This window comes from Apodemus sylvaticus, chromosome 8 (genome assembly GCF_947179515.1).
Source record: "Apodemus sylvaticus chromosome 8, mApoSyl1.1, whole genome shotgun sequence".
Lineage (NCBI taxonomy): Eukaryota > Metazoa > Chordata > Mammalia > Rodentia > Muridae > Apodemus > Apodemus sylvaticus.
The window spans coordinates 18,434,439-18,506,527 of record NC_067479.1 but is presented as its reverse complement, the minus strand read 5'-3'; positions in this window follow the sequence as shown (position 1 = coordinate 18,506,527).

Sequence of the window (72,089 nt, the reverse complement as noted above, 5' to 3'; positions counted from 1 at the left end):
TTTGTTCAAATCTCTCTAACAATGCCATTTAATAAATCATGTAACTGTTTCAACTTATATTGTAGAAAGCCTCCTTCCCAGACAGAGAATTACCACAGGGCATAACCAACAATAAATAGCCCCACTAAGTTACTATCTAACTGAGACATGTGAACTGGACCACCTCTGATATCCCAGACCCATAAAGTCAGAAATAAACCTTACTGGCACAGACAGCCACAGGCATGCCTAGACAATGTGTGAGAACCAAAACAATGACTGCATTATGAAAGTCATGACCAGAATGATCAGGTTTAGAGATCCACATTCTTACCAAGTCATATTGGATACTCATTAGAAATAGCAACATCTTGTTAAAGTCTAGTCAATATTCTTCTCCTAGAAATCAATATGACATGTACTAATAACACAAATTTTAAAGTTCTAATATAAAGTACTCTAATTTTTAATGTAATTTCATTATTTCTCAGCCTGGCCATTTTAATATATTTAAATGAAATTTCAATTTCAGAAAAATTCTGCAAGTCTGAAATTAATAACCTCAATGTTTATTTTGAAATTTATTTTCTTATTTTATGTATATCAGTACACTGTAGCTGTCTTCCGACACACCAGAAGTGGGCATCAGATCCCATTACAGATGATTGTGAGCCACCATGTGGTTGCTAAGCATTGAACTTAGGACCTCTCAAAGGTCAGTTTTTCTTTAACCACTGAGCCATCTCTCCAGCCCCCTCATTGATTTTAGGATGACATTTTATTTATGGTTGAAGTCTCCACATTATTATATACATTTCTGTTATCTTTGTTTAGTACATGAAGTTATGAGAAAAAAATCCAAAATGTTTCATTAAAAAACTTTGATAAGAGGACTGAAATATAAATATCATCCTAAGTAAGGTAACCCAATCACAAAAGAATACACATGGAATGCAATCTCTGATAAGTGGATATTAATTAGCCCAGAAGCTCTGAATACCCAAGGCACAAATTGCATAACAAATGACTCCCATGAAGAAGTATGGAGAGGGTCCTGATCCTGGAAAGGATTGATCTAGCATGGGAAGGGAATATAAGGACAGAGAAAAAGGAGGGAGGTGATTGGAGAAGGGACGAAGAGAAGAAGGTTTATGGGGCATATGGGAAGGGGGGATCTGGGAAAGGGGAAATCATTTGGAATGTAAACAAAAAATATAGTAAATAAAAATGTTTTTAAAAAAGCAATGTTTTATAATGAATAAGATTTGGAAGAAAAATACATGAAAAAATGTATGATTTCTTTTTTTTTCTTTGATATATTCTTTATTTACATTTCAAATGATTTCCCCTTTCCTGGATCCCTGCTTCTGGAAAGTCCCATAAGCCCTCTTTCTTTCCCTGTTCCCCAGTCCACCCCATCCTGCTTTCCTGTCCTGGTATTCCCCTACACTGCTGTACTGAGCCTTTCCAGGACTAGGGGCCTCTCCTTCCTTCTTCTTGGGCTTTATTTGATATGTGAACTGTGTCTTGGGTATTCAAAGCTTCTGGGCTAATATCCATTTATTAGTGAGTGCATACCATGTGTATTCTTTTGTGATTGGGTTATCTCACTCAGGATGATATTCTCTAGTTCCATCCATTTGTCTAAGAATTTCATGAATTCATTATTTTTAATAGCTGAGTAGTATTCCATTGAGTATATATACCATAGTTTCTGTATCCATTCCTCTGTTGAGGGACATCTCGGTTCTTTCCAGCTTCTGGCTATTATAAATAGGGCTGTGATGAACATAGTGGAGCATGTGTCCTTATTACATGCTGGTTATGAGAAAAAATCCAAACTGTTTCTTTAAAATCTGTGTTTTCCTGTATTCAAATTCACATTAAGACATGAATGACTTAAATGTCTTTATTTAAGATTTATAGGAACAGAAATCTGAATGCATGAAAACAGCAGCAAGAGATGAAGGCAGCAAAATGTGTTATGATATAAGGAATGGGTGAATTAAATTGTTTTAGGCAGATGAATAGGGCATTGTGTGTTTAGCAAACAAGTCAATCTACTCTAAGAGTTTTACTTATGTCTTGCAATACCAGGCAAGCCATTTAACCTGTGTAAGCCTTCAATTTCTCAAGTGTAAAATTGTGAAGAAAACGATGCTCACCCCATGGAGCATTTTGAGAAGAATTTTATGGCTTAACATGCAAAATATCTGGTGTACTGTATTTGCTCAACACATTGAAGTTCTCATTTATCTGCCATAAAGATTACTGCAGCATGAGAGAAGAAATATCATTTAAGCAATTTTTTTGCTGAAGGAAAAGCTTAAATCGAACATGCTTTCTGCCCTCAAGTGTAAATTCTCAGTTGAAAATTGCAAAGGCATATTCAAGGAATGGGTGAAAAATAAAGAAGGAGAAGCTGCGTTTCAAATTTTATCTTGCAGAAACCCTTGCTCGCCGTATGTAAAGGCTTGATGAATGCTAGAGGGATTTGAAACTCCACATCGGAATATCAAGAACAGCCTTGGATGCCCATTTCAACCAAATAATTTCAAACTAGTGTCAACATTTTCTCATTAAGCGCTATAGTGGAAGCTTCCCTGCATTTCTCAGCCATGTTTGTAACTGTACTTTGCTTACGAACTCCTTGCTTCAAACGCAATTGATTTCAGGTAATTGGCTTCTTCTTCTTCTTCTTTCTTCTTCTTCTTCTTCTTCTTCTTCTTCTTCTTCTTCTTCTTCTTCTTCTTCTTCTTCTTCTTCTTCTTCTTCTTCTTCTTCTTCTTCTTCTTTTTTGAGTTGGCTCTCAATGGTAGAATATCCGTGGAGCCTGCATCCATTCCTAGCCTCAATCTGAAAAAGCATTTTTGAAAATCCAGTAAACAGCATACAGGGTAAATCATTATTAAAATTGTAAACTAAATGGCAAATTCCAGATTGAAAATGACAGTGGGTTTTTGCCAATGTGCATATAATTTCTTTCATTCCCATAATAGTTCTGAAACCTGAGATGCTTATGCGATAGAGAAACTTAACTCTTACAGAGAAAAGGCAGAATTAATAATTCTAGGAAATAATCTGGAGAACAGTTAGGGAATCTACAACCTCGAGTTGCTTACATGACCTGGTGGATCGAACATTCTCAAGTGAGTTGTGGAGGGAGTCTGATAACTTCCTGATCACCTAACAGAAACAACAGGTCCAATAATAAGCATTACTGTTTGTGAAATATTTAGCATTTTTAAAGGAGGCATGTGGGAGTTTTATCAAGAGATAAGATTAAAGCTTTAGCTTAGTAGATACAGAGGTTGGGGCAATCAATTGTAGAATATAACTGAGGATGGTGTCTTTAAAAGAAAGAAATTGACAAGATTTTTCTGGATGCTGTTTCATGAATTATACTTTGAATGTAAAAGTGAACATGAAAAAATTGATGAGTATTGATGAGTTGCCTTTTAGGAGTAAAAGAATGATAGGAGACTTTTCTAGGCTATTTTCCCACATAGTCCATGTAATATAGGATAAGTGATTTTCTTTTATATCTTTTCAGTCCCTCTTTGCATTTCATCATTTCTTTTATGAATAAAAACATTGATAATTGGCCACTCAAGTTTTAGCCTTATTCATAGATTGGTCACATTAAATCTCCATGGAACAATAAACTAATGAAACCTAGTAGTCTTTAAGTTTATCCTCAGTATTTCTGCGACTGGATACAACTGGTGATATTTTCCTTTATTTTCAGAATAGATTCTCACCCTAAAATGTGTCTTACTCCAAATACCGCAAAGCTCACAGTTTTCCCTCAAGAGGAGAGGCCTTTAGAGATCATCTTAAAGGCTAACATGAACCATGAGTCATGGTCCACTCTTCTCATCTACTCTTTCAGAGGATAAAGATGAATATTATATTCAGAACTAAGATTGCCACAACATTCAATGGAATTAATCTCAGTGATTTTCTATAAACACTAAGTCTGTAAATGTATGATAAAATCAATAGGTCATTTTCGGATTTAGAAATAGAATGAAAATAATGGAAGAAAAATTTAAACAATAGCCATTTTAAAGCATGCGGATGAGTGCAAGCATGTTGTGATTAATTATTACTTTGATTATGGCTGTATATATAGGGGTCACAGAACAACCGCAAATATTGATTAGGCATTGTCCACCTTGATTTTGAGGCAGAGTATTTTAGTCACTCTCTTGAAACTTGTCAAATAGGAGGCATTTGCTGTCTGGAAAACAAGATCTGCCTGCCCATCTCCATTGTACTGGAAGGACAGGTACAAACTACCATATTTATTTAACCTGAGTTCAAGGGGTTGAACTTGCAACCCTTGAATTTGACAAGTCATGTAGGTGTTAGACTTAACAGTCTCCCTATTGTAAGGTAGGCTTTTATAAAATGAAATGTTATTAATATGAACAGTGTGGAACGGAATCTAAAGACTTTGACTTAGTATGAAAATAAAACAGTTATATAGCTCCTAATTCATGTGTTCTAAAAAGACTACACAAGACCCGAAAATAACACAGGTGTTATGCCATCATCAATGGAGAGAAAGTTTAGGGTGCTCCAGCCCTAGATGGAGAAATGCAGGTAGATACTCAATGATATGATGAGCATCCCTAGTTAAGGTGATCATGGGGATAGTGAGGAAAATGGAAGGGGGCATGGAAGAAAATTCATGCAAATGAACTGTACTTGTATACAAAATCCTCAAATAAAAAATTAAAACAACTGGAAAAGAAGATAATGTAGTAACCATCTGAATTTAAATATTACATATTTAAACACATACTTTATATTAAGGGTCTATTCATTAAATAAAAATGTATCATTTAGAACCCTTGTATAAGTATATAGGAAAGATCTATTCGTTTGAATTGATTATAGATAATTCAGGAGCACAGGGTATTGCAGATACAATAGTGATCATAAAATGACAGTGAAAGGTGGAGGATGTTTTATGCTTTGTCTCTTTTTATTTAATTTGAAATATTTCTAGTATTTTAGCTTCTATAACACAGAAAATAATAAATAAATTCAGTCAATTCCCTAGTAAATGTATTTTAAAAAGTAAGAAGAAGACAAGAGGAAATGGCTACAAAAATTCTTGGCAGAATTTTTATGGCATAGTATTTGCAATTATTTATGAATTGCCTAGACAATATATTGAGACAAGAGGGGGTTCTACATATTTTAATCCTGTACACAGACCAAAGAATTGTTGTCATTGTCTGATATTATTGAAGCAGTATTTTAAAGATAAGCCACTGCTTGGCCCACACTTTCTTATATCTACACTGTGTTTATTTGAGAACTTCACCATAAAAATAATTTGTGGGGGATGGAGAAGTAGCTCAGTGGTAGAGAGCTTGCCTGGCATTATAAGGTCATGGGAACTGCTCACAAGTCACATAAACCTAGGCAATTTATGACCATCTCCCTTATTAATAATTTAGTGAGTGCCTTGGAAATACAAGAAAATATATGTCATAAATTTTTCTATTTGGCAAGAATATTGCTAAGGGTGAGTTTAAAGTGTGGTGAGTGGTGGTGAAGCTGCTTTGTTTCAGGCTTCCTGCTCACTAGACAAAGGTTTAGGAGTTTGTAATTCCAGCACTGAGGAAGATAAACAGGAGCATCATGGGCTGCATGCCACTCCAGATTTCACCCTGAGACCCTGCAACACATACATAAAAACAGATAGATGACAAGTGGATGGATGATAGATAGCTGATAGATCGATACATGGATGATAGAGAGATGATAGATAGATAGATAGATGATAGATAGATAGATAGATAGATAGATAGATGATAGAAACAGAACAAAACCAAAAATATTCCTACCTACTCAGTCCCTTACTTCATTAACTACCATGTTTTATTGACTTCTTTCTTGCAGTTTGAAAGATATTCAAATGCAACTTGCAAACATAAGTACACTTTTATGCCGCTGCTTGAAATAAGTGTGCTTCTACTGAAGAGACAATGTGGAAAAACTTCTTGGCTTTCACACAACTCAGTAAGCGATGAAATGCCAGAAAGCCATCTCATTCTATTGCTTCTGGACAGAGATATTGTGTTGGGCCTGGCCAGATGGCCCACATTCAGAACCTGGCTGTGCATTTTACTGACTGTTTCTATAGAAGAGATCATTGTTGGTTTTTTTTTTTCAGTTTCATTACCACAAAAATGAGGATAAGATTTCCTATCTTTAAGATCATTGCAAAGCTAAAATGATAAGTTAGAAAGTTAAAAAATACTGTCATGAAAACTTAACCAATATTAGTCATTTTCATCACTAATAACTTGATAGGAAATGACTTATGAAGTTCAAGGTTATACTTATTTCAGTTAAGAGGAAAATGCAGAATACTCTTGACAGCTTCCAGAAAAAGCCATAAGCATACTTGGCTGAATGAAGGAAGCAGGGGAAGACGCGACAGAGACACTGTGTTCCTGCTTCTTTGCTCATCCACAGGGTTTTTCTGTGGACCCCACACCTTCACTGATTTTGTATGTTTAAATAATATACTTCTTTTTATTCCACTTTCCTTTACCTATCTCAAGGATGAGATAAACAATGTTATTTGAAACGACGTATAGCCCTATTGTGAAAAAAACGAAAATGAGTTGTTGTTGATTGTAAATCAATACTTAAAATAAGTGATTATAATGCAGAAAACAATAAATTAATATGTCAAAATATTATCACAGGACAACAAAATGTGTTGCAAAATAATGTTCTTATGTATTATTTATATACCAATTTCTAAGACAAAGTACATGTTGGAAAAAGGAAGTTAAAATGCTTTTGACATTTTAAATTAATGTGTGTGTGTGCGTGTATGTGTGTGTGTGTGTGTGTGCAGGCAAGTGCATGACATAGCATATCTGTCTGTCTCTATGTCTGAAGACAACTCTTTAGAATCAGTTTCCTACTGCCAGCTTATAGGCTCTATGCAAAGAAATCAGGTGAACAGATTGGCTCACACGTGCCTCTCCATGCTATGTCATATAGCCTACCCTAATGCCTAATTTTAAATGAATGTTAGTTGTATGTTGGTGGTGCATAGCTTTAATCCCACCTCATAAAAGGCAGAGGCAGGAGTATTTCTGAATTTGAGGCCAGCCTTGTCTATAGAGTGAATTCCAGGATAGCCAGAGGTTCACAGAGAACCCCTGTCTCAAAACCCTAAATAAATAAATAAATAAAATAATTTTAAGAGTGCAACAACTCTAACAAAGATATTTGAATCTTTGTTTCAACAGTGAACAATTTTAGTGTTCTTCTTTTCAATTTTTTTTTATTATTATTCCTTAATTTTTTCTATAGTCCAGTCATTATCTCCCTCCTGGTCTGCCCTCGGATTGTTGCTCATCCCATACCTCCTCCTCAGTCTCCAAGAGGATGTTTGTGGGACCAAGTTCTTCTAGTGGAATACACACACACACACACACACACACACAATTTTAAAATATATGTTTAATATTTAAAATATTTATTTCCCACCTACATACTGTATTTACATCAGTTCCATACTGTATTTACATCAGTTTCATTCTCTACCTTCACATTCCATTTCCTTTCCATTAAAATATCCTTTCATTGGCATTGTTACATCTTAAACACTCTCCCCCCCCACACACACAAACCTACTGACTTCATTTTTTGCTGGCTGGAATTTATATATTTTAGGGCTAACCATTTGGGGTATGATTATGATCCCTGGACACTTTATTCTATTCTCAGTACTGATTTATTACTTGTAACTTTCCATTGGGGAGTGGGGTCTTTTGAGATTTAACCCCTCTTCATTGACATGCCAGCTGGTATCCGTTAATGAAGGTCTGTTTTAGGCAGCCATCTTGTTTGGCTCTCACAGTTTCAGCTCCTCTATTATTTCTAGTAGTTATCATCAAAAGCTTGGCATTCTGGTCTTCTGTATCTTATAGTTTTTCTGTTTTCTATGATGTTCTCTGAGCCTTCTGTGACAGGGTTGTTTTGCAGATGTATCAGTTTAGTTGGATACTTCGTGGTACTCAAAAGTCCTCTGCCTTTAGAACAATTGTGGATTTCTACAATGGTCTCTACCTGTTTTAAAAACCAGCCTTTTAATTAAGGGATAAGATCTTTGCTCATCATTGGGAACAAGGACATTTACTTACAATGTTTTTAAAAATTATATTAGTTTAAGGAAGTGACAGATTCTACTCTAGGACCCATGACACTTCCAGCCACATGTTGATGGCCTTGTTTACAGTATTAGACATCAAGTCCTATTAGATTTCATTAATTCCTAAAAGATATGAGCTAATGTTGCATCATGGAGAATATCTTGCTGTATAGTGTTATGGATGGGCCTGGTGCAGTTGTTATGAACCAATCCCCTAACAAATAAAGGAGCCAATCACTGGGCAAGCAGGTGGGACATCCAGGTTGGATGAAAGTAGAGAGGAAGCAGGTGAGAGTTAGGTCTTTTTAGAAGGACAGTAGAGTGGTAAGATGTAGCTGCTAGAGTTTCCTGGTATTGTGGCAGATCCACAAGGAATCGCCACTAGAGGAATCAGATTTTAACAAGACTTTATTGAGTGAGCATTGTTGCCAAACTAAGTTTGTATTGCATTTTCCTTCACGCAGTGGCTAGTCTGTATTCAAGAGAGAAAGGTACAGTGGCAAAGCGTAGTTTGCCTGATATGCACCACAAAGGCCATGGAGGATTTGAAGCACAGGGCTGGCATTGCGGTCACAACCAGCAAGCAGAAACATAGCTAGCTGGGTGCAGAGATTGTGGAGTTCTGAGTGAGATTCTCCATGAGATAAAAGTAGGTTAGTTATTATCTGCCAGTGCATGGCTAGCCAGACAACTGGGGCAGAGACACAAGCACAGGAATGAGAAAGTGCTTTTTTTAAATATTTCCCACAACAGTATAGGACACTGTGTTGGTTCATAGCAGGGTAATAATAGTGTTTTTGTTAATTTTTTTTTGTCAATTGAAGCAAGATCTGGTCATTTGGGAAAAGGGAACCTCAACTGAAAAAAATTTGAATAGATAGAATTGTATGTAAGTCTATTGTGGTGTTTTATGACTAATTATTTGATAGACTCCAGCCAGCTGTGGGCCATGCTTTCCCTGGGCAGATAATTCTGGAATGCATAAGAAAGAAGACTAAACAAGCCAAGAAGAGTAAGCCAGTGAGAAGCATTCCTTCATGGATACTGTCTTGGTTCCTGCCTCAGGGTCCTGCCGTGTTTGAGTGCTTGTCTTCCTTTACTTCAATGATGTAACATGATATGGAAGTAGAGACCAAAGAATGCCTTTTCTCTGAAAGTTGCTTTTGATTGTGGTGTGTTTATCAGAGAAATAGGAAGCAAAGCAAAAAGACTTTTGATTGCATTTCTCCCATGGTAATTTGGGTACCGACTTTGCATAGTTTAAGAGAAAAATATCGATCAATATTAGAGAAATAAAATATATAAGGCCTATGTGTGGTTTTTAATTGAATACTTAATTATCTTAATTTTGTGCTTGGAATGCCGATCATGCCTGCATTTAATCTTTTAATGATTAACATAGAAAGGCACATTTTGATGTCAAATGCTTGAGGAGACTAAGAGCTTCCATAAATTTTATAAAATCCAATTTATTAAATTGGTTCTTATTATCTTGGATAGCTTCCAGTTCTGCAAATGAATGAAATCCAGCCATGAAGTGTTTCCTTTGAAGATGAGATTAGTGTGTGAAAATGCTCTGTCAGGAAATCTTTCTCTTTCACAGTAGCAGGAGTTGTAAAGTTGATATGCAACACTGCCTAAAATGGTGCTGTGGGGAATGACCTTAGAGAATACAGAACTCTGAAGGCTCTGCTTGGCAATATCAGATCATTTTCAAATATAGTAGAGTGTATGTCACTATAGCATGCCTCTGAATAAAACTAGTTAACAATACCTAAACATCCTTAGAAAATCTAACCTACTAGTCTTACTTAGAAGATAGCTATTACTTAGAAGATATCTTTACATATATATAAATATCCCCATGTACTTTATATTGAGTCTTGAGCCCAAAGCCATTAAATTATTGTGTTTTTATAATCATTCATCTATATCAAGCAAAACATACAAAGTTTAACATTATAACTGAATAAAATACATTTTTCCTGAATTGTATTTTTCCTGTTTTCACAAATTTCATATATTTTTCACTTTCAAAAATCCTATTCCTGAATTTTTGCCTATGAAATATTTTATCACAATATTGAATCATATTAAAATGTGGAAAAGTTTAAGTTGGCAGAAAACACATGAAATCAGCAAATGAGAGTGTATGTATTGAGGGAGTTTGAGGAAATGATGCTTACCAAGCGTCACTACTGTGGCTGCCCAGAGGCTGGTTTAATTAGGCTACAATTCATATTGCAGAGAGGAGTTTTGTAATTACCTTCAAATGACCACATGATGCAGAGTTCTAAGGAAGGGAGCACACTGCCAGTAATGACCCCATTTGCAGCTGACAGTGTTTTTTATGTGAAGCATTTACTGGGAAAACAGCATTTAAATATATGCTTCTTCATATCTTTATTCATAAATAGTTGGATTTTACACTCTTGTTTCAGAATAAACAGAAGTAATAAAAGTTAAAAGTAAAAGTTAAAAGCTACCAATTGGTAAAATGCTTTTTGTTCAAAGGAAAGTGGCTAAAATATAAAATAAATACAACTACTATCTAAAAGTTTGAATTGACAATTAAGGAAATGAAATCACATAGCTTTAAAATGCAAATTTCTTAACAAACCCTAAAGTAGAATTACTTCATTTGCTAATTTCAGAGTATCTGTAGTTCATATCTTGTGGAAAATTGAGCTCAAATCATAGGTTTGTTATAAATATATGTCCCTATTTTGCCTTTTCTAAGTATTAAATCAATTTTGTGTTGAAGGGCTGTTCAAAATCTGTGTCACACATTATCTATTCTATAGAACAAAATTATAACATTTCTCCTATAGATGGAGAACATGATGTAGTATTACCCAAATTATTCTGACTACTTATGCATTCTTACAGATACGAAAAGAACTCAATGAGAAGAACTAATTGATTGACTCAGTACTGAAAAATCTTTGAACTTTGTAAGTAGCTTTAAAAAGTTGAACTTAAGTGTAATTTTGAAAATAGATTTTTAAAGGAAAAACAACTTGCAGATGTGCAAACAATTAGAATGGTGTATATTAGAATGAAAAAGAACTACATGTGAATGAAATACTTTCACATATCAAATACATCATTGTATTTCTTGAAGTAGAACAGTGAAATGATGAATTATGATTTTATCTTGCTTTTAAAATATTTAAAATCCTGACTATGTATTGGTTGTATACATATGTATTAATTTTCTCTTCACAATTGTATACAATTCATTTATAATATGATAAAGGTGCTCTTTAGAAAATACCAGAGGTAATAAATAAAATGTGTCAATGGCTAAAAACGCTTGCCTCTAAGCCTGATGACCTGAATTTGAACCCCAAGACTAATAATGTAGAAAGAATTTATCAATTCCTACAAGCTGTCTTCTAACTTGTTTATGTTCACTATGCCAGAAATACACAACACACACAGACACACATAGACATACACTCACCCATAAATATAATTTTTAAAAGGTGCATATTACCATCTTACTCATAGATGCAATATCAGAGAAAATTATAATCACAAATACTTTTATTTATTAGCTTTTATTCATGAGTTTTGTAGTGCTCCTTTTTCAGATTTTACTTTTGGTGCTCTGAAAATACCATGCTTTGGTTAAATCCAAGAATATGCACTTATTGAATATGTAATCATCAGTAAACAAAAGAGGTAATTAAAAATAACAAGTAAGTACTGAGAATTTAAAAGAATGGACAATTGAGCTAAGACATAAGATCATATTATCCCATCTAAGCTAATAATATTGATACATAAAAGAAATTACTAATTTATTTCATGCACATGAACATTAGTGTGTAGGTTGTACATAATTTAAATAGAAGATATTTCCAACATTTAAGCGTTCTTGGTTATCTAAGATGTATTTTACAATTAGAACAATTCTGAAATTATTCTAGACTATGATTAGAAAGTCAATAGGACTAGAGAACACAGAATATTGTTGCTATGTAGGAGATGAATAGGGTGTCTAACAGTCTTCGAAACACAGAAGACAGTTTGTGCCTCCTGATCATTCATGACAACCTTTCTGTGGCTTTCCTAAACATAAAGGACTGCACAGGCCCCTCTGTGTGGCCTTCAGGGTAACCTCTTTCAGCTTTGCAGGCAAGGAGAACAGGGTTTTAAAATATTCTGCTTTTGCTGCATGCCGTGCTATGAATAATAATCTCATAGCTCTGACCCAAGAAGCTTGAGGTTTCCTTTTGGAATATCCATTAAAAAGTATCAGGCATTTTATCTTTTAAGAAGAGTAGAAATTCTAAGCATCTACAGTTCATGAATAATACTATATTTGAATTTATCAAACAATAAGCAATATAAAAAAACATGAAAATACTTTTTAACAAAGGAACAGAAAATAATTTAAATGATTTTTTAATACTTTGAAATTTTGCTTTGGAAAAATATTCAGGACATAAACAGAAAGTATTTCCCCTAGTGGTATAGCCACAGGGAAACTAGTTGAGAACTTATTTAGAAAGAAATTAAGGGTGATTCCAAAGAAAAAGAGGATATGGTCATAATCATAATAATTTGCATTAACTTATGACAGCTGGACACAGTTTGTTTTCTTGGTTTTGTCTTTTTAGGGGGCAAGGTTTTTTTTGAGAAAAAACTTAAGGATAGGGGGAGGTAGAATCTGGAAGGACTTGAGGGACAAAACGATGATCAAGATACATTCAAAATTTAGAATGATCTTTAAAGTAAAATATAAAGAAAAAAGTAAACCAATGTTATAAGTACTCACCATTTTTAACTATGACGCATGGTAAAGGCAAGATCTATATGAGAAATAATAGTCTCTATAGATAAATGTTTAGTATACATAAGGACTTCAAAGGACCCAAATCCCAAGGTTTATATCATAGAAACAACTAGTAATATTTATAAAATTGGAGATAATGCTTTGATTTATGTATATAGAAATATATGCATTTGCATGCACATGTGTGTGCATGAGTTTGTATAATGTACTTGGAGACTTGTAGCTTGGAGATATTAAAATACCAATACAGTATCTCATCACTCTTTTTACTAGAACAATTAGTCAATGTGGTCTCTGAGAGAGCTAGAATGAAGTAATAGATGCACACAAAGTAGTGAATTTGATCCCACCAAGGCATCAAATGCAATGATTTCTGAGACACAAGTGGGATTTACTAAAAACAAGCAAAAAGGTCGTGGTAAGAAAACATAGCTCTTTCCAGGTTCTGGCGATTATAAATAAGGCTGCTATGAACATAGTGGAGCATGTATCATTATTACATGTTGGAGCATCTTTTTCATGTATATGCCCAGATGTGGTGTAGCTGGGTCCTCAGGTAGTACTATGTCTAATTTTCTGAAGAACTGTCAAAGTGATTTCCAGAGTGGCTGTACCGGCTTGCAATCCCACAAATAGTAAAAGAGTGTTCCTCTTTCTCCCCCATCTTTGTCAGCATATGCTATCACCTGAGTTTTTGATCTTAGCCATTCTGACTGGTGTGAGGTGAAATCTCAGAGTTGTTTTATTTGCATTTCCCTGATGACTAAGGATATTGGACATTTTTAGGTGCTTCTGAGCCCTTTGAGTTTCCTCAGTTGAGAATTCTCTGCCTAGCTCAGTTCTCCATTTTTAATAGGGTTATTAGGTTCTCTGGGGGCCCCATTTGTCAATTCTTGATCTTAGAGCATAAGCTATTGGTGTTCTGTTCAGGAACATTTGCCCTGTGCCCATGTGTTTGAGAATTTTCCCCATTTTCTCTTCTAGTAAGTTCACTGTATCTGGTTTTGTGTGGAAGTCCTTGAACCACTTGGACTTGAGCTTTGTACAAGGAAATTAGAATGGATCAATTTCCTTCAACAGAGGAATGGATACAGAAAATGTGGTACATTTATACAATGAAGTACAACTCAGTTATTAAAAATAATGAATTCATGAAATTCTTAGGCAAATGGATAGAACAAGAAAATATCATCTTGAGTGAAGTAACCCAATTACAAAAGAACACACATGGTACAAAGTCACTGATAAGTGGATATTAGCCCAAAATCTTGGAATACCCAAGATATAATTCATACACCACATAAAGCTCAAGAGGAAGGAAGACCAAAGTGTGGGTGCTACGGTCCATCTTAGAAAGGAGAACAAAATACTCATGGGAGCAAATAAGAAGATGAAGTGTAGAGCAGATGCTAAAGGAAAGGCCATCCAGAGGTTGTCCCACCTGGGGATTCATCCCAGATACAATCACCAAACACAGACACCATTGTGGATGACAAGTAGTGCATGCTGACAGGAGCCTTGATGTAGCTGTCTCCTGAGAGGCCCTCTCAGAGCCTGACAAATACAGAGGTGGATACTCACAGCCAACCATTGGACTGAGCATGGGGTTCCCAATTGGAGGAGTTAGAGAAAGTACTAAAGGAGCTGAAGGGATTTGCAACCTCATAGGAAGAACAATAATATCAACCAACCAGAACCTCTCCCTCCCCAGAGCTCCCAGGGACTAAGCTACAAACTAATGAGTACACATGGTTCTGGATGCATATGTAGCAGAGGGCAGACTTTAATAGGAAGAGAGATCCTTCATCCTAAGAAGGTTTGATAGGTGCCGCAGTGTAGGGGAATTGTGGGTGGAGATGTGGGAGTGAGGGGTTAGTGGAGGAACAACCTAATAGAGGCAAGGCCAGGAGAGGGAAATTAGGGGAGGGGGAAAATGGTTAAAGGGCTAAGACTTGAAATGTAAATAAATTAAAATAAACTCAAAAGAAAGAAGTCTAGCTCATAGTGTAAGAGTGCTGGAATAGCAGGATTTGAATTATCCAAAATATAGCTTCCCTGTATTTTTATTTAAAAAAAGCATATTTATAGCAGGTAGCATAGTTGTCACCTAAGTAAGATGCCTATTCTCAAACATAGACTAGAAGTCTTTATTCCTTGGTAATCATATTTTAAAATACAGTTTCTAGGTTCTAGAAAAGGGAAAAAAGAGCCCTACATTCTAAAATGGTCACAGGCACTTGAAAATATATCTCAAGGGGATAAAGAAAAAAATGTTTCCTAAAATAAATTGAAGCTTGGAGGCTTTGTCTAAAGACACCTCAGGGAAAACAAGACTGTCTTTGTCACCGTCAAACCTATTGTGTTCAAGTAAATAAATGGTTAATCATTGTATCATCTTCTGTATTTTCTTTCCTACAACCAGAACTGAAACTTTCTTGGCATGGATCTTTAGACTTAGGTTATAGACTGTGGCTTGCCCTATCATCTGAGTTGGCCATTAGAATATGGAAGATGTGTTTACTTTAGATAGCTGCTATTTTGAGTTTCTTTGGTACTATAGGCTGTCTAATTATCTAATCCATTGGTATTAGAAGTACAGTGTCACTCCATAAATATAAGCCATGTAACCAAAACTTATCAATTGTGAGTAAAAGGAATAACTATTTGAATCTGGATGGACTGTACGCTTAACAGAAGCATTCTATTTTGGAAGAGTATCTCAGAAATGCCTTGTGAGGCAGATTGCATGTCCAATTATTTTGTTGCTGTAGGCGAAGAGGTCAAAAAATAGAAAATTAGAGCTCAGGATTTTATTGACTACACTCTGTCAAATATTGCCAGAAAGATAAGATAAGGAAAGCATTTGCTTGGTGAAAAGCAGAAATAAAAAGAGGTAAAAATATTTTTGGAAGCTGGGCCTTGATGTCAGGAAGCTTCTCAGTCAGCACCACATTGAAAAAGGTTTTGGAAGGCAAGACCCTGTTGAAACCCAGCGTTGTGACAAGACAAGAATAGGAGAGCAGTTTTCCATTTATTGCTGAATTCTCAGAGGATTCAAGTGCCGCAGGGCAATGATCAGATTAAGGATATGGAGGACAGTCAAACCTCAAAAATCAAATTAACTTATTTTGTGGAAATCAGGCTACTGCTTTCCCTCAGAAGCCTCAGATTTCAGCTATCTGGCTCAGATTGGATGACAGGGAAAACGTAGGGATAGATAATTCCCATACATATTCACACACAAACATACACATTCTTTCTCACACACATCCACATTCATATTCATGTCCACAGATATAACCCCTCCCACATATTCTATATCTCTCACACACACACAACATACATATTCTCTCTCACATAGACATACTTGCACACACATTGCTACATGCACCCTCACACACAGACACACATCCAACTTGGGTCTCAGTTCTGTTTTAAATTAGTTTCCATTAAACAAATAAGTTTGATGTGTTTTGTGATAAAGCACAAATATACTTTCCCTTTATTTGGTACTGAAAAGAGAAACATGGAATATCTTTTAAAATAGATGTAAAATATCTTAAATAGTTATAAAATATATCTCCCATATGTTGGTAACTTATCATGAACTCACTAACCCAAACAAGTCTACGATAGGCATGGTACTTCAGGTAAAGAAGGAAAGAGAATCATTCAAAACTATGCCATATCCTAATCCTACAGTCTAGTAATCAGTCTGCACTACACTAATCCCAGAGCATAGCAGAGACTGTGTCAGAGTAACTCAGAAGTCTTGAACAAACACTCTAAGGCAGATTATTGAGAAAGTAAATGTTTTACTTAGGATATGGATACTGTTTCTATTTCTTAATAAGATGCTGAGAATTGGAGGAAACAAAGATATTATGTCTCATAGCTCACAGTTGCATTGTTTGCTTGTTTGTACTTTTTTTTTTTTTTTTTTTTTTTTTTTTTTTTTTTTTTACAGATAAGAGAGAACCAATGTAAGTTCTGTTGGAAAATGGTATATGAAGTTTGGAGAAGAAAAAGGATATGAGATGTGTGGAAACAAAGTAAGTAAAGGTTGGATTTTATTGATATGCATTATATTCATGTACAACAGTCTCAGAGAAATTTAAAATACAATCACTGCATCCTAGATCTGAACAGGTTTTTATGTGTCCCTCCCCCACCTCTGATAATAATTGGATGCACATTGCATCAATCATAAAATAAAGGGAGAATGATAGAAAGCAGTGGTATTTTGCTGCAGCAATAGGAACCAAAGATTATTGGTTATTAAATCATCAACACCTCTGCTTTATTTGCAGCCCTTCTACACTACAGTAGAGGTCACTTTGGAAAGAGAGCAAAGAGAGGGCCCAGAAGCATAGACACAAAGGTCAGGTAAATTAATCTGTACTCTGGGCTACACAGCATTCTTATTACTAGCATGATCTTTCCTGATCTGGATGATCTCATCAGGAAAAACTTTGTTACAGAGCATGGAAAAATGAGTCCAATTCTTGCCCTACAAATAACACCTGCAACACTGGTTTTTAAAAGTCAAATCTCAGTATGCAGCAGATACAGTGTCCTTTCTGAGGACACATATACCTAGATACTTGCTGCTTCCATCTTATTGTTTGATTTGCCTACATTTTGAGACATCTCTAACCCAAAACACACAGGCCCTATTTTTTAGTGGACAGTGTGAAAGCATCTACTTCAAAAATGACAAGTTTTTGTTCTATGTTGTTGTTGGTGGTTTGGTGTGTGTGTGTGTGTGTGTGTGTGTGTGTGAGAGAGAGAGAGAGAGAGAGAGAGAGAGAGAGAGAGAGACTTTACTGCATGATTTTTGACTTTCAAAATTATATTGATGACAACACAGTGACCACTTGTCAAAATATTAGGTAGCGCTGGTAGCAGTTTTTGGGAATGAAATACATAAAGGACTTACTGTTTTTTTCTCCTGATTTTCCTTGCTATATTAATATCCTATGTCAACCTGAGCTTATGTATCTGCCTATATATACGCCATGACAAGTCTGTGAATGAAATGATTTCAAAGATCAGTTGCTAACCTATGTTTAATTGTCATCTAATAAAATACATTGGAGAAGCTAGTGCAATGGCAAAATTGGCACTCCATCTATTTCAGTCTCCAAGTGATTTCATAGAATAAAAAAAAAATCCTTCCCACAGTGGACACCATACACTGAATTTGCATTCTTGGAATGAAATAACTTCTTAATTTTCTGTGAGCTTAAGGCTGTATACCACAACAAATTTTAAAGTATCCGGATCAATGCATGACACCTCAGATATTTTCTAAAATGATTTAACATTATCCACGTCTGCCAAATATATGAGAAACTAGAATATGTGGAGAAACTAGAAAATATGGTACATTTACATAATGGAGTACTACTGAACTATTAAAACCAATGAATTCATGAAATTCTTAGGCAAATGGATGGAAATACAAAATATCATCCTGAGTGAGGTAACCCAATCACAAAAGAACACACATGGTATGTACCCACTGATAAGTGGTACAAAAGCTTAGAATACACAAGATACAATTCATAGACCACATGAAGCTCAAGAAGAAGGAAGACCAAAATGTGGATACTCTGGTCCTTCTTTGAAGGGGAATCAAAATACCCATGGGAGGTGATGAGACAAAGTGTGGAGCAGAGACTGAAGGAAAGCCTATTTAGAGACTGCCCCACCTGGGGATCCATCCCATATACCAAACCCTAAAGCTATTGTGGATTTCAGGAAGTACTTGCTGAGGGAAACCTGATATGGCTGTTTCCTGAGAGGCTCTAACAGAGCCTGACAAATACAGAGGAGGATGCTCCCAGTCAACCACTGGACTGAGTGTGGGGTCCTTGATGGAGGAATTCGAGAAAGGAGTTAAGGTTTAGGGTGTTGGCAGACCCATGGAGGGAATAACAGTGTCAAATGGTCAGACCCCTTAGAACTCCAGGGGACTGAACCACCAACCAAAGAATACACATGGAGTGATCCATGGCTTTGGCTGCATATGTGGCAGAGGATGGCCTTGTTGGGCATCAATGGGAGGAGAGGCCCTTGGTCCTGAGAAGGCTTGATGCCCCAGTTAGGGGATGAGAAGACAGGGAGGCAGAGTGGATGGGTGGTGGGAGAGCATTCTCATAGAAGCAGAAGAAGGGGAGATGGGATGGGGATTTCGTGGGAGGGGGGAAATGGGCAGGAAAATGGAAAGGAGATAATATTTGAAATGAAGATAAAGAAAATATCTAAAAAAGGAAAGAAATATGTAAAAGAAAATACCAAAAAAAGCAAAAAGACAAAAAAATGTATTGTTTAGAGGAAGAATGGCCTCAATAGTCTTAAATTATTTTAAATTATTATTCTTACAACTTCCAGTTGAACTATTTATTGGCTTGTAATTTCAGCAGTGTTGTAGTAAATTAAAATTGCATTAGAAATTCAATGTAAATATTCAAATTGCCCTTTACCATAAGTAATTTTATTTGTGCTTTGCATCAAATCAGATGCTGTGTTTGCTTGTGTCTTTGATATACAATTGGTGTTATAATAGTAGACTAATTGGAAAATAATGACTACTTCAATTCTAATGTCTTAGAAATTCATATGTACATTTCTTTTTAACTACTATTAAGTCAATTTAGTTACAGAAAATTTATAATGAAAGAAATGTTGAACAATTATTACTGAATTTTTGCTAAGACTGACATGAAGAAATGTTCTTTAAAAACATTTTTAATTTATTTTAATTAATTAATTTTCCCAAACTTACAGAGAAGAATTTCAAATTATTAGTGGAAGCAATAGCACCAAAGAATAGTGTTCCAAACTATACAATGGTACATATGTGTTCTTATACATTCCTTTTGATTAAAAAATTATTTTATGAATAGCAAAAGCTATATTTTGAAGTAGTATTTTCATTTTCTAACATTCTCTTGTCTTCATGCATTCGAAACCATATTATAAAAGGAGATTAAATATCTTTGCAATATTCAAATATAATATTTAAAAAATATTTTTCTAGAGTCCCCATCACTTCTGAAAGTAGTTATGTATTCATGCACATATGTTTAACACTAACTAGACTTAGTAGGTTATCAGTTAGGGGAGATGAACTGCAGTTTGAATGGTAAAATTGGTGTAATACAGAATTAATTGGACTAGATATAATTATATTTTAGTTGTATATATTATGGAATTTTCAAAATAAAAAGTTGATTAAAAACACAGCAAAAATTACATGTAATGTAACTCTTCATCTTCAAGGCCAAGGCCTTATGGACAGTCAAGGGGTTGAAATTCATCAGAATCATCAAACATCCACTTAGTTCAGGAAACTTTGCACAGAGATTTTAATAGAAAGATAGTTTCTTTTGAGTATATTTTTAACAGGGGTATTACATTTAGCTTATAGAAATTTGAAAGATAAAAGCATCACATAAATTATTACATCTGCATATAAAACCCTAAGCCTAAATTCCATTCACTTTTTTTTTTTTAGAGAAGTGTGTATCTTTAAACAAATTCATTTGGGTTTAATATGGAGCCAGTATTTTTTTATATTAGATGCACTGATTTCAGACGTATTTCAGCATCAGAGTTAACCTGATACACTGTAGTTACAGGCTACAATGGACGCAGAGAATAAAAATTACTAGTTCATTTAATCATTTCTTGGAAGTTCTCCTGACTCATATGGAAAGAGCTGAAAATTTCCATTATCAGCAGTTGACATAAAAGTCTACCCTTAAACCATAGAGAAATCGATGGAAAAGATATTACATCTAGAAATAAGATTCTCCAAAGTGCCCACTTATAAAAGTATAAAAATCAATATTTACACAAGTTAGTCATTTTCAGATATCAGCCAACATACCATGTCATATATAAAATTTTAAACAGGTCCTTATATTCACACATCATGTTCCTTTCAACGCCTTTTCAATATGATAATTCCATAATCATTCAAGTTTAAAATGAAGCTTTATGTATCCAGCCAGATATTAAAAGGTATTTTCCCTTGCTATCATTTCTAAAATTCATTTGCCATAAAAATGTAGTATAAATACAAGCATTTCTATAAGAAAAATGTAGAAGATCATACAGAAATCACCATCAGGTAAACCTGCTGTCATTCAGACTCTTTAAATTCATAAATGTAGAGGTTTAGTGAAGAATGCCTCAAAGAAAGAAAGAAAGAAAGAAAGAAAGAAAGAAAGAAAGAAAGAAAGAAAGAAAGAAAGAAAGAAAGACAGAAAGAAAGAAAGAAAAGAAAGAAAAGAAAGAAAGAAAGGAAAGAAAGAAAAGAAAGAAAGAAAAGAAAGGAAAGAAAGAAAGAAAAGAAAGGAAAGAAAGAAAGAAAAGAAAGGAAAGAAAGAAAGAAAAGAAAGGAAAGAAAGAAAGAAAAGAAAGGAAGAAAGAAAGAGGAAAGCAAACATCTGTGGTAAATAAGCACTGACTTTGAATTCCAACATAAAAAAAAAACTATAATCTGCACTAAAAATATGTGTGATTGTCCAAACCTTCTTCCCAGGTAATTAATGAAAATAGAATATTTGAAATTTGATATTGAGCACTATAGCTTTCACAGTGATTTGAAAATCCGAATCTGTTAATCCCTGTTAGTCTTGGCTCCTCACCAAGTTGTGTTATTAGTCTAGTTGTGACTTCTGCTTCTCCAAGGAGCCTATCTCTCAGTGCAGACCATCACAGACAACCTGAGGAGGATGCCAGTCAGAGTTCAGCGGATCATGTTTATCCCAGGCCTACTTGGTACATCTCCATCACAAAACCTTCATCTAAGCCTCAGAGAAAATTGTGGAAGTGTATGTGGAAAGATTGTAAAAGCCACAATAACAGGGAATCTGCTGTGAAAATCTCTCCTAGACGGGACTGAATAGACAAAACAGCAGAACAGCAGTGTAAAGTGACATGCTAACCTGGGAGGGGAGACATTTTGATGGGTCATACTTGTGAACACAATTCCTCTAGAAAATTTTTACACAACAGAAATAATATTTCTTCATATTTTTATTATGCTTGCAATGTTTATAACAGTGCAGAGCTCAGGGAGAAGAGCTCATGCTTTAAGCAGCTATGAACATCGTCAAGAAATTTTGGATTGGTTCCTTATCTACACCATAACTATTTATTATATCTCTATCTCTATATCTATCTCTATATCTACATCTATATATGATATTGAATTTAATGTGCAGTTACCTTTTACCTCACTGAGAATTTTATGTTTCCCTGTATGAATGAGATATCTTATAAATTATCCTTCACTAGATATAATGATTTTATTAACATATTTTAATTTGCTGTGTTCTATACAGTGAAAGCTGTTCTCTGCAGGTTCAGTTAATTGAATAGTTCCAAATAATTTGCTTCATAGTTTATTTCTATATCTTCACTAATTTCTCTTCCCAGCAGTGAGAAATTATCTGTTATGGATTTCACACATTTTGTAATAGTAGTTGTGTTTTTAAAGAAAAACTATGTATAGACTACTTAGATGATATTTAAAAGTTCTCTTTAATTTTATTTCTTTTTTAAATGAGTAATTTGTTTATGTCATTTAAGTTTTAGTATCATTCTTTTATCAAATCTTTTATTATACTATTTTGTCTTGACATTTTTATTTTTATGCATTAATATTTTATGACTTTCAGCATATGTTTCTTTTTAAAATTGTTTTCCTCTTTCAATAGTGGATCAAGGACCTCCACATAAAACCAGACACACTGAAACTAGAAAAGAAACTGGGAAAGACCCTTGAGGACATGGGCGCAGGGGAAAAGTTCCTGAACAGAACTGAACAGAACACCAATAGCGTATGCTCTAAGATCAACAATTGACAAATGGGGCCTCATAAAATTATAAAGTTAATGCAAGGCAAAGGACAACATCAAAAGGACAAATCGGCAACTAACAAACTGGGAAATGATCTTCACCAACCCTACATCTGACAGAAGGCTAAAATCCAATATATACAAAGAACTTAAGAAGTTGGACCCCAGAAAACCAAATAACCCTATTAAAAAAGGGGGTACAGAGCTAAACAAAGAATTTTCACCTGAAGAATTTCGGGTGGCTGAGAAGCATCTTAAAAAATGTTCAACATCATTAGTCATTAGGGAAATGCAAATCAAAACAATCCTGAGATTTCACCTCACACCAGTCAGAATGGCTAAGATCAAAAACTCAGGAGAAAACAGGTGCTAGCGAGGGGGTGAAGAAAGAATACTTCTACATTGCTAGTGGGGTTGCAAATTGGTACAACCACTCTGGAAATCAGTCTGGCGGTTCCTGAGAAAACTAGGCATGACACTTCCAGAGGACCCTATTATAACACTCCTGGGTATATATCCAGAGGATTCCCCAGCACGTTATAAGGATACATGCTCCACTATGTTCATAGCAGCCCTATTTATAATAGCCAGAAGATGGAAAGAACCCAGATTTCCCTTAACGGAGGAATAGAAACAAAAAATGTGATATATATACACAATGGAGTACTATTCAGCCATTAGAAACAATGAATTCATGAATTTCTTAGACAAATGGATGGAGCTGGAGAACATCATACTAAGTGAGGTAACCCAGTCTCAAAAGATTAATCATGGAATGCACTCACTGATAAGTGGATAATAGCCTAGAAACTTGAAATACCCAGGACATAATCCACATGTAAAATGATGTCCAAGAAGAACGGAGGAGTCACACCTGGTTCTGGAAAGGCTCAGTGTAGTAGTGTAGGGCAGTACCAGAACAGGGAAGTGGGAAGGGGTGGATGGGGTACAGGGGGAAGGAAGAGGGCTTATGGGACTTTCAGGGAGTGGGGAGCCAGGAAAGGGGAAATTATTTGAAATGTAAATAAAAAATATATCAAATAAAAAAAAAGAAAATTAGGATAGATTAACCAAATTTCACAAAGAAACATCAACTTTTATTTCTAGATACTATTGCAATTTGCTTACCTTACTTTTCTATTTCCATCTTTATACTGGACTTTCATAAATATGTGCATCTATTGAAATAGGAAATCACTGATGAACTCCGATATTAATAGTCCCCACACCAATCCTAATGCCTGGGTCTTCCTCTCTAGCTGATGGTGATAATTTAGGAGACTGAAACTAGGTCACTGGAGCTTCAGATACGTTGTTTCTGGTCTCTTCCTCCCACTCTCTGCTTCCTCTTTACTATGAAGTAAACATACTCCGCCACAGCCAATGTAGTTCTATCTTTATAGTTATGGAGGCAAGCAACTATGGACTAAATACCTGCATTTGTGTGTGTATGTGTGCTCGTGTGCATGGGTGTGCATAGGTGTGTGTGTGTGTGTGTGTGTGTGTGTGTGAATTTCTCATAGATACTTATATATGTCTCAGTGAGACTGCTGAGTGGGTAAATTTGCCTGCCAAGCCACTTACCCAAGAATGTGCCACTTCAGGAAAGGACTATCACACATACTGAAATACGATGAACACATTCACAAAAAGACTTATTCTCAATTAAGTATGCATATAAATTTAATGCCCAAAAAAATTCCCACAGCAAATTTTGAGCCATATAAAGATTTGACAACTGTCTATGAAAAGTTATGTGAGGACACAACGTGCTCCGGTGGGTCCGGCCCCACAGAGCTTAGGATCCTGTCCTGAGGCCTCTGGCGGGAGCCTTCAGATCTCTGCTTCCGGATCCAGAACAGCCTGGGCTACAACACCACATCTCCAGGCCCTGCAAGAGGCCAGAGGGGCACTTGGGAGGCCGGCTGGGAGGAGTCAGTGTGCTCTGGTGAGTCCAGCAGGCCCTGGGCTGGAGCCTTCAGGTGTCTGCTTCAGGATCTGAACAGCCTGGGCCACAGCACTCGGTCTCCAGGAAGTGCAAGAGGCCTGCTGTGCACCTGGAGGCCAGTGGGTCCAGCCCCACAGAGCTTAGGTTCCAGTCCTGAGGCCTCTGGCAGGAGCTGTCAGTTCTCTGCTTTGGGATCCAGAACAGCCTGGGCTAGAACACCACATCTCCAGGCCCTGCAAGAGACAAGAGACCAGCTGTGTACCCAGAGGCCGGCTGGGAGGAGTCAGAGTGCTCTGGTGAGTGTGACCCTGCAGAGCAAAGGATCCAGTCCTGAGGCTTCTGGCTGGAGCCTTCAGGTCTCTGCCTCTGGTTCCGGAACAGCCTGGGCCACAGCACCCTGTCTCCAGGCAGTGCAGGAGGTCATCTGTGCACCAGAGGCCATCTGGGAAGAGGCAGCTTGCACTGGTGAGTCCAGCATTGACAACAAAACCAACTAACACCAGTGAGAACTAGATGGCAAAAGGTAAACCCAGGAACGTCACTAACAGAAATCAAGGCAATATGGTAGCATCTGAACCCAATTCTCCAATAATCCATGTCCTGGATACCCCATCACACCAGAAAAACAAGATTTGGATTTAAAATCACTGATTTAAATAAATGGTCATGATGCTAGTACAGGAACACATGAAGGACATACTTAAAGAAATTCAGGAGAAAATGGATCAAAAATAAGAAGCCCTTACAAGAGAAAAGTTATAATATCATCTCAGTTAATAGGATGAATTCTGAAATTGAATTGCTGAATGCCACTGCGTGGCTGTTATGGTGTTAGATGCAGCAGGGTTCAGATCCTGAATACAATGGGTTAGGATTACTTAAAAAGCTTTATAAATATATCTGAGTTGGAGCAGAGGGTTCATGTGGAATGGTCTCTCTAAGGGGGTAGACTGGGAGACAGCATTTGAGATGTAAATAAATACATAAATAGAAATTAAGAAAAGGTATCCTAGGTCATGTTTTTCTTCATGTTGTATGAGCTTAATGAACAGACAGCCTACAGACCTACAAAGGGGCTCCATAGCAGGTTATTAAGGTTGTTTGATTTTCTTTCCCCACATAATTATTTTACTTAGACTCCCTATGATTCTTAAGCTCCAAACCAAAAAAAAAAAAAAAAAAAAAAAAAAAAAAAAAAAAAAAAAGGGCAGGAAAGAGAATTATGCTAATGGTTGTGCAATTGATACAAAATATCACTTTAATTCTAGAATCCTTAATAACTTTTCAAGCAAACATAGGGAAGCTTAATATCCTTGTTATTACTCTTTATTTGTTTGATTTTGTTGTTTTATAACACAGAGTTAAATGTAGCCCAAAGTTGTGTTAATTTCTCATTTACCCAAACATGACTTTGAACTTTTGATCCTTCCCAATCTTTGCAAGTGTTAGATTTATAGGTATGTCCCATTATGCTGCAATGCTTAAATCTTTACTTCTTTCCTTCTTGCCAAGTGGTATAGCTAAATAAATTATATATAATATGTACATATACGGTATTTATACATAGTCAAATATACAATTAAATATATTTAAATCTATATCTAAGAAAAACATTATAAAGCCCCTCAAACTGAACTTGGAGCAAAACTTTAAATTAACTTCATAAACAGTCTCTTGTAAAGATGTACTGGGAAGATGTGGCACTAAATAGCTTTGCAGATAAGTGGAAATGTTACTTCATATTAGAGTTTCTGTTTAGTTGAGAGATCATCCCATATGAGATTAAAGTCAGTGACTCAGAAGGTTTATAGAGTTTAAAAATTTAGTAATTTATTAAATCAGTAATCCACACTCTGGAAATTGGAAGTTGTAAAGAATAAGTTGGAGGAACACTTTGCCTAAGATGGTTATGGCTGAAATTTAGAAATATCAGGATATCCTCATTCTCTTAACATATACACATATATGTGAACATACAGATATATCTGAAAGTAGGACTAGACACAATTAGTTACATTTACATCTGTATTTCTTTATAAAAGCACACTCCTGAGAATCATTGATGCCGTCATTGCTATTATCATACATTTCCCACATTGTATGGCCACACACTACCAAAGAAACCTAAGACCATGGTCAAATCACTGATCCAAGAGCTGGAAGAGAAGTTATGCAAAACGATGTAACTCAATTTATCAATTATTGATTTAAAAAAAGTCAGATTTCTGAGCTCTGTAATAGAAAATCCGAGGTATATTCGATTTTTTTTTGTAATGAATCACAATATAGAAAATAAGAAAAAGTCTGGTGAAGAATAGTGAAAGCAGTGGGAGTGTAAGTTAACATGGCTACTATGGAAATCAATTTGGCAATTTGTTTGCCAAATATCTAAAATAAGAACTGCTACATGATCCAGGTATACAATTTCCAGATGGATACCAGATGAAAACAAAACTATTGTATAACAAATACTGATACATCAATAGTTGTTATGGCGCTATACATAATGGTTGTGGTAAGGAAGGTACAGAGTCTATGATGTCATCAACAGAGGATCAAATATATAAGTATACAATAGAGAATTATTAGGTAATACCTTTTAAAAGAAATTATATTACTGGAAGAATAATGAATGGAATTAGGGACTATTATGTAATAAATATCATGATTTTTTTTATTAAGGAAAGAAAATTATATTAAAATATCATTTATAGTTTCTCAGTCACTATTATGCATGATCACAAAAGCTAAATAAACTGGAATAAACATTCCTAAGTATTACATATTGTAACATAATTTATGACAATGTTATAGAGATATTTTATTTCACAGTTTAATTTTGTATTATTCATTAATAATAACCTTTTACTTGCTAAACTGCTTTTATATTAAAATGGCTGCTTTTAATATTCCCCACATGTACTTTGCATGCTCCTGGGCTTAAAAACCTGTGTGTCTGTGTGACATAAATGCAAAGTTATCTCATGTAAATTGTGTGTGTACTCTGAATGGATGTGATAATTCACATCGGCTTGTTGTAGTGTTACAAGAGTTATTTAAATTTGTCAAGTGGCACACATTCATTTACTTAGAAACACACTGTCAATTTGATTGCCTATCTTGTTGGTACAGCTGCTTGTTTTCATAAACCAGTTGCATATTAGAGTATTTCAGTCTGTAGTTACATGACCAATCTTGTTTGTTTGCTGATGACTCTCTGCGTGAATAAATGAAATCATTAGGGCACAAAAGTGTGGGAGTTACTAACACTGAGATCCAATGACCACACTGTATGCCAGTCTATAAATTAGCAGTAGCTGTATCCAAAGATTTTAGTGAGGAGAAAAGCACTTTAATAAGAACCATTCATATAAAGCTATAATTTTTATAAAGATCATAAATAAACAGAGCAATGTTTATGGGGAGATATATATACCTATACACATTAAATATATCTTGGCCCATTTTAAAATGAAAATCTTGCAATGCTGTATTTATTCTCTGATCCATTAATGATGTTTGTGATGCAATGCATACTATTTAAAACAGGGTGTGGTAGGCAGTGACATTTAACCAAATGTAATGTTTTTGTAGATGTTTTATACTGAGCTAACATAGCATTAGAAATGCCAGGCATGGGGACACACACCTGTAATCCCAGCACTTGGGAGGCAGAGGCAGGTGGATTTCTGAGTTTGAGCCCAGCCTGGTCTACAGAGTGAGTTCCAGGACAGCCAGGGCTATACGGAGAAACCCTGTCTTGAAAACCAAAAAAAAAAAAAAAAAAAAAAAAAAAAAAAAAAAAAAAAAAAAAATCAAAGCTTTCCTTTTTACAGCATAACCATTTACTGTCATGAGGCAACACTGAATATAACATATAAAATTCTATTTACTGAGAAGAAAAGGAAAAAGGTTTTGTATTAGTTATTGACATTTGAATTGAGATTTAGTTACAGAAATTATAATTATTTAATTCACATTACACATATATATTATTGGAGGGAAGAGCATGTATCATGTAGTGCTTGTTAAGGTTGGACAAGAATATGTAGGAATTGATTTTCACCTAACATCGTGTGGTTCTGTGAGGCTGAAATCAGATAATAAGGCTTGCCTACAAGTGCTTTTCTCACTAGGCCATCTGGCTGGCTTCTTTTAAATATATTGAAACATAAACTTATTTTTTATAAAAGTAGCCATAGAAATTATAATTTTGAAATGTATATTTATTGTTTGGAAAATAAACAAACTACAGTGTATGAAAATGTAAATTAAAAACAGAATAAATTGAATAATAATTATTAAATCTCATGTTAACTTTACAATAAACTCTAAATAATAACTTTCTAAAACAGGAAATGAACACAGACATTGTATAATAAGTTAATATAATGTTTTATGATATTAAAACTAGAAGTGGAAAATACCATAATTCTTACCTTAATTTATACACCTAAACTACTAAATATACTTTCTGTTGTTAAAAGTAATGTAAGTGGGAAATATCATACTACAGAGTAGTTAATATATCTAAAACAGGAAGAATTGTAATTTAGCAACAGGCTACCCTGTCATGCCATAACATGGCTGACAGAGAGAGGTAACTCACTATCCACTGCCCACTAAATCAAGAGAATCAAACTAGCACGGAGTGAGGCTAAATTCAAGATCAATGTTAACATGAACTGAAAGCTTTTATGACATCATAATGTCAATAAAGCAGCATGAGTTGAGGATCCTCTTCCTTTTACTCTCTGATTTATTTTGATACTAATTAAAGAGATTTTCATCCTTTTAAAATACTGTGATTTGTAGTTACATCTGTGAAGGATACAGGAAATATGTCTTGTCTATATATATCAAGTGCGTGTCCATTTGTAATTGCAGACTTTGTTTCAAAACGTTCTACTCAAAGTCCTGTGGATCTGTATTGAGGCCATTAGCTCTAATGTTGGAGGGTGGTAATGAGAATTTGATGACCCAAGTCAATCAGATTTTCTCTTATCCTGACTTATAATACTAGCCACAATTTTAAAATTGATATCTTTCCTGATGTGCTTCCTAGATATATAGCAAACAAGGAGTAGCCTGATCTTAAGATTGAATTTCCAAAGAACTGTGAATTGAACCATCTTATATAGTTTAAATTTGAGTAGCTCCAGATTAATTACATTGCATGTTTGGCTCATAAAAGGAAAATGAAAAATATTTTATTAAATTTATCAACTATAGTGGTATATTTTTTTTTAATTTTTTTATTCGATATAATTTATTTACATTTCAAGTGATTTCCTCTTTTCTAGCCCCCCCCCCCACTCTCCGAAAGTCCCATAATCCCCCTTCTCTTCCCCTGTCCTCCCTCCCACCCCTTCCCAGTTCCCCGTTCTGGTTTTGCCGAATACTGTTTCACTGAGTCTTTCCAGAACCAGGGACCACTCCTCCTTTCTTCTTGTACCTCATTTGATGTGTGGATTATGTTTTGGGTATTCCAGTGTTCTAGGTTAATAACCACTTATTAGTGAGTGCATACCATGATTCACCTTTTGAGTCTGGGTTACCTCACTTAGTATGATGTTCTCTAGCTCCATCCATTTGCCTAAGAATTTCATGAATTCATTGTTTCTAATGGCTGAATAGTACTCCATTGTGTAGATATACCACATTTTTTGCATCCACTCTTCTGTTGAGGGATACCTGGGTTCTTTCCAGCATCTGGCAATTATAAATAGGGCTGCTATGAACATAGTAGAGCATGTATCCTTATTACATGGTGGGGAATCCTCTGGGTATATGCCCAGGAGTGGTATAGCAGGATCTTGTGGAAGTGAGGTGCCCAGTTTTCGGAGGAACCGCCAGACTGATTTCCAGAGTGGTTGTACCAATTTGCAACCCCACCAGCAGTGGAGGAGTGTTCCTCTTTCACCACACCGTCTCCAACACCTGCTGTCTCCTGAATTTTTAATCTTAGCCATTCTGACTGGTGTAAGATGAAATCTTAGGGTTGTTTTGATTTGCATTTCCCTAATGACTAATGAAGTTGAGCATTTTTTAAGATGCTTCTCCGCCATCCGAAGTTCTTCAGGTGAGAATTCTTTGTTTAACTCTGTACCCCATTTTTAATAGGGTTGTTCGGTTTTCTGGAGTCTAACTTCTTGAGTTCTTTATATATATTGGATATTAGCCCTCTATCTGATGTAGGATTGGTGAAGATCTTTTCCCAATTTGTTGGTTGCCGATCTGTCCTCTTGATGGTGTCCTTTGCCTTACAGAAACTCTGTAACCTTATGAGGTCCCAATTGTCAATTCTTGCTCTTAGAGCATACGCTATTGGTGTTCTGTTCAGAAACTTTCTCCATGTACCGATGTCCTCAAGGGTCTTCCCCAGTTTCTTTTCTATTAGCTTCAGAGTGTCTGGCTTTATGTGGAGGTCCTTGATCCATTTGGATTTGAGCTTAGTACAAGGAGACACCAGACTCACCAAAGGGCACAGAGAAAGTATCCAAATTAACAAACTTAGAAATGAAAAGGGAGATATAACAACGGAAACTGAGGAAATCCAAAAAATCATCAGATCCTACTACAAGAGCCTGTACTCAACACAACTGGAGAATCTGGAGGAAATGGACAATTTCCTTGACAGATACCAAATACCAAAATTAAATCAGGACCAACTAGACCATCTAAACAGTCCCATAATGCCTAAAGAAATAGAAGGAGTCATAGAAAGTCTTCCAACCAAAAAAAGCACAAGACCAGATGGTTTCAGTGCAGAATTCTACCAAACCTTCAAAGAAGAGTTAACACCAATACTCTTCAAACTATTCCACAAAATAGAAACAGAAGGAACACTACCCAATTCCTTCTACGAAGCCACAATTACGCTGATACCAAAGCCACACAAAGATCCAACAAAGAAAGAGAACTTCAGACCAATTTCCCTTATGAACATCGATGCAAAAATACTCAATAAAATTCTTGCCAACCGAATCCAAGAACACATCAAAACGATCATCCACCATGATCAAGTAGGCTTTATCCCGGGAATGCAGGGTTGGTTCAATATACGGTAATCCATCAATACAATCCACTGCATAAACAAACTCAAAGAACAAAACCACATGGTCATTTCATTGGATGCTGAAAAAGCATTTGACAAAATTCAGCATCCTTTCATGCTTAAAGTCTTGGAGAGAACAGGAATTCAAGGCCCATACCTAAACATAGTAAAAGCAATATACAGCAAACCGGTAGCCAGCATCAAACTAAATGGAGAGAAACTTGAAGCAATGCCACTGAAATCAGGGACCAGACAAGGCTGCCCCCTTTCTCCTTATCTTTTCAATATTGTACTTGAGGTACTAGCTCGGGCAATTAGACAACATAAGGAGGTCAAAGGGATACAAATTGGAAAGGAGGAAGTCAAACTATCATTATTTGCAAACGACATGATCGTCTACCTAAGTAACCCAAAAAACTCCACTAGAGAGCTCCTACAGCTGATAAACAACTTCAGCAAAGTGGCAGGTTATAAAATCAACTCAAGCAAATCAGTGGCCTTCCTATACTCAAAGGATAAGCAGGCTGAGAAAGAAATTAGGGAAATGACCCCCTTCACAATAGCCACAAACAGTATAAAGTATCTTGGGGTGACTCTTACCAAACATGTGAAAGATCTGTATGACAAGAACTTCAAGACTCTGAAGAAGGAAATGGAAGAAGACCTCAAAAAATGGGAAAACCTCCCATGCTCATGGATCGGTAGAATCAATATAGTTAAAATGGCCATTTTGCCAAAAGCAATATACAGATTCAATGCAATACCCATCAAAATCCCAACTCAATTCTTCACAGAGTTAGAAAGAGCAATTATCAAATTCATCTGGAACAACAAAAAACCCAGGATAGCTAAAACTATTCTCAGCAACAAAAGAAAATCTGGGGGAATCAGTATCTCTGACCTCAAGCAATACTACAGAGCAATAGTGTTAAAAACTGCATGGTATTGGTACAGTGACAGGCAGGAGGATCAATGGAACAGGATTGAAGATCCAGAAATGAAGCCACACACCTATGGCCACTTGATCCTCGACAAAGAGGCTGAAAACATCCAATGGAAAAAAGATAGCCTTTTCAACAAATGGTGATGGTTCAACTGGAGGGCAGCATGCAGAAGAATGCGAATTGATCCATCCTTATCTCCTTGTATAGTGGTATTTTCATAATATATTAGAATGTAATATAAAGCTAAAATCAATTATTTATTTAGGCTTTATGTAGAATATTTACTGTACTGAAAGGAAAATTTATTAAGCTCATTTCTTTTTTTTTTTTTTTTTACTTAATAGCATTTTAAAAATCTTTATATGACCATATGGACAATCCTTTTAAGCCAAGATGTCAAAAAATTTTCTATTCTAATATTAAGTACCCAAAGCAAGTAATAACCTAATTTGTAAAATCAAATTGTTTAATTCATCTGTTTCAACCACTTTCTAACATATACATTTCAGAATTCCATAGACAGATAAGAAAATGAATCAAAAACATTGAATTAATCTCTTGAGGAACCATATTATAGAAGATGCTCCTATGTTTAACAACCAAAAAATAATAAAAGACATTGTAATAACAATTGGGAACTATATCATACTGAGCCCATAATTTATTTTTCTATTAATAAAGTTAGTTTAATGTTTTTACATAGATAATTTATGATTTTACATAATCCATAATCATAAAAATATTTAATACCCACTGCAAAGTTGTAAAATCAAATAATATTTTTTTAGTAGCTACATGGTTCTTTTATATATTTTCTTACTTTTACTAATTTCTTTATACATTTTTTTAATCGAGCCATTTTTCTGGACTTTGAAAATATGTTTATATTTTTACCTATACAGGAATTAAATCCAGCCTAACGTGTGCACACTGCAAATTTGGGAAATAAGTGTCTCCACCAAAGAACCTATAGGCAAATTGATGGTATTAATTTTTCCAATCATCAATGTAACCATGATTTTTTACTTGAAAGCATAAAGAAGCACATATTGCATTTCCAACGTCTTACTATGAGCATTTTACATGTATTTTCTCATTACATTTTCACAGTAGGCCTGTAAATTTAGAATTATATTACCTTAATGAAATTGAGTTTTAGATTTTAAATAACATGTCTAAATACAGAGCTTTAAGCTTGTAGAATCTGTCTCTAGATCTCTCAGCTTCCTTGAAGTTTAATAAGCCTCTTCCTTACTAAGAGCATTGAAAAGTAGACATTCTCAGAAATGCCAGCAAGAGGAAAGTCACTTTCTCTCTCTTTTTTTGGTAACACATTAGAGAGAAATGTGTAATATTGAGCAAATATACGGCAAAATTTTCCCCAAGCTCAAAAGCAAAACTTACTTTAATAAAGTCTAGTTTTTAACTATAAGAATTATTCTCTTATAGTATGGAGTCCCTTTTAGGAGTGCATCATTTATATATATGCTATAAATTGTTTTGTTTATGTTTTTTATACTAGTTTTACATTTTCATGTCCTACATATAGATTTTTGATTAATATTTTGATAGTTTAGAAGCGGCAATTTGGATGATAATGGAATGATCTCATTCATCTACATGCAGATAAAGAGTTTTTCTGTCATTTCTTGTGAATACTATCTTTAGCTGCAGATTTTTTTTATTAGATTATCTCAAATCCTATATTCTTCTTGGATTTTTTTTATTGTTATTTTTTTATTCGATATAATTTATTTACATTTCAAATGATTTCCCCTTTTCTCGCCCCCCCCCCCACTCCCCGAAAGTCCCGTAAGCCCCCTTCTCTTCCCCTGTCCTCCCTCCCACCCCTTCCCAGTTCCCCGTTCTGGTTTTGCCAAATACTGTTTCAGTGAGTCTTTCCAGAACCAGGGACCACTCCTGCTTTCTTCTTGTACCTCATTTGATGTGTGGATTATGTTTTGGGTATTCCAGTTTTCTAGGTTAATAACCACTTATTAGTGAGTGCATACCATGATTCACCTTTTGAGTCTGGGTTACCTCACTTAGTATGATGTTCTCTAGCTCCATCCATTTGCCTAAGAATTTCATGAATTCATTGTTTCTAATGGCTGAATAGTACTCCATTGTGTAGATATACCACATTTTTTGCATCCACTCTTCTGTTGAGGGATACCTGGGTTCTTTCCAGCATCTGGCAATTATAAATAGGGCTGCTATGAACATAGTAGAGCATGTATCCTTATTACATGGTGGGAAATCCTCTGGGTATATGCCCAGGAGTGGTATAGCAGGATCTTCTGGAAGTGAGGTGCCCAGTTTTCGGAGGAACCGCCAGACTGCTTTCCAGAGTGGTTGTACCAATTTGAAACCCCACCAGCAGTGGAGGAGTGTTCCTCTTTCTCCGCACCCCAGATGTTTTTTTTTTTTTATTTTATGTCTATTGTAAATAAGATAAATGATTAGGAATATATGCTCCTATAATTCTGATTTCAAATATTTCAAATTTTATATTGCAAGCAAAATTGTATTCCAAGTATTTTCAAGTATTCCAACTTACTACTGCTTGATAAATGTAATCTTACGGGGCTGAATAATTATTTGATCACATAGAACACACAGATTTTTTCACCCTGAAATAAAAATTAAATTACTTCATTCTCAGCTAAATAAATTGAACTGAAGATAATCACATTAATGAAATACATCAGTGCAATGCGTGTCAGGATTGCGTATTCGCACACATATGTTGAGTCAAGATAACATGAATAAGGGTTTAAAATTAATAGAACAATGATGAGGGATGGTAGAGAAGTGGGAAGGAATGATTAAGGATAGAGAAGAAAGCAAAGTGACCCATGATTAAAGTACATAATATTTATATGTATAAATATGCTGAGCCTTTTAAAGGATATATGCTAACAATATATGGCATTGAACTATTTTTTTCATTAATTAATGATGTTGAATACATTTTTGTCCTAGGAATATGCATTTCTAATTGAAAGTCATAGTAATCTTTAAGCATTTTGAGTACTGTTGCTATTACTAATTTATCTTTGCTGTGTTGCTATTCAACTTTCCTTAAATAAAACAATGGGTGAACTAAGCCTATCTGATTGATTGATTGAATGATTGATGGTTGGTTGGTTGGTTGGTTGGTTGGTTGGTTGGTTTCAGGGCATGTTTGACTACCTCTTCAGCATACTTATGATGTAATTACTCATATAGGAATGTGTGGCAGTGTGAACACCAATACCAAATTTTAGAAAAGAAAAAATGAGAAGGAAGACAAAAACTCCAAAATCTCTTGGAGGTAAAACTATCAATCACCTGAGGACTACCATGAGGTTCCACTTTTCAAGTGTCCCTCTCTCTCTTAGCAACACAATGGGGTGGAAAAGAAATATTAACTACATAAGCTCTTGGGGCACACTTTCTACAGTTTATTAGTATGTTACCTTTGATTTACATTTCAAATGATATTCCCTTTTATAATATCACCCTCAGAAAGCCCCTATCCCTTCCCCCCTCCTCCTCCTTTTATGAGGGTGCTCCCCACCAACCCACTCACTCCCACCTACCCACCCTAGCATTTCCCCACACTGAAGCATCAAGCCTTCACAGGACGAAGGGTCTCTTTTCCCATTGATGCCCATCAAGGCCATCCTCTGTTATATATTCAGCTGGACCAGGCTAGTGGTTTATACCTTGGAAGCTCTTGTTGGTTGATATAGCTGTTATTAAAGTAGGTTGTGAAAAATATGTGTACACTCATTAACACAGAAAACAACCTCCTTAATATAACAGCAACAATGCAAGCACTAAGATCAATAGTTAATAAATGGTAAATGGGACCTCATGAGAGTGATAAGGTTCTTTCTGTAATGCAAGGGACACTTTCAATAGATCAAATGGAAGGCTATATGAGAAAGGTTTTTCACTAGTTCTACAGCTGATAGAGAGGTAATCTCTAAAACATATAAAAATCAAACTATATTTCAACAAAGCAAATAATCCAATGAAAACTCAGGTTCAAATCTAAACAGAATTTTTAGTAGAGAAATCTCATGTGTCTGAGAACCACTTTTAAGAAACATTTAACATCCTTGTTCATTAGGCAAGTGTGTGACAACAACATTATTTTGATATTTTATTTTATACCTTTCAGAATAGTGAACTTCAAAAACACAAGTGGCAATCTTCTGTAACTAGACTTTAAGTTGTGGGACTGAGAGACAAAGAATCAGTGAAAAGAAGTTCATCCTAAAATTTGTTTGCTGGTCCTACATGATATGCTGGGGAAATGGTGCTCAGAACTTCTGATAGTGATGAACCAATGACTTCCAACTTAAGGCCCACATCATGAAAGGGAGTTGGTGCTTTACAATCCTGTTGGTCAGGAATCAGAAGCTGGATAGCCAAGGTACACAGGGTAGAAGAGACTGGACTGGCAAGAAAATGTCATTGACATGATTCCTAATGCTATGTCTGATGAATGTGTTATATTCGTAGTTTACTGGCTAGCCCAATGCTCAGAAAGGCTTCCTGCAGCAGCTGATGGAAGCAGATGCCGAGACCCACAGACAAGCACTTCCCACAGGCAGAGATTGGGGAATCCTATGGAGGAGAAGGGGAGAAATATTTTAGGAACCAGAGCGCTTAAAGACACTATATAAACGTGGCCCACAGAATCAACCAAGCAGGGCTCACAGTTACTCACAGAGACATAAGTGACAATTACAAGTCCTGCCAAGTTCTGAACTAGGTTCCATGTATACATACATATATGTATGTATGTATATCATGATTAATTAGCTTCATGTTTTTGTGGGGTTCCTAACAGCTGGAGTGTCTCTGACTCTTTTGTCAATGATTGAAACCCTTTTCCTCTTCTTAGGTTGCCATAAAATATCAGTGCTACTGTTGCACCTTTGAACGTATCCTGCCATGCTGGTCATTGATGTGGTTCAGAGAATTTACAGATCTGTTCAACTTTTAATTGTTTTTTTTTCCCCCCTTGGAAGCTTGCATAGTACTTTCAGATGCAATGAAAGCTACTTCTCAGGAGACTTGCTGGTCAATTCCAATTTAAGTCCAACATTTTCTATGTCTGAAGTGTGTGCTATCTTTCACAATAGGCTATATCTTTGATTTCTAGACAGCAACCTAAACAACAGCAAAAAACCTATGTTGTTTATAGAATGTTTTACATATTTCTTTCAAACAACAGTAAAGGAGATTTCCAAAAGCTGTCATTGGTGTTTTTGTTAGCTACTACAGAAACATTAGGAGAAGTATTATTGCTCTATTTGACATAAATCATACACACACAGAAAAAAAGCTTTTAAACAGTAGATAACCAGAAATACTAGAAAGAGGGAGCATACACAAAATGTTTTGAGATAAACAAGCAAAAGAAGGAACATTATGTTTCAACTTTATCTCATCTCAGTGAGTATTTACTGAATTCTAGTGGTTTGGTAAAGTGGAAAAAATAATTTTTAATGGGTTTAATGGGCAATTTAGCCTCTAACTAAATTATTGAAGTCAGATTAAGGAGGTGTTTAAATCATCTTCAGCCAGTCCTGAGAATCAAAGCATACTTAGCTGTAATCCGATTGCTCACAGTGACCCCTTTTGCCTTTTGAAAATTACTTAATCCTTTTTTCACATTGGTGTTTGCAAATGAACTATTAATAAGGCCTTATTAGTCAGAAACACTATAATTGTAACTGAAGAAACTGACAAAGTAATACATAACGTATTTAGTTAAGAAGACTATGATTTTTCGACTGTATTTTAGAAGTAATTTCAAAAATAAACAAAAACTAGATTATATAAAATATGGTTAGTTATGAATCATGGATTAAACCCTAGAGATTTAGATTTCCAAATCTAAGAAAAGCCTATTTTTCCTTGAAATTCTAAAGACAGTAGATGTTGCCATTTAGATCAGTGAATAGTATGTAATTTTGCTCAAATTAATATACTCTTCAAACATTTCCATACATATAAATATAAAACACAAGGAAACTGGAATCAAAAGCAGAAGTAGAGTTCTTCTGCTTTGTAGAACTGAACCATGGTATGCACTTCAGAAGCATTTCCATTGAGTGATAAGTAAGTTAACTAACAGCAGTGATATGATGCTGAGTTCTGATTCTGATTTAGTCCCGGAATACTGTCTAGGGTCAGAGAGGGAAATAAGAAAGGGTAGACAGAAATCAAAACATGGATTCCTGTGGAGATGTGCTCACTCTGAGGGAGTGAACCTCCTCATGCCATCAACCTAGAAACTGAGTTTGTTTATTAGGGAGAGCATGAGAGGGGAGCTTAGCATGTCACTGTAGGAAATGTCTGGGGAGGAGCAGTCCCTAGACTTATGCTGTAAGCATGGGAGTAGTATCAATATTCCTGTAAATAAATACTCTAATAAAAGCTTGGATTTGTTTTACTTTTGATGTATAAGTATTTCTTTTCTTAGGATTTAACAAAATTTTGGAATATGTGTGTGTGTGTGTGTGTGTGTGAGTGTGTGTGTGTGTGTGTTGTTAGGGTAAAAACAATATTCCATTCAACTAATTAACTAATGTTGGGACTCTTGCTTGAAACTCCAACCTACCTTCAGTGAAACTTTACTACTGGGTTCCCAGACTTTTAAACAATCCAACAATATTTAGGAGTGTTCTCTTGTAGTTGTTGTTTGTTTTTTCTTCTTAATTACAGATGTTGGGAGGTTTGTTTAATTCGTTTGTTCTCTTTTCTAATTTAGGCAAGACAAAGAAACATTCATTCAACATTCAACATTCAACATTCATTCAACATTCATTCAACATTCATTCAACATTATTCAACTGGTGATTTCTAGATGTACACATTATCATTTCCATAAATAATTATTTCAACATTTGTATGTGATTGGAATTCATGTCTAACTGAACTTGCATGTACATATTCTTTTGCATACTATTTTATTCACTATTTTTATTTTGCAGCACCTTAATTATTTTATTGGTAAATTTATTTCATTTAATTGTGCATATGGATAGCTTCCAGTTTGGAGCAGATCATTAACATGTCTGCTCTTTTCTGGACATGTATCTTGACAGTGTGACTACTTGCTCCAAACTGAAACTGAAAAATTACCTTCAAGATGGATAAAAGGTGCATATAAGGTTGGGGAAGCTAACAAAAATGAAAGGGCCAGATATCTCAGAAATTTGCAAAATTAACAACAACTATTCTCAAAAACAAAACAAACAAACAAACAAAACAAAGACACGCACGGAAAATCAATAAGATAGACAAAAGCTTAGCCAAGTAACTAAAAAGAAAAATCACAGAGAGTAGATCCAAATTTATAAAAGTGGAGAAAAAAATAAGGGAAGTAAAAACAACACACCAAAAAATGCCAAGAACATAAGAACATCATAAGAACATAAGAACATCATAAGAACATAAGAACATCATAAGAACGCGCTTTAAAAGCAAACACTCCACCAATTTGAAAAATCAAAAAGTGAATAATTTCTCTTTTATATACAGCTATCAAAGTTAAATAAATAAATATCAAAGTTAAATAAACAAACCCCTGCTAGAATAGAAACAACAGCATCAGCAGCGGCCTACTCCATATAATTTTAGCTCAAATTCTGTCAGATTTTCAAAGAACATGCCTCATATTATTCCACATAAAATAGAGAAAAGAAAAGTCCATATCTTTTTATAGGGCCAGATTTTTTTGTGATACACATATTTTTATTGGATATTAATTATTTTTTGTCTTTCTTTTTTTATTTTCTACATTCTTTGTCTACATTCTTTGATTTCCCTTTTCCTGGTTCCCCCTCCCCCGCCCCATAAATCTCATAAGCCCTCTTCCCTCTGCTCAATCCCCAATCAACCCCCTCCCACTTCTCTGTCCTGGAAATCCCCTGCATTGCTGCATCAAGACTTTCCAGGACCATGGCTCTCTCCTTCCTTATTCTTGGGAATCATTTGGTATGTTAATTGTGTCTTGGGTATTCAGAGCTTCTGAGCTAATATCCGCTTATTAGTGAAACCATACCACGTGTGTTCTTTTGTTATTGGGTCACCTCACTCAGGATGACATTCTCCAGTTCCACCCACTTGCCTAAGAATTTCATGAATTCATTGTTTTTAATAGCTGAGTAGTATTTCATAGTGTAAATATACCACATTTTCTATATCCATTCCTCCATTGAGAGACACCTGGATTCTTTCCAGCTTCTGGCTATTACAAATAAGGTTTCTATGAACATAGTGGAGCATGTGTCCTTACTGTATGCTGGGGAATCCTCTGGGTATATTCCCAGGAGTGGTATAGCAGGGTCCTCTGGAAGTATCATGCACAGTTTTCTGAGGAACTGCCAGACTGATTTTCAGAGTAGTTGTACCAGCTTGCAATCCCACCAGCAGTGGAGGAGTGTTCATCTTTCTCCACATTCTAGACAACACCTGCTGTCTCCTGAAGTTTTAATCTTAGTCATTGTGACTGGTGTGAGGTAAAATCTCAGTATTGTTTTGATTTGCATTTCCCATCCCCTTTCTAAGCCCACAGCCAAAATCTACTTAAATAGAGAAAAACTCAAACCAATCCCATAAAAATCAGGAACAGGACAAGCTTGTCTGCTCTCTACAAACCTATCCAATAGGTTTTAGCCAGAGCAATAAGAAACCTGAAGAAGATCAAGGGACAAAAATTGTAAAAGAAGGAGTCATGCTATATATATTTGCAGACTACTTGATAGTATATATAAGTGACCCAAAAAAATCTACCAGAAAAATCAACACTTTCAGCAAATTAATAAGACATGTTCTGCTTTCATTCTTTACTGGATATAATCTACAGTTCTTGTCAGGCAATTATGTTTAAATTGGTCTGCCCTGAGAAACTACTAGGAGAGGGATGATCTATTATTATTTAGTATGTCCTATCTGGTGTTTATTTTCATGGTTTGATGAAAGATAGAATGATCTCCTACAACCATGGATTGATAAAACTAACAGAGTAAAGGTAATCATCCTATTAAAATAATCTTCTGATTCAATGCAATCATTATTAAAATCCCAACAATTTTTTTGCAGAATTTAAAAGGACAATTTTTAGCTTCATATAGAAAAAGAAAAACCTAGGGTAGGGAAAAACAAACAAACAAAGAAACAAAACCCACCTTTCCTGAACTTTCTGAATACTGCAATCATAGCATAAACACTACAGACAAATTTTAATAAATGGAACCTTTTGTGCTGAAGTGCTTCTGCATGGCAAAGGTCACCATCATTTGAAATAAGTGGTAGTCTATGAAGTAAATATAATTTTAACAATTAAATTTTTGACAGAGGGCTATTATTTAAAATATAAACAGAACAAAAAAACAGAGCATCAGGAAAACAAATGATATGATTTAAATTTGAAATACATTTCTAAATGGAGAAATCCTCAATGAAAAAAATGCAAATGACTGAGAAACATTCAAAAATGTTCAAGAACCTGTAGCGTCATGGAAATGCAAATCAAAACTACTTTAAGATTTCATCTTACACCTAGCAGAACTGTATATATAAGAAGAACATCTATCTATATGAAATTATCAAATAACAGGGAGAAAGTCTCAACTGAAAATCTCTTTTCACCAAATAAAGATTAAATTACTACAAGTCAATTATATCTAATTGAATTCTTATCCTTAGATGTCCTATGGGAACCCATAACAGTTAATAGAGTTGTTGGCAGATCTGCACAAACTGAAGTTAAGGGCAGATTGCTGAGGATAACAGCTACAAAATTCATTGATCATGCACGAGTGCCTATGTAGAGCTTTCACACCTTTGGACTAGTAATCATGGACTGGATAGTACTCTGCAAGTTGCCAAAGGAGAAAAATAAACATGAACTCTGCTACAAAAGTGAACAGCTTGCATACAAGAAATGCTGGTGCAATAGTGGCACACATCTTGTTATAATAATCAACCAAAATCTCATTTTATTTAAGGCCCACTCCATGAGACTAAACTGAAACCCAATATTGCTTATATAGCCAAGTACCAGAAACTCTACAGGTTAGGAATAGAGTAAATCCAAATTCTACTGTTCAGGGAAAAGGAATAGAGCAATAAAATAACTACTGAGGACGTTCTGTTATATTCCTATATATCTATGTTGCTTAATACAAATCAGAGTAGTTCACTCCTGCAACAGATTAAAACAGAGACCCACATCTGGAGATTTTGCAGAAGCAAGAGTTCTCAGAAAACATAGCCCTAAAAGTAACATCTCTATCAAATCATCCCTCAGGGCACAGGGAATTCTGTTGAAAAGGAAACAGAAAGAGTATAAGAGTGAAAAGAATAGGAGGAAAATGATGCAGAAGTTTTTATAGATCCCATAGGGCTGGAGCACATATGAACTCAGAGACTGTGACACCATATAAATGGCCCACACAGGTCTTCCCCAGATAGGGTCTTAGGGCTGTCCTAGAAAAGTGAACACAGACCTTGACGCCATAATTCAGAAGCTATCTGAAACAGAGAGCCACATGGAAAATGAGAATTCAGTTTTCTTAGACACTTCAACACATTTGTGCAAGTTCTTCAGGCATTTAGAGTCACCATTGGGATGTCACTCAGGTGTAATGCTAATAGCCTTTATAGGTTGGAGAAGCAGAGGAATAGAAAACTATGTATCGGAATGTATTGTATAAGTGAAGATTCCATTTTCATAAAAAAAATACATGGAAAAAATAGCTCTTTGAGATTCTCACTAGGTTTAGACACCTATCTTAGAGGTAGGCCCCATACTCTACTACAGATGCTGGGCATGAAAGAACTAGATGCCATATTTGAAGGGCTTTTTGTCTCATAATGTTAAATAAGAGCATCGTTGGGGTATCATTTGTTTGATTGTTTGGTTTACTGGTTAATAGGTTTTACATCACAGGCCCTTTCCATGTAAATTATATCTTTAAATTTTGTTTTTTTATGGGATTCCTTTGTATGTGAACATGTGTGTCCCTTCATGTGTGCATTTCTTCTGCTTTTACTTTGGCTCTTTTCCTTGTTTCACTGTTTTGCATGATTCTTATTTACTTAATTTTTATTTATTTTATTATATTTAATTTTCTGTTATTATTATCCCTTTGATATACTTTTGTTTTCTATGGAGAGAAAGGGTATGCATCTGGATGAGAGGTGAGGCAGGGAGGAACTAGGAGAAGTAAGGGGTCAGAAAACCATAACTAAAATATGGTTTATGTCATCAAAAAGACATGGAAGGACACTTCTTGCTGGTCAAAGGAAAAATCCAACAAGAACTCTCAATCCTGAACATCTATGCTCCAACTACAAGGGCAACCTCATTCATAAAAGAAACTTTACTAAAGCTCAAAGCACACATTGCACCTAACACAATAATTGTGGGTAACTTCAACACTCCACTCTCATCAATGGACTGATCAGGAAAACAGAAACTAAACAGGGAGACAGTGAAACTAATTGAAGCTTTGGACCAATTGGATTTAACAGATATATATAAAACTTTTCATCCCAAGGTAAAAGAATATACCTTTTTCTCAGCACCTCATGGTACCTTCTCCAAAATAGATCATATAGTTGGTCACAAGACAGACCTCAACAAATATAAGAAGATTGAAATAATCCCATGCCTCCTATCAGATAAAGTAATATTTAATAACAATAAAAACAACAGAAAGCCCACATAGACATGGAATCTATTTTCAATAAAGAAAAAATCAAATTGTAAGATGGGAAAATAAAAAGTGACAAATCATTAAAGGTTGGACATGTTGGCATATACCTTTCATCCCAGAAATTGATAGGCATCAATCAAGTACATCTCCTTGAACTTGGATTAGACTGACGTACTTCACAAGTTCTAATTTATCCATTTCTATTTATTCCTTAGAAAGAAAGTTCCTCCAAAAGAAACAAAAAGCAAAGAGAAAATTAAAGAGTTCTTCAAGAGAAGAGGAAAGGATACGTGCCAGGAAATCCGCCTTGGAATGCCAGGGATATAACTCCAGTGTCATCGCTCAAGATGAGTGGTCTATTTGAAGATTAGCAACCTTTTGATTAACTATGGGTCATAGTTTGTGACAGCTTATACAAACTTAGACACTCCTGGCATCCTGGCAAGTTTTATGTCAACATGATCCATGTTAGGATCATCAAAGGGGATGAAACCTAAATTGAGATAATTTCTCCATACATTGGGTTATAGGTATGTTTTTAAGTCATTTTCTTAAAAGGTTTTATATTTGTAAGGGCAAACGCATTGTGGGTGAGGAATCCCCTGGGCAAGTGGTCCTCGCTCGTTGCATCTGCCATGGCTTTTCCATCGTATTCTGCTTCCAAGTACCTGCCCTGTTTCAGTTCCTGCCTGGCTTCTCTCAAGGGATTCTGAAATTTCCAGTTAGAAATATAACACTATATCTTATATGAACTACATATAACTATATAAATATTCCCATAAATACAACTATTTTATAATAATAAAAATGATACCAGATATAATGGAAGCTATTTAAAAACATTTATAATTAATGTATGTGACTAAGGCCTCTTTCTGATAACACTTTTAAAACAAAGTGAAGAAAAACTTCACACTAACTCTGACATTTGAATTAAAGAAGTTTATAAAAGTTACAGAAACAAATGTAGAGTTGGAACTTCATACATTATCCTACATTAGGAATCATTTTACATTATATCATTTTGCAAATTCAGGAAGCATTATTAGCATAAAACTAAAAAAATAAATATTAATTATATAACCTATAACAACCAAAATGACTGTGTAAATAGCAATCCTTCATTATCAAGGATTTAAGCATTATGCAAAACATACAAAATTAAAAAGATATTTTTAGGCAGGATATTAAGGTGATTATGACTTTATAGTGTTGTTTATAAAGTTACATGAAAGGCATTATTATAACACAGATGGTTTATGTTAGTTCAGGTCCAAATGGCTTTAATACAACATAACATGGGATGCATAATTTTGAAGTTCTGCTTAAAGCAAGACTGTAGATCATATGAGAAAATCATACTAAGATACTTTCCTTGTGACAATGCTGCCAACATTTCACCTAATATCTGGATAATTTCTGGCTAAGGAGAGCATTGTAATATTGAACTGAAATGATGATAGAAGTTTATATAGATTTCAAAACTGTATGAATATTTTATGTGTATGAACACTATAGGGAGGGTATCATCTCATAGTTTAGTATTGTATAAAGAGCCATCTAGAGATAGTAAAATGTACATTTGCTGATTTTTTTGTGTGTTACTTAGAAAGCTTTGAGGAATCTGTTAGATCACATACATTTGAAATATAAAATGCACACAAACCACTACAAGCACTATAACCAGATCATGAATATTGATACCTGTTATCCCTTGTAGTTTCCTTCTATAAAAAAAAAAACTAAAGCTAAAAACAGGTCTCTAAATATAACAAGTCTTATTATATGAATCATAATTTATTAATGTAGCCATTGAATATTAATATATCAAAGTATTTTAATAAGATTAACATTCTTATATGAAGACACATCATTCTTAATATCTCTCTTTTTATCTGTCTTAAGGATAATTATATATATATATATATATACATATCTGTGTGTATGTATATATACATATATATATATACATACATATACACATATGTGTGTGTGTTTGTGTGTGTGTGTGTGTGTGTGAGTGTGTGTGCTTTAAGAGTCTCCATAAATAGTAAGATCACTGTTTGGTATAATTTAAAAATCATGTGGACAACATATTTGCTTCATACATTAATTTAGTTTCAGAAAAAATTCTGGCAAGTATGAAGTTCATTAAATGGGGAAAATGTTGTTTGGATTTTATAAAAAGTGAATTGGATTTTGATGTTCTAGTACATTTGCAAATTTGAAAAGCCAAATGTAATATTTTTATATAACCAAGAGTCATTTTGTACAAAATAATAATTAAGATTATATGACCATATTGGGGTATTCAACTATAAGATTTGGTCTTGGAGGAATATATAATCATATGGACCATTCATATAAATTGACTAACACAAACACAATTTGATACATATTTAGAGCATTAAAAGTTGAGTCTATCTTTATGTATAATATTTAATGCCACCTTTGTTTTTAATAAATATTTTTTAATTTTCCTATGATTAACGGTAATGCTCATAGCAGTGTTCTTTGTGTGCCTACAGTCAAATCTTGATTTTGAACTGATTGTTTTCATTTCCTTAACTTTCCTCAATTATGACACAATTTTGTACTTTGTAAACATAAAAATGAAGGGTAATTAATAATTTCTCAGTAAACAACATTACATAAGGAACACTGATACTGAACTTGCCTTTTCTGGTTTGGTTTGGGTTTTAAGACAGAATTCCATGTGTCTAATAGTGAAATAATTTTATTTTGAACCTTTGTACATAAAAATATGAAACAAGAGAATATACCAAAGGTATGAGGAAAATAAAACTTGCTTTTATGTAGATTAAATAGTATAAAAAGACTAAATTCTCACAGACTTTAGTTAATGTAATTTAATTTTCAATAATGGAAAAATTGTTCACTGTAATTGTTACTCTGCCACAGATAATGACCACATCCAACTTCCATTTAAAATTTTAAAGATTTTCAGAAAATTGTGAGCATTTTGGCCCTCGAGAGGGGAATGAAAGAAACTGATTGTACAAAGAATAACATAAAAATTGATTTAGTAAAGCACTGGATTAAAGGAACACAGGTAGTTCAGTTGCAGTTGTTAACGTGTGCTAATTTTATAAATTTGATATTTCAAGTTAAGAAAACTGTGATTGCCAATACAAAAATGAATGTATCTGCATAAAAACTGTAGATTTACAAATAATATTGAATTTAGTGGGGAGCATTTTTTAATGCTTACAAAGTTAACGACAAAGCAATAATAAATTGTTGATTTTAAAAATCTCTGAGTTTCAAGATTTGACTCCCAATTATGTATGTTAGGTTGTTTTCAACATATATGCACTGATTTTTTTTGGCATTCCTATATCAGTGAAATTGAGATTGTACATTAATGATAGTAAAATCCTTCTTTAACATAGGCAATTAAAGGTAAAGAACAAAATGAAATAAATTTTAAAATCAATGAGCATCTAAGCAGCATGGTCATAAATCAATATGGATGGCTGAGAGAGAGAACAAAGCAATTTAGACAGTTTGAATTTTTGTAACAATATCTTTCAATTGATAATAAAATGGAGAACATGATGTAATCCAATCAGAAAAGTTAAATGTATGTTTATTTCAACCTTGTTATTTCACACCATAATACTGTGTACTACAACATCCCATATAAAATAACTATAATCTAAAATTTCTTTTTTTCTCACAAAAGAATAATACTTCAGGAGTTCCAGGAAACTTTCATACTTTTTACTAAGATTTGATACTTGATTTATTTCTCTTGTAGATTTTTGAGCAAACCCTTGACAAGAAGCAATTTTGAAAAGGATAGATTTATTCTAGGTTACAACAGGTAAAAAAGAGCATATACTGGCATCTGATCCACAGAGAGGAAGCAGGGGTTGGTTCAAAGTCTCAATTTGCTGTCTCTTGTTTATTTTTTCAAGCACCCAAGTCTGTAGAATGGTGATGTAGATAGTAAATGTGGATCTTATCATCTCACACATTCAGAGAGTTGACTGCTAGATTATTCTAAGTCGTGTGAGCTTGACAATAAACATTAACCTTGCCATTAATCAAGTAAGTAGATATTTTAAAGTTAGTATATCAGGTTTTCACTGTTGGTGAAAGATATTACTAACACAGAAAAGAGCAATAAATTATATCATACTGAGTTAGTTTCCAATATATAAATGTGGGTTTAGAGTAAACAGAAAAGTAGACATATAATCCAATGAGTAGATAAATGGTAAAAAAAAAAAAAAACAAAACAAAAAAACAAAAAAACAAAAAAAACAAAAACAAAAAAAAAAACAAATATGAGTTAATACGTACACCATGCTTAAACATGGTGAAACTAATATAAGGATGAATACACATACATAGTATATACCATTTAATAATTTACTCCATACCCTAAAATTAAACCAGCTCAGTAAGTTCGGAAACATGGAGATAACCTAAGGATAATGAGTGATGCTGTGTGCTCTTGGAAATATTCTAAGCATAAAGAGTGTTTCGAACTCTTCCCATACCTGGTCCTGCCCTCTTTTCCTCCTCTCCTCTCCTCCCCAGGTCCCTCACTCCCTCAACCTCCTTGATTATTTGTCTTCTCATCTAGGCAAGATTGAAATACCCATGCCATGGGTATTCTGATCTTTGGAGCTAATATCCACTTATCAGTGAGTATATACCATGTGTGTCCTTTTGGATCTAAGTTACTTCACTCATGATGATATTTTCTAGTTGCCTCCATTTGCGTGAAAATTCATGAAGCCATCATATTTAATAGTGGAGTAGTCCTTTGTGTAAATGAACCACAATTCTTGTATCCATTCTTTGTTTGATGGACATCTGGATTGTTTCCAGCTTTTGCTTATAATAAATAAGACTATTTGTAGACTAGCTAATCATAGAATAAATTCTATAAATACAGTGGAGCACATGTCCTGGTTAAAAGTTGGGATAGCTTGTGGTTATATGATGTGTAGTGATATAGCCATAGTTTCAGATGGCACTATTTCTAATTTTCTGAGGAACAGGCAGATAGATTTCAAAAGTAGTTGTACCCACTTGAAGTACCAACAGCAATTGTGGAGTGGTCCTCTTTCTCCACATTCTTGCCTGCATCTGCTGTCAACTACACCCCTTCCCCTTGAGGGACTAGTCATACAATGGTACAGTATAGAAAGAGGTTATTCAGGGCATAGGAAGGGGGTTAAGAGGGTAGTAGAGGCAGAGAACAGCAGAGAGAAGGGGAGAGTAAAGAAGTAAAATCCAGGCATGACCATGTGGAGAGGGACAAAAAGAGAAGGGCCCAAAAGGGCAAGCAAGAAACAAGCAAGAAACAGGAGTAAGAGAGAGAGAGAGAGAGAGAGAGAGAGAGAGAGAGAGAGAGAGAGAGAGAGAGAGAGGAGGGCCAGGTAGTCCCTCTTATAGAGGGCCTGGTCTACCTGGCTATTACCAGATAACTGTAGGGAGAAGCACACCTGGCTACTGTCAGGCAACTGTGTGGTGGGGGAAGGAGCTTAGACAGAATCCTAACAGGGACAGCATGTGAAATATAAATAAATAAAATAATCAATTACTGAAAAGTTTAAAAAGTGAAACTGAGATTGGAGTTGGGGTGGGGGCATTCTCTAAGAGACTGGGGAGGAGGTATGGGACGAGGAACAGTCAGAGTGTGAAGTGGGTTGGGGATAAAGACTGGACTATGAGAAAAGTTTAAAGAAAAACAGTAGAAATAAAAAACGAAACTAAGAGAGGAACTATAAAAACAAAATAGTACTTGCTGGAAATTATAGGAGGATGCTTAAAGATACACATGGGAACAATGTAATCATCGAAATGGTGGTGACATGTTTAATTATGATTGTGCAGCATATTCAATTAAATTCTGAAACACTACTAATGATATAATAAAAACACACTCAGAATTGTATATGGAGAATTCATATATATATAAATTATATATATAAATATATAATAAATAAATATTCTTGGATTTTCTGTGTCATATATGGATATCTGTACATAAGCAAAGGTAATTTCATGCAGGCTATAGGTTGATCCTGGGACTTCTTCAACTACTGTCTGCTTTATTTTTATTCATTGACTATTCATTGGGTGATATATATATACAGAAAGTGGAAACATAAGTGTATTAATAAAATGTTTTTAACACTTAAGCACATATCATTTAGAAACCAATATTAATTAAAAGATAACTATGAGACATGAGGGAATGGCTATGTAATGTGCCTGTTGTATAAACGTAAAGATGAGAGTGCTGATAAGCAGCACCTAAATATCAGTGATGCCATGACTAACCCCAGAGTGGAGAGCAAAAACACAAGAGGACAAAGAAGCTTGCTGATCACTCAATCTATCAAAAATGGTAAGACCCTAGATATAAGAGAGTCAATGAATAAAAATAAAGCAGACAGTAGTTAAGAAGTCCCAGGATCAACCTATGGCCTGCATGAAATTACCTTTGCTTATGTACAGATATCCATATATGACACAGAAACATGCAAACACACACCACATACAAACACACACCACATACAAACACACACACATAACACACATACACACACACACATAACACACATACACACACACCATACACATAAACACACACACACCTTAAAATTGTTAATAGTGCAATAACAGAAACAAGATAAGCCTAATCTCAAAAACTTATATGTATGCTATTTCTATAAATAATATAAAATCATTCTTTGATAAAAATTTCTTTCCAAATAACATTACCTAAAATGATACTGTGAAGCAAAATTCTTAATACACAAGTTGAAGAGTGACTTAATTTTGAGAAATCTTAGTGTTGTCATTCTGCATATTCTCTTTAATAGAAGTAAAAGTTTGTCTTCTGAGGACCTGAAGGAATTCCTCTGAAACTCCTCTATTCTGAAGCATTAGGTTAAATCTCTAAGAGGAAGATCAGCACTGCTGCAAGCTGCTTTCTATGTCCTCAGCCTTTTTCACATTAATTTCTATGTTTGTTCATGGGTTTTATTTGTATTTTTCAGTTTGCTTCCATTTCATAGCTTAGAGTAACAACCATTTGAAAATAGATGTCACTTTCAGATCACTGATGTCAAGAAGATAATGCAGAAACTTCTTACACCCTATACACAAGGACCATCCCAAAGGGACCAATGGCTAGGGCAACAGCATTTATGTTAAATTATTGAATATCAGTTTGTCCTCATTAGACAAGAACAGCAAGAAAAACTTTTTTGAGTTGATTGCAACAGTGATTAAATATAGCAAAGTAGTTTTAAGTATAGAATTTTAATGTCAAGAGACATTTTCTTTTTACTCCAGATGATACAATGAGTGAATAATTTATAAACCAATTATTTATCTTGTCTATTTTCTAAATTATTTATTTATACCAATTAAATGACTCAACTAGGTTCTCATACATTTAATTTATCTGATATTTCTATTTAAGAAACATTCAAATGACATTTACAATACAAATACTTTATTTTAATTATGAGAAATATTAAGAACACCATTAACTGATTATAAGACATTATTGCTAAAGATACTCTAAACTGAACACCCAGCTTATGTCAGAACCCACCTCTTTCAGACCTAGAAGTTTCTTTCCTTCTCACTCTCTTTGATAGTACATGTGAAGCAATGTACAGTACTGAGGGAAAAGTTCCACAATAGTCTTACACAACTGTGAAATCTGCAAACTACCATAATGTACATAATGGCAAAAATATTCTCACTGTTGTAAGAGTGGCTTGGATGATTTCTTCAGCCTCTTTCTGATTACACTCATGGCCTAATTTAAAAGACTGAGTTTATGACAGATATTGTTAATTAAACATAAGCCTGTGGGTGGGATGCTGGGATTGTTAGGGAAGAACCTACTATTATTATTCTGCAAAATAGACCTAGTACTAAACTGCTTCTTAAACTATGAATATAATATATTATATGATATAGTTTTATAATATATCATATAATATATTATATTCATAGTTTAATACTCCCCTCTGTCTTCATCAGTGAAGCTCTTTGGCTCTGCATGATAAAAAGATGAACAACCAGTTACTATAGAGATGATGAGAAATGCGGGATGCTTAGCCATAGTTGGACCTTCTGTATCACACCCACTTGCTCTCGGGCTCAGGAGGATCAACTCAGGAACAGAGGTGATGAAAAGGTTGTAGTAACCAACTATTCAAGGACCTCCACATAAAACCAGATACACTGAAACTAAAAGAAGGAAAAGTGGGGAAGAGCCTCGAACACAAGGGCACAGGGGAAATTTTTCTAAATAGAACACCAATAGCTTCTGCTCTAAGACCAAAGATCAACTAATGAGACCTCATAAAATTGAAAAGCTTGTGTAAAGCAAAGGACACTGTCAAAAGGACAAAGCAACAACCAACAGACTAGGAAAAGACCTTTACCAACATCCAATAGTGGTCTAATATCAAATATATACAAAGAACTCAAGAAATTAGACTCCAGACTATCAAATAGCACTATAATAAATGGTGTACAGAGGTAAACAAAGAATTCTCAACTGAGAAATACATTCAACATCCTTAGTCATCAGGGATATGCAAATCAAAGCAATCCCGAGACTCCACCTCACACCAGTCAGACTGGCTAGGATCAAAAACTCATGTGACAGCAGGTACTGGCAAGGATGTGGAGAAAAAGGAACACCCCTCCATTGTTGTTGGGATTGCAAGCAGGTACAACCACTCTGGAAATCAGTCTGGCAGTTTCTCAGACATTTGGATGTAGTATTTCCTGAGGACCCAGCTATATCACTCTTGGGCATATACCCAAAAGATGTTCCAATGTATTAAAGGACACATGCTCCACTATGTTTATAGCAGCCTTATTTATAATAGCCAGGAGCTAGAAACAACCCAGATCTCCCTCAGCAGAGGAATGGATACAGAAAATGTGATAAATTTACACAATGGAGTACCACTTAGCTATTAAAAACAATGAACACATGAAATTCTTTGGCAAATGAATGGAACTAGAAGGTATCATCCTGAGTGAGGTAACCTGATCACAAAAGAACACACATGGTATGCACTCCCTGATAAGTGGGTATTAGCCCAAAAGCTCAGATTACCCAAGATAAAATTTACAGACCAAATGAAACTCTATAAGTAGGAAGACCAAAGTGTGGATGCTTCAGTCATTCTTAGGAAGGGGAACAAAAATACTCACACGGGAGGAAATATGGAGAAAAAGTGTGGTGCAGAGACTGAAGCAAAGGCCATCCAGAGACTGTCCCACCTGGGGATCAATCCCATAGACAGACACCAAATCCCAACTATTTTGGATGCCAAGAAGTGCTTGCTGACAGGAGCCAGATATAGTGTCTTATGAGAGGCTCTGCCAGAGCCTGACAAATAGAGAGGCATGCTTGCAGCCAACCTGAGCATGGGGTCCGCAATGGAAGATTTAGAGAAAGAGCTTAGAGAAGGAGGGAGCTGGAGAGATTTTCAATCCCATAGGAAGAACAAGCGTCAACTAACCAGATCCCCCAGAGCTCCCAGGGACTAAACCACCAACCAAAGACTACACATGGAAGGATGGAAGGACCCACGGCTTCAGGTGCATATGTAGTAGAGAATAGCCTCATAAGGCATCAATGACCAAGGCAGAGGCCCTTGGTCCTGGGAAGGTGTGATGCCCCAGGGTAAGGGAATGCCAATGTGAGTTGGTAGGAGTAGGTGGATAGGTGGGGGAGCACCCTCATAGAAGCAGGGGTAGGGATCATGGGATGGGGGTTTCACAAGGGAAACTGGCAAAGGAATTAAAATTTGAAATGTAAATAAATAAAATATCCAATACAAAATAAAATATGTGTGTTTTCAGGATAGTCATAGCATGGGACACATGAACTCATACCTACATTCACAAGACCTGCACAGGATCAGGCCAACCAAAATGCCAACACAAATACCAAAAGAGCTCATGAAGATCCACCTTTACAACTTGAGGAATGATTGTTGGTTGACACCTGGTAGGAGTAGGGTCACTTTACTCCTGGCGCTACTCTGTTAACAATTGCAATGAGTGGTCCTACATGCATTGCCATACATGCAACACTAAGTCCACTCACTAGAGTAAATGCAGGAGAGAAAATATGGAGGTATACGGAAGAATGGGAAAGAAGGAAAAGGAAGCAGAGATTTTTTTCAAAACATACTAATTTTACTTATGGAATTCTCAATCAAGACATTTCAGAAGAAAGTACAATACCAAAAATTGGTACTTTTATAAAGTACTTTATAAAAATGAAAGTAACTCTTTGCTCAATAAAGAAAAGTATGTTCACCAATTCAGACAGAGGAAATCAGGAAAAGGAGAACAGAAAGCAACATTTCTTCAGGGAAATGTTCAGTGACCTACATTTTGGAACATGACTACTTTCTTTCTCAATTATAACAAATTATTTCCTGAAGTCGGGGGTTATCGAAATTTTGTTGTTTGGAATCACATAATTAAAATTTAGATCTATTATTTGCAGAGGTATTTAGATTACATTTTTTTTTTTTTTTTTTTTTTTACCAAGCACGGTTCAATTCATAACCCTGGTAGAGAGTTTTGGATGAAGGGATTTCAAGGCACAGGTTTCCATAATTAACTTAATTTGTAGTTTCCAAGGAAACAGCACTTTGGGAACATTTTGCAGTATAAAGCCAATGCCGGCGTGTTTACACACATGCTTAACTGTGACTCCCCTTCATTTGGAATACACTTTAATTTGTCATTTTCTTTAAAAGCTACAAAAATAATAACTAATTCTCCCTCCATTGAGATACCTTTTATTTTTCTGTTTTACAATTTTCATAATGCAATCATCCATAAAAATTAGCTTTTCAGTATTCAGGTATATTTATTTTGCTCTTGGCCTTATCTACCTAGGATGGCAATGCATTATTACTAGAAGCACAAGGAAAATAAACTCTGAGTCAGTAGTTTTAAAAGAAAGATGGATAGCAAAACAAAAGTTCATAAAACATACATTTTTGGTAAAAATTAAAGCATTTTAAAAATCTAAAGAAAATATACTTTGCCTAAAGAACAAAGTAACAATTACAACACAGAAGAGAAATTGAAAACATATTTGACTAGACATGAAAACAAAAGAAAACTATATTCTATATTTTATCGTCTTTCAAAGCATTTGAGAAAACTAATACATTTTCATTAATATTCAACTGTTTATATTAATCAACATATATTTACCATACATATACATTCTGATATTTATATTTCAAATCATACTTAATTTATTTTCATATTTTTTATCTTTTTCTATTTGGAACTGAATGACAATAAGTTAATCTTCTAAGGTATATACTGGTATATATCCTAACAATTCATGACAATCATGAATAACCTGTAAAGTATTCCCCACAAAAAGAAAATATCAACAGTAAACAATATAATAGTTTTTTATAGCACCAGTAGTTGCATTACATCTTTTTCTTTTTTTTTTTTTTTTTTGGTTTTTTGGATTTGGTTTTTTCGAGACAGGGTTTCTCTGTGTAGTCCTGGCTGTCCTGGAACTCACTCTGTAGACCAGGCTGGCCTCGAACTCAGAAATCCACCTGCCTCTGCCTCCCAGAGTGCTGGGATTACAGGCGTGCACCACCACCACCCAGCACATTACATCTTTTTCAGTCAAAAAAAACAAGCTAATGACAATGCTTTTGGCCTATAGTTGTAGTCATTACCATAATAAAACAGATTGAAGATTGATGGATAAGGATTAAGCATGCCTAAATTAATCAATACATACAGGCCCACATTTATACACAAATAGTATACACATACATGATTTGTAAATGTGTGTGTGTGTGTGTGTGTGTATATATATATACAAATATAGTGTGCATACATATGTAAATGTATGTGTATATGTATATATGTGTAAATATATATATATATGTTTATATGTACAGATGTATAGACGTGTATATGTATAGATATGTATAAGTGTATATGTCTACATGTCTATATGAGTGAGTGAGTACATATGACTATATGTCTATATGTGTATATGCATATATGTATATTATATGTATATGTCTGTATTGGGTATGTGTTTATGGGTGATTATGCATATATATGATTATATGAAATATAATATATTGAAATACATTAGGCATTAATATGTAAAGAAAGTGAAAAAAGATCTTCAAGAAGTTAATGGCTTAATTTCACTCTGATAGTGAGCTTGCTCATTAGCTGTAAGCTCCTATCCCTAAATTTGATTTCCAACAGCAAATGCATAGTTTGGGGAAAAATTCAGAAACCTCTATCATCTATCATTTATCTATTGTAGAGAACCTATTGAGGTGCTATGTCACCAGGCACAACTTGACATTGATCAAGGTGAAGTTCCTCTCCCAGCCTTCAACAGGAATTCCTGTGTTAGCCATGATCCCCTCTACCTAGTCTGGAGGGCTCAGACCAAGGTGAAGCCCATTGTTCTCCAAGGATAGCTGCTTCCTGAGAGACACTAGCCTACACCTGATGCCAGCCTCCTGCAGAGCAAGCAGAACATATAGATAGATGGAAAGATAGGTAGGTAGGTAGATAGATAGATAGATAGATAGATAGATAGATAGATAGATAGATAGATAGAACCTCATTAAACTCTAAGCCTTAAACAGGAAATTTTTCTTGCCTTCACGTTCCTCTTGTCACCCTGCTTCCAATGACCAGGTTTCCTTCCAGGTGACCCAGTAAATTGTTCAAATGTAGGCATGGGTGGCTACAGTCTATCATCTACAGTCCATTATCTATTTATCTATCTATATCTATCATCTACCAAATATATATCCTCTACCTGTTTATCATCTGTCTATCAATCTATCATCTACATATTTATATTATTTACTATTTACTTGACATTTAGTAGATCATCTATCTATTTTCCAAACTTTCCACTTTGTGTCTATCTACCCATCTATCCATGCATCCAAGCATATAGCTGCCTATTATTTGATTTGTTTTTCTATTTATCTGATGAACTTTGATTGTAATGACAAGAATGATAAATCTTACAGTAGAGGAAGGCAGGAGAATTATCTGCAATGTTGCATCATAATTGAAGATAAACAGACAGACTTGAGTTCATGTTTTGAAATAAAGCTAATAAGAGTTTCTGATACACAAGGATGAGTCTTGGAATACATATGGAAGTCACTGAAGTCTCAGATACATAAATATCACAGGCAATGCTTTCCCAATATGTAGTCTCATATTTCCTATTAGTTGTTTTGAAAAAATGAAAATAACAGTGTCATTTATAAATACCGTAATTTGTAAACATTTAATCCAAGGCATATAATCATTTTTGCCAATTATGGAAGTACATGCTTCTAATCCCAGAAATTATCATACAGAAGCAAACAGATCACTGTGATATTAATAATGAGTTCTAGACAAACCAGTTTTACACAGTGAGATTATATCTCAAAATTAAGTGAATAAATATTAATTAAATATAAAAAAATCAAATAAAGGATCAGTCAACTAATAGGTCTTTTTTCTCCTTTCTTTTTGTTATTTTATTTATGGAAATTTCAAGTTTTATCCCCCTTCCCAATTTCCCCTATTCCCTTCCTTGCCTTTATGACAGTGTTCTTCCATCCATCCACCCATCCTTGATAGGTTTTTCAATCCCTGGAGTATACTTTAATAAGATACCTTTTAATTGCTGGAAAATAAATTTATAATTATTCTATCAAAATGAAAAATAAAATTTTGACCATTATTTACATCATACATCATAGCATGTGAATATTTTTATCTATTTAAATTTGGTGTGTGTGTGTGTGTGTGTGTGTGTGTAATAAATTTTAGTCAGGAGACTAGAAAGTTGGTTTAAGAATTCACTGTTCCCAAAGAGGATTATCTTTAGATTTGTAACAACCTATGATGGCTCACAACCATCCTTAACTAAGGGACAATTTGTGTTTCTTGCTCGAAATTGAACCTAAAGAAAGAACATTACAGAAAGTCAGCATGATCACTGTCTATCATAGTGAGAGTCACTCATTAAAATACAACAGCCCTGGAATTTCCTATCTCCAACAAGCCTCCAGTTAGACAGTTCTACAGTGACCACAGTGTTACTTTTCCCTTTCCATGGCATCTAATCCTGTCTTCTAACTCCTATAGGCACTAGACACACAGGAATTACCCAGGAAACATTGCTACATAAAGGAGAAAATAAATCTAAGAAAGATATCAATTCAGCTTGAATATTCATAAACATTTCATGGACTGTAATACTGTGCTAGATGGAATTGTCTTAATTGATTTACTCTTTTAATAAATGATGTACATAATTATAAGAAATTATACTATTTTCTTCCTATCAAATTTTGTGTGTATTTACTATTAGCTCATTGTTGCTTAAGAAATAAAATTTATAATGTAAACATTATCAAACTTCTTGTGTTTATACATTTTCCTTATATATAGCTGTTCTTATAGGAATGAGAATGAGTATATCTTTAAATTTTATTGTGGTTAATTTTCTATTTTAGAGATTTCCTTGCTATTTTAAATAAAATTGTCTTTTAATTTTCCATTTTCATTTTCTTAATTTCTCCTGCCATTTAACATGTAATTTGTGTTTTATCTTACTTGGCATTATTTTATTTTCCCTATGTATCATGTAATTTAGAATGTCAGTACTTTCAAAAAATGTGTTTGAAACTGCTCCAACAAAGGTGTTGAAATTTTACTCCATATTTTCAAGGGAGTAACTATATTAATATCAGTTTTTCTGCACAAGGTCCTTTGGTATACTCCCATGTATATATGTATTCATTTCTAGAGGACTATTGAGTTATTCCTAACTGTTGTAGAAAAAACAGTGATTTTTATATTTTAAGACGTATACATGACCATCCTCTGTTACATATGAGACTGGAGCCATGGGTCCCTCCATGTGTTCTACTTGGTGGGTGGATTAGTCCCTGGGAGCTCTGGGGGGTGTGTCTGACTGGTTGATATTGTTGTTCTTCCTATGAGGTTCAGCTCCTTCAGTCCTTTCTTTAGCTCCTCTATTGGGGATCTTGTGCTCAGTCCCCATGATTGGATGCCAGCATCTGTCTCTGTATTTGTCAGGATCTGGCAGAACCTCTCAGGAGACAGCTAAATCAGGTTCCTGTCAGGATCCTCCTGTGAAGATTTGATGCCCCAGTGTAGAGGAGTTTGAGGGTGGGGAGGCAGGAGTGGATAGGAGGGTAGGGGAGCATCTTCACAGAAGCAGTAGGAGGAAGGATGGGAAAGGGGTTTCAAAGATGGAAGCCAGGAAATGGGATAACATTTGAAATGTAAATTAAGAAAATATTCAATTTCAAAGACAGAAAAAAGGGAGGAGAAAAAGCTCCCCCAAAAGTCACTCCCCCAAAAGAATTACATATTGGTCTTCTGTGGAGTCCCTAAACCCTTTGGGTTCCTCAAGGCTTCCCCCAGCTTTCCACAAGACTCCCTGAGCACTGTCTCAGGGGAGCTCTGGGTCTATGAAAGTGTTAGGTAGAGTCTCTCAGAGAAGAGTTATGCTAGGCTTCATATAACAAACCATCATTAATGCTGTCAGGGATCAGTTCTTGCTGATGGGAAGGTTAACAAACTGGTCAGTCATTTGTTGACCAGTCCCTCAGTCTTTGCTCTAACACTGTCTCTGTACTTCTTATAGGTTTGACAAACTTTGGGTTAAAGGTTTTGTGGATAGGTTCATGTTGGTACCTCTTCCATGAGAGTCCTGCCTGGCTACATGTGGTGGCCATTTAAGACCCTCTATGCCCAACTGCTAGGAATCTCAGCTAGAGTCACCCTCATAGACTCTCTGGAGTTTCTCCCACACCAGGTCACTGACATATCCTAGAGCCTCCAGCCCCCAACCAATTCTGGTGGTTTCCATTCACTCTCCTGGCCTTCTCTTCCCAACTCTCCCCAACTCTCCCATCCCTTCTTCCATCCAGTTCCCTCTCTCCATCCACTACCCATGACTTTTTATTTCTTCTTCTGAGTGAAATTCAAACATCTTCCCTTTTACCCTCTTTGTTATTTACTTTCTTGGGTGTATGGATTGTTGGGTTGGTATCCTGTATTTAAAGGCTAATATCCACTTACAAATGAGTATACTCCATGTTTGTACTTTTCAGTCTGAGTACATAACTCAGGATGATATTTCCTAGTTCCATCTATTTGCTTACAAATTTCATAATATCTATGTTTTTAATAGCTGAGTAGTATTCCATTGTGTAAATAAACCACATTTTCTTTATCCATTCTTTGACTGAGAGACATCTAGGTTATTTCCAGTTTCTGGCAATTAGGAGAAAAGCTGTTATGAACATGGTGAAGTGAGTGTCCTTGTGGTGTAATGGAACATGTTTTGGGTATATAGGACTATGCGTCTTGAAGTAGAACTAATCAGAAATTTCAGGTAGCAGAAGTGTAGCTTGGATTTCATGCTAATTCTCCAACAACTGGAGCAAGGCCTGTTCTTGATTCTGTTGTCTGCCTGTGGATCCTATTCCTATAACTGGCTGCTTTCTCTAGGTAAGTAGAGTGAATGAACCCAGCCCTGCAGTGACTTGATATGCCAGTGTAGATTGGTATCCAGAAGGGACCTCCTCCTCTGTAGAGAAGGGGAGTGGATAATGGGGAGGAGGGTATATGAGGGAGAAAATAGAAGACAGGTGAGGCTGTGATCAGGATGTAAAGTAAATAAATAGATTAATTAATGGATAAAAGAAGTACATATTAATACATACTCTCACAGTTTGCTGAATTGTGAAAAGAAAGTGTTACTTAGCCATATTTGAAGTAGAAATCTCTGGTTTCTTTGGAGAGTCAGTTGTGACATGTGATATTTTTGTAGAAGCTCTCTGATGAGAGGATGTTTGTTGACACAGAAATGTGAGAGGATGGTTTGTGTAAGCAGATGCACATTTTTCTTGAAGCTGTTTTGAAAAGGGGCATGTCATGTTTTGCTGGAGCAGATGGTGGAGAGGATTTGTGATAGTTAGAATATAAATATAACCCACAGACAGTGATAAAACATTCTTGCATTGGTACGCCTTGCAACACTTTGCTGGCCTTTAATGATCTTCATTTGTGACTTTCTAGAGAGAAATGTGCCTCATTTTCCAGCTGTTTGTTGCCACTTGTGCAAACTTATGACAATTCAACAAAGCCTCAGTGTCTTCTGGATAAAACCACTTCTATTGACTCATGATTGGTGTTTTGGACTGGACTTCTGGTATTCTGAGAATGAAGTTTGGAACAACCCCAAAGAATTAATTCTAAACAGGTTTGCAACCCGTATTTCCCATTAAAATATCTTTTCTCCTAACCTCTTTGTAGGTAGGCTAAAAGGGAGGTTGAAGCATTTAATAACCATTAATAAAATAGTTTTTAAAATATCTAAGCATCTACATATTAATTACAGAGAATTAATGAGTCTTAGCATTTCAAATCCTATTGACTCATGGCATTCATTAGTAGTGGTTCCAATATTAACCACATTTTTCCATCTTCTGTGTTGATCTTTATAGGGTTTCTATTTGACTCCTTTAAGCAAACCCCTTCTCCTTTTCCTCCAGAAATAGCCCATTTTATATATATGAGAGCTCTTAAATACAGGATATCTTAATCTTAGGAACATCAATTAATTACTTTTGTGAACCCTTATTTTCCCATAACATTTGTGTTCTCACATATCATGTATGACCTCATGGCCATAATTTTAATTCATTCTCTTTTAAAGAACTTAGTCATACTTACAGATATATATTAGATACAAATATATAATGTAATGCTATTATTTATTTTGTAGTTTAAGTTTTGTCAGTTTTAAAATTGTTTACATTTTACTAGCATATAATAATCATACAAAATAATGACTTTTGTTATATTTCTATCTCTGCATATGAACTGCTTTGATCATATTGACCCTCTTCTATCCCCACTTTTAATAAGGACTTTGTTTTCCAGCTCTATCTCCTGTTCTTATTCTTCACGGTGATTCATATATAATCATATATATGAATCATATGTAATCATATGTAGATGACTCCTATGCAATGATTTTTTTGCACTCTCATTTCTGAATCAGTCATTGTTATCAAAACTCTGATTTATTTTAATAAAAATTAAAAAAGAGAGAGAGAATTGGAAACTGAAACAAGAATGTAAGTTCAGTGGTTGCTACTTATGAGCCATGTATCCAGGCCCTCCCTGAGGATGTTTGCTAACCTGTGTATATGCATAAGTGTTAATATATTTTGCTAGTTATACCTACTTAAGCAGAATATGAGTTTACTCTATGTCTCCAGCTCTATTCCTTTGCCATATGTTCCATTTATCTGCTTCCCCTTGCTTACTTCTATCTCATTCTAAACTGTGAATAACCTGACTCTTACCATCTGCCAAACACTTGCTTAATTGTTCCACTCTATTTCACATGCACTGAAGTTTGGGAATTGTCAAACAGCATTTTATTTTGTCTTGTTTATCGTTTCTTTGTTTTCTCTGATTGGTATATTGAAACCCATATTATACAAGGTATTTATATATTAGAGTTTTTGACTACTTTAAATGTTTTAATTATGTTTGCTTTTTAAGATTCTAATTCTTCTGTTTCACTTTTCTTTTTTCCGAATGGGCAAAGTTTTATATTTTAGTTTAATGTAAAAATTATTTTTAAAAATTTGTGTTATCTTTGAGTACAATCCATACAATATTTTATGCCTTTAATTCCTTTTCCTAACTTCTCTATCCATTATTTCCACCCCCTCCCCGAACTGGTTCTCTTTCTATCATGCTAGATATATTTTCTGCCTCCTTGAGGTATATATTTCAGAATGTTCAATAATTTCAAATTCTGTTACTATTTCTTACATTCAGTTTCATGCATTTAAAAAAATCACATTATTAAGAGTCTTCTTTTTTCTTTTTTTTTATTAGTTATATTCTTTATTTACATTTCATTTTCTGAGGAATCGCCAAACTGATATCCAGAGTGGTTTTACAAGCTTGCAATCCTACCAACAATGGAGAAGTGTTCCTCTTTCCCCACATCCTATCCAGCATCTGCTGTCCCCTGACTTTTTTAACTTAGCCATTCTGACTGGTGTAAGGTGGAATCTCAGTGTTGTTTTGATTTGCATTTCCCTGATAACTAAGGATGCTGAACATTTCTTTAGGTGCTTTAGAGCCATTTGAGTTTCCTCAGATGAGAATTCCCTGTTTAGCTCTGTACCTCATTTTTTAATAGGGTTATTTAATTCTCTGGAGACCAACTTCTTGAGTTCTTTGTATACATTGGATATTAGCCCTCTATCGGATATAGGGTTAGTAAAGGTCTTTTCCCAATTTGTTGGTTGCCGTTTTGTCATATTGACTATATCCTTTGCCTTACAGAAGCTTTGCAGTTTTATGAGGTTCCATTTGTCAACTCTTATTCTTAGAGCATAAGCCATTGGTGTTCTGTTCAGAAACTTTTCCCCTGTGACCATGTGTTTCAGGTTTGTCCCCACTTTCTCCCCTATAAGCTTCAGAGTGTCTGATTTTATGTGTAAATCTTTGATCCACTTGGACTTGAGCTTTGTACACTGAGGTAAGAATGGATCAATTTGCATTTTTCTGCATGCAGACCTCCAGTTGATCCAGCACCATGTTTTTAAAATGCTGTCTTTTTTCCACTGGATTTTCATATGCTGTCCCCTAACCTGGTTTCCTCCCTCCCCCCTCCCCCTGCTCACCAAACCACCCACCCCTGCTTCCCTGTTTTTGCACTCCCCTATACTGGGGTATATAGCCTTCTCAGGACCAAGGGCCTTTCCCCCATTTGAAGTCAAACAAAGCCAGCCTTGGCTGCATATGTATCTGGATCCATGGGTCCCTCCATGTGTACGCTTTGGTTGGTGGTTAAGTCCCTGGGAGCACTGGGGTTACTGGGTGGTTCATATTGTTGTTCCTCCTGTGGCACTACAAACCCCCTCAGCTCCTTGGGTCCTCTCTGTAGCTCCTCCATTGTGGACCCTGTGCTAAGTTCAATGGTTGGTAGAGAATGTCCCCCTCTGTATTTGTCATGTACTGGCAGAGCCTCCCAGGTGACAGCTATATCAGGCTCTTGTCAGGAAGCACTTGTTGGCATCCACAATAATGTCTGGGTTTTGTAACTACATATGGGATGGATCCTTAGGTGGTGTAGTCTCTGGATGGTCTTTCCCTAAGTCTCTGCTCCACATTTTGTCACTTTATCTTCTTCTGTAGATATTTTGTTACTCTTTCTAAGAAGGATCAGATGATTCTTCTTAATTAAAAGTCATGAGTACAGGAATATATAAATGGATTCTCACTATGGAAATCTGATAAAATGCATAAGATTACCACTAAAACTGCCACTACCACCACCATCACCACCACCAACATCACCATCACTCTCTGGTACCATCAACCACATAACTGAAGGACTAACCACTCTGTTGCATACTTATAATTTAAGCACAGAAGTAGGATTAAGGCAAAAAATGTGAGGTGCTCTGGTCTGTACAATGAATTCTAAGCCAGTCTACAATATATGGAGAGCCTGTGTCTAAAAAAATGAATATATATGTATATATTGAATATAGCCTTCAATATAAAATTTAATGCTAAAATTTCTGATATGTAGAAGTCAATGCAGCATAAGTCAGTGTCAAGCACATCAATCATACCAATATGATCAATCTTGCCCATATCAGTCATCATTGTACACCAGAAATCCATATAAAAAGTCTTCTGATTATATACATTAATAAGACCATATGTCCTCTTCTTATCTAAACCTTGGTCCCCATATAACATCTAGCACCCTTTCCTAGGCATGTTTGATCATAAATCCTCTCAGAGTAAGAACTGTCTGTATCTCAAACAATTATAGCATTATTCTTTATGTAAACATTCATCAGATGATACAATTCTTAGATGAAGCTTGTACTAATATTAGAATGAATCAAGCATTGTCTCATTTCTAGATGTCTCATAACTTCCCAGATCATGGTGTTTCACAATTTTTCACCTGTATTCTGCATGCTCCATAACACTATCAAGAGCTATTAAGTAGCACAGTTATATAGGTATGTTTTCCCATGTGAATGCATTTTTTCTTTAATAATCTAAAAACCAAATTCCATAAATATGAACTCTTTGTTTTTTTTGCTGTTCTTTGGTCACTATAAGAATATTGCATACTCATAAGTGGAAGAATAAATGATGGTGATTTAACTTTTCTCTCCAGAGACAGAGATGCAGCTCAGTTACCAAGGAGTGGCATTTCAGAGCATACATTAATACATAGTAATTTCCTCTTTTATAGTGTCAAATACTATGCATCATTTGGATGCAACTATGGTCTTAAGAGTTCTTGAAAAACAGGGAATTCAAGGGTGAGAAAAGAAATAAAATCAATGAAAATCAATTAAACATCAAGACCTGCATAAGTATGAATGTAGATTGAAAAAAGTTTTGATAAAATAACATAGGAAGTCTCTTAAATCATAAGACCAATAATAAAATAAATGTGGATACATCACCTTATATATAATGTGTTAAAATAAATGTAGTATTCAGGAGCAAACTTTGATAAGCCAGGTTTCTTAATTTTTTATTAACAAAGTAATTTTTTGCCAAGTATTTATTGATCTTTGCTGTCAGGAACTGAATCTGTGGACATTCTAAGAAGAGATTTAGACTTATGTGCATTCATTATGGATCTTTGAAGTATCAAATTCAATTAAAATGAAAATGAGCAAGTTCTGTCTAGTATGAAAACCAAATGCATATGAGTGACTTTGATTCAGTCAGATATTCATAGCAAAACCTACTTTGCATTATAGAAAATAAGCATGAAATGTTGATGAAGTATGAGCTGGAGATTCAAAGCATACCGTGTTTAGATATTAAGTTATCATGACATCATCACTCTTGGAAAATTCAAAGGTACAGATGTACATAACACACATGAGAAATGCCAAAAAGTCCAGTTTTTTTTTTCTGCCTAAATAATGGTCAGAGAAAATAGAAGAAAGAATGGAAATGTTACAATTTCAGTTTTATCCCACCTGTAAAGTTCAGTTGAACAACCGAAAAGCCAGTTTATTTTAAAATTGACTTTTCTATTTGAATTGAACATGGGCTTTCAGGTCTACTTACACTTTAGCAATGCATACAAGGCAAAATCTTTTGTGGTTATTTTTACATTTTTATTTGTTAAATTTGGTACAGAGCTAAACAGAGAATTCTCAACAGAGGATTCTTGAATAGCCAAGAGTCAATCAAGAAATATTTGATAACCTTAGTTATCAAGGAAATCAATTCAAAAAGATCAATAACTGACAGTACATATTGGGAAGCATGTGAGAAAGAGGAACACTCCTCTACTGCTGTCAGGATTATAAACTGGGACAATTACTCTGGAATGCAATCTGGCTGTTCCTGTCCTCAGAAAACTGGAAATAGTTCTATGTGAAGACCCAACTCTATCACTCCTGGTATATACCTAAAAGTTGCTCAACCAAACCACAACAACACATGTTCTACTATGTTTATACTAACCTTATTTGAAGTAGCCAGAAGCTGAAAACAACCCAGATGTCCCTTAACTGAATAATGGATACAGTGGCCTGTTTAAAAGTAGTCGGTGTTCCCTAGAGCCTCTTCAGGTAAAGCTACTTCTGAAAGGTAGCTTTCTCTTCTCTTTGATTTCTAGTATCCTGGTGCTAACACATTGCATAGCAATAACTTAAGCCAACACTAATTGCTCCCACATATGCATACACTTTTTTCTTTTCTTTTCTTTTCTTTTCTTTTCTTTTCTTTTCTTTTCTTTTCTTTCTCTTCAGACTAACTGCAGTCTATTAAGTTTATAGTACCTATAAATCAATCCACAATCATGAAGGCATTTTATCTTCAGCCAGGGTACTGATCTCTTTTTTGGTCATTTTGTCCAATTAAGACTCTACTCTCTTCCTTTCTCCCATGATGGGCTCACGCCCTGGAAATGCTCTTTAATTTCATTTCTAGTGTAATTTAATGAGTTGAATCATGGTGACCCACCTGTTTCAGTCTCTGATAGGCTTAGATTTTCCAAAACCTACTTTTAACTATGGTTCTTTAATCCTTTAACGTCCCTTCTAGTCTACTACCCACTAGAGGTAGCAGAAAAGAAGAGTTAATAGGAAATAGCAGTTGAGGACTTGTTTAGAAACAATTTGGAGAGGCAATTCCAATTTTATTTTCAGTAGTCTAGTGCACTACCTATACACCAAACATAAATTGTCATCAGAAGCAGTTTAGTACACTTGACAAACTACAAACATAAATCAGTAGCATCCAGATTCTTTTAGATCAAGAAGATCCAGAGGAAATGGTAAAGCTACACCAATTCACACCAGTCCATGGAAGTAGAAAAAGCAGCCAGAATACCAACAATTCTTAGGTATATTTCACTCCATGAAGTCAGAACAAGCAAAGATCAGCAAAGAAAGCAAGGCAAGCCATTGGAACTGTGTCTTCAGCAAAGGCCAGTGTCATAGAAGCCCAACGAAGACAAGCAAAGAGTTACAAGTTGAGCTAATGCAAGAGTGTCATTCACTGTCTGTTGAGTATACTTATACTCTTTCCAAATACCTGTGCCTTCTCTAGCAGTCACTCCAACAAAAATAATTAAAAAAAAATTGCATGCCCTTCCACCGGGCAGCTTGCAAAAAACACCATGTTTCTGTTCTCAACAAAACTTATTTTCATAAGACCATTTGTAGAAAAACATCACATGGCACAACTGAGTCTTCAATCAAACCAGAGACTCTCACTTCAACATCCCCACCCTTTACCTCCACACAAACTCTGTTCTTACATTTCATGTTGAGACAATTATGTCTATGGAGGACACAGTGCCTTTAGCCTTTTACAAAGGTCTGTTCCTTTGTCCTGGGTCATGATGCCATACCCCATCAGACTTGTTCCCCTGATCTTGGGCATGGATCTATGCCCCACTAGCTATGTTATTTGTTCACTCTTCATCTTGATACCTTCACTCAGGGGCATCTGACCCTATCTGCTTCTGACTTTCCTCTCCCCTCTTATTCCTCCTGACTCCTCTGCTCCTTCAGAGATGTGCTTGATTCTACAGCTGCCTTTTACTCCCTGATCCATTTCCCATCTACCGGAGATTTTGCAAAGTCTCAGTGCCTGTTGAAGAACTCCAAGGGTTCTTTGCCATGGCCAACTGTTGGACACCAGTCTGTCAGTCCAGGTACTTCTAATTTCAAGGAGAACTACAAAGAGAACTTTAGAGAGCCCCAATCTCACTCTTTCCCTCCATTTTCCCCTCAGGGCCCACCTATTCCTCTTTCTGACCCACTGAAACTCATGGTTTTTTGTTCTCTCTGACCATTCCCAATGCTCAGATGCAGATAGAGATTCAAATATAGCCTCAGTTTCCTTGTCTTGTTCCTCTAGAACCCCCACTACCTTTACTAGCTGATACTTTCTTATTCTCTAGCTTTTTCTTTTTTTTAACCAGCTTCTCTGACCTTCCAGACTTCTCTTAAAACTTCCTACTTATTCTTTTGACAAGACAAGATCTGTCTCTCTGTGTGATGATCATGGTACAAGGAAACTCGTATTTTCTATGGACCTGGCTTGATTCCAAGCATGGCACTATTTTAAAAATAAAGCTGCCACTGGCTTTTTCTTTGCTGTGGGCTCTAGCTTATCACAAAACTAGCAATATTTTTAAAAAGAAAGAAAGAAATGAAAGGATTGGGTGTTATTCACCTAAGCCCTGTGACCCTGTAGTACTGGGCTCTGGTCATCCTGACAGGAACAGTGAGAGATGGCTGGGTCCTACAATTGTTTCCCCAACAAGAAACTTAAAAGCCTTCATTTTTGCTACTTCCTGCAGATCATGTTTCAGAGTAAAAAACAAAATGTAAAATAAATTTCAGGACTATCATTGCTGACCCATTAGCAGTGGTGTTTCTCATTCCCTTTCTTTCCTCCAAAATTAGTTTAAAGTCGCTCCTTCACAAACTGATTTGTTCAAGTGAAAAGTCACATTTCTACCTTTCCTATAGCCACATACTCACCCTAGCTTATCAATATGCTTTTTTCCTCCTCTCCTCTCCTCTCTAAACAGAGTTTCTCCCTCCCAGGCCTTTGGCACACTTCTGGGACACAATGACAAGTTCCTGTTCACCTTCTCCCTGAGGTTAACCATGTGACTCCCAGACAAAACCCTTACAAAAGAATTCATTAATGTAAAAATTCCATTTCCATGGTAGATGGTAAGAATTGCACTCATGTGATGAAAACACTTTCTATATAGAAGATTATTGGCATTTTTCTTGATAAAATTGAAAAAGGAAAAAATTATGTTCATCTCAGTTTTACTAAACTTACAGTTGAACATTATAGTTTGTGCTTACATTAATCACGTTTGACATATTAATTTACTTACAGAAGCCTTCTACCTTTCTTAAATTAAATTTTTATATCGAAAAGGATCATGACTATTAGTAGTAACTGAAAATGTTAACTGGATCCAATCTATTGATTGCTACTCTTTTGACATTATCTTCATTTACATACCTATATCTTTAGTCTTCCAACCTTATTTCTCTGAGCTATGCTATGATTGTTCTTATTTTAAAGGATTCATTTTTTTGTGTTTTAAATTACTTAATAATTCTTTATTTGTGTGTAAATATTCCAGCTAAGAATATGTGCCCGCTGTTTACAGATGTCATCAGAGGCCAAAGGAGAGTGCTGGATCCCAAGAAACCAGAGATTTGGGTGATTGTGAGCTTCCTACTTAGGGTATTAAGAAATGAACCTGAATTTTTTGCAAGTTCAGTGAGGTCGCTTAAGTACTGAGCCATCTTTTATGTTTCTCATGTCCTCTTGTATGCCCGCAAACTCAGTTTGTTTAGACATGATGTTCAACATGAGGCATTACCTCATATGGGCAACATCTTCCTGAATTATACATCCAGATACCAGTCGCTGACCCAGAGAAACACATCAGACTACTACCAACTATCAGACAAGGAAATCCTACCCTAATCCTTTAATGTCTTAATTCAGCATGAAAAAAATCTGAAATACTATGACAGTCATCACCTGTGGTTCTTTCTATCTCCCTTTCTCTTAAAATATTTTCTCTATCACATCCCTAACCCCACACATGAGAAATAAAGTTAAATTTTCTTCATTCTTTGTTCCCCAGGTGATCAGGGATAGTCTTACTTTGAGTATACATTGTGGCTACTCATCACCTCAATGCAATGAGACCACACTTATTTTTCTTTTGAAACCAATAACGTGGGAATACCTGCTTACCCGTGATGCTCTGAAAACTCTCCTCATATTCCTCACCTTATTGTCTTTTCATGACATCAGAAAGTCTTTTTTTTTTGAAGTTGTCATTTTATTTATTTATTTATTTTATTTTCTATATTCTTTGTTTACATTCCAAATGCTTTCCCCTTTCCCGGTTCCCCCCTCCCCATCAGTCTCATAAGCCCTCTTCCCTCCACCCATTTCCCAATCACCCCTCCCATTTCTCTGTCCTGGTACTCCCCTACAATGTTGGATCAACTCTTTTCAGAACCAGGGTCCTCTCTCTCCCTCTTCTTGGGTATCATTTGAAATGCTAATTGTGTCTTGATAATTCAGAGCTTCTGGACTAATTAATATCCACTTATCAGTGATTGCAATCCATGTGTATCCATTTGTGATTGGGTTACCTCACTTAGGATAATATTTTCCAGTTCCAAACATTTGCCTAAGAATTTCATGAATTCATTGTTTTTAATTGCTGAGTAGTATTCCATTGTGTAATAGTAAATGTTACCCCAAAGCTAATCTGCCTGAGTGTTCCTCTTGAACTATTGAATCTGAGATATTCTTACAGCAACTCAAGCATTAATTCATAAATTCAGTGTGGGTGTCTGCAGACTCCCTAATCCAGGGCTCACTTTGCATAACTATTTTCCAAATAATACTATTCTCCTGTATAATCATATCATAGTCACTATCCTACCTCACTTTTCTTTCTTAATATATCAGTTATTAGAAAAGAAACTTATTATATAAAACTAAGTTATTTTACATACTCACTCAAAATTTCCTCATTAGAAAACTGGTTTTTGTATATTAGTAAGTTTAGATTAAGCAAAATATTATGTCTCGCTCTGTGTCTATTCATGCCCCACTTTCCCTCCTTCCTTCCCTCCCTCCTTCTCTCTACCTCCTGTCCCTCTGTCTGTCTATCTCCTCTTTTCCCTTCCCCCTCCATCCTTCTATCTCTGCCCCTGTATTCCTTGGAAGCATATTTAATATTAAACACTTGCTCATTTCTTCCCTCCATATTTTTTAGAAAGACAAGTCACCTTGGACGTACACCTGAAATGAATTCCACTGGCTGCACTCTTGAAAGCATTTGCCTAGCAAG